The sequence below is a fragment of the Leiobunum rupestre genome, chromosome 9 (genome assembly GCF_980474605.1).
Source record: "Leiobunum rupestre chromosome 9, qqLeiRupe1.1.hap1, whole genome shotgun sequence".
Lineage (NCBI taxonomy): Eukaryota > Metazoa > Arthropoda > Arachnida > Opiliones > Sclerosomatidae > Leiobunum > Leiobunum rupestre.
Window position 1 is genome coordinate 45,049,023 of NC_143392.1, and position 72,089 is coordinate 45,121,111.

Consider the following 72,089-nt stretch of genomic DNA (forward strand, 5'->3'; position numbering starts at 1 on the left):
CGTCTTCCTAGCCAAGCGGAGGCGTGGCTACCGCGTCCACAGCTGCGTGACGGGGGGGAATGTAGCGGTGAATCGCGTTGCCGACCCCCCCTCGGGCGCGTGTCACGCGCGCGTGACCTGAATAATTAATGAGATTAACAGGTGTCAATCAACCTGTTCAAGGTCAATTAAAAAAGGGTGAATATTAATGAGCGTGGTTTACCGTTATGGGTCATTGACCTGTTATATGGATAGTATAGTAACATGTGTGTAAGGATCAACAAGTAGTTACACTTGTTTATTATATGTTTGAATATTAATTTTTGGCGGGAAAGTATAAGCGTCGATCAACAAGTGGTTAAACTCTTTAGGTTTTTTAATGTACACTTATGTTTGACATGAATATTAATATATGGCTAAAGTTTTTATCTTTATAATTAACCGTTAGGGGTAATTGACCTGGTAGCTATATGGTTAACTAATCGTTTTTGGCGCGAATTTAACATGTGTTCTGAAGACGGTTAGAAAAGCGCGGGAAATTGTAAGCGTCGATCAACAAGTTAAACTCTTTATGTTTATTAATGTCTGACATGAATATAAATTTTTGTTCTCAACTTCAGAAATATAAAGATAAACCATAGACCATTTTTTTATGTCTAGTCACCACAAACTCTATAATCAGTTATGAATGCCTATTGAACTTAATATGCCAGATGGCCATTATTCCATAGGAAAGCGCCGCGTGGTTAAACTCTTTGAAAAGGTGTATTAATGTACAATTATTGAACATTTTTGGATTGCCCAACACCGAACCATATATCTCTAAATATAAGACTCCTTCAGATGTCCAGAGTCTAGGATCAGCAGTGTCCAAATATTTAGTTGCTGAAACTCTTTTTGACTTCCATCCTCTAATTCGAAATATAAGACTTCTTCAGATGTCCAGAGTCCAGGATCAGCAGTGTCCAAATATTTAGTTGCTGAAACTCTTTTTGACTTCCATCCTCTAATTCGAAATATAAGACTTCTTCAGATGTCCAGAGTCCAGGATCAGCAGTGTCCAAATATTTAGTTGCTGAAACTCTTTTTGACTTCCATCCTCTAATTCGAAATATAAGACTTCTTCAGATGTCCAGAGTCCAGGATCAGCAGTGTCCAAATATTTAGTTGCTGAAACTCTTTTGACTCCCATAGAACTCGTATTGAATTAATTATACCAGATGGCCATTATTCCTATTATACAAAGCATAACAATAAAGTTTACGATAAATAACTTAACATTTTTATATTGACATTTCGAATTTACCGCGCCTCCACGAAAATCCCTACTTTCCAAGCGCACTAGCGTCATCTATTGTACTAAATAACTACCATAAAAATATATTTTCAGGCTGTTAAAAATATATAAAATAAATATCAGTCTAATTTGTTTAATATATACCAATATTAATAACACTTTATAATTAATATAATATAACATTTAACCTAACCGATAATTTTAAGCAACTCGCGTCCCGAAAAATTACCAAAATCTCTCCTTTCCAAGCGCACTAGCGCCATCTATGTATTACGTTGCAAGACTACCATAAAAATATATTTTCGAACAAAAACTGTTTAAAATATATAGCATAAATGTGGCTCACTCCTGTAATCCCAGGCGTCCGGGAGGCAGAGTTTGTGGATGGCCGTGTGAGGACAACCACTAATCCCCCAACGGGTGGTTGTCATACTTCCGCCACGGGTGTCCCAACCCTATCCCCAAGTATCCCCCCGTTGGCGTGGCCGTAACACATATCTCGCACCTGTTTAATTAAATGGACGAGCGGACTGTATTGTCCCACCCGTTACAATGGCTCATAACGAGCAAAAAAAAATATAGCATAAATATCAGTCTAATTTGTTTATTATACAGGGTGTCCATTTTTATTCGAAAAAGTGATTTTTCTCAATAACCGTTGTAGTTAGAATTTTGAAATTTTTGGTGTGAATTGTCAGTACCGGGGGCCATTGTTGTACATAATGTTTATCGATTTTTAAATAATATTTTAAAATTTAAAAAAAATTAATTTTGATGCATTGGAGCTCGTAAAATTTTGCCAATGAGAAAAATGTAGAGCGGCATCGAAAACATAAGAATAACGTTTGGTCGTTGAAAACACAATCATTTTTCACGAAATTACACGCGTTGGAAAATTGACTGAACGGAAAACAAAATAATTGGAAAAATCAAAAACTAGAATCTTTTGGATGCAGTGGAAGTCGTAAGACAATATTATTGTTAGACTGAACTAAATATAATTGTATTTATTTAAATTAAATTTAATGAAAAATAACCGAAAGTCCAAAAACAATATCCCCGAAATTTTATACGTGATATCTTAAAGGTTCCCCGAGTATTTACTGAAATGAGAGTTAGAAATTTAGAATCTTGCATTAAATAAATAAAAATAATATTGTCTTACGACTTCCACTGCATCCAAAAGATTCTAGTTTTTGATTTTTCCAATTATTTTCTTTACCCGTTAAGTAAATTTTCAAACGCGTGTAATTTCGTGAAAAATGATTGTTTTTTCAACGACCAAACGTTATTTTTATGTTTTCGACATCGCTCTACATTTTTCTCATTGGCAAAATTTGACGAGCTCCAATACATCAAAATTTATTTTTTCAAAATTTTAAAATATTATTTTAAAATCGATAAACATTATGTACAACAATGGCCCCCGGTACTGACAATTCACACAAAAAAATTAAAAATTCTAACTACAACGGTTATTGAGAAAAATCACTTTTTCGATTAAAAATGGACACCCTGTATACCAATATTAATAACACTTTATAAATTACTATATTTTTTAAATATAATATTTAAGCTAGATGGCGCCACTTTCTTCACCCAGCATCTTAAGCAACGCGGTCAAAATCGCCATTCGCCAAAGAAAGTTAAGCCAGGAGTATTGTTAAGACAATGTTTAAAGTTTTGAACGTTTTAAATAGGGTTTCGGTCACTCTAGTTATTGCTAATGGGAACTTAATTGTGCTAAGTATCTAACCGCGTAACTATAAAACATTTTTTTAGATTTCTAGGAATTATATTGGCCGCATACTTTCCAGGTAAACTTTTAGGCTTATAAATGAACATTTTTAAAATATTTTAACGTTGTAGGATGTACGCCATTACTTACGGCCATTGGTAAAGCTCAACGAACAGTAACGGACTCATTAATGCCATTTTACAAGGTAAAAAACTATAATTTTGAACTAGTATTTTGTTTTTTGGGTCGTATATATAAATATATATATATATATATATTGTATTATTCAATTTAAATAAGGTGTATGATAGAAAGATTTATGGGAGGTCGGGTGGCGGGTTAAACTGGGTACGAGGCCCCGTCAAAAAGTTTCTCCAGCGCCACCAAGTGAGGCGTTTTAGAACGTATATCGGGGAAACATTAAGTTGTTTTAAGGCTAGCTTTACACACATTTTTGGTGGAATATTTACAATAATTTGAATGCTATTATAAGTATATTACCATGTCGAGAGGGATCCCAGCTACTAGTAGATTGTTGATTTTTCATAAGGAACGTAAGACTTTTTATCAGAAACATTAACGAATTGTGAGAATACATGGAAAAAATCCCGTCCTTTTATATCAGTAAATCCAGGAAAAACTGGAAATCAGAATCAGGTTATCGATAACTAGAGGTGAATAGCCCTATAAATTAGAAAGGAATGTCATAGTATATAACCAGTTGTTAATATCGTTATCTAATTAAAGTTTACGCGTTGGTTCAGGCTAGTGGCCATATTATTTTTGCAATGGACGATCTATTTTTAACATTACCGAGTAACGCTTCGAGCGATTTATACCCGGAAAATACAGCGTCTACTTATAAAGTAAATTTAGGACGACCTTTAAATGTACCTTCAAATTTTGAAGTTGGAATTAGCGAAATTATTTTACCGCCAACATGGGAAAATATTACAGAAAATAACCGGTCATTTTTAGCAGTTTCCACGACAACCGTTAAAAACGTGCAACCGTTTACATACTTTAAAATATCAGTGAAAGTGGGTAAAATTGAAGCGGAGAAAGACCAGAATGGAAATATCCTTCGATATAGTGTCGTGCGAAAACTTATTGCAGCGCTTAATGAAAGTTTAAAAGAATTCGGGCTTGATAATGACATTAAAATTGAACTCCACGCGAAACCAAACGGGCTCTGTTGGAATTTGATAACCACCAATAACTACCATATTAGAATTCCCAATGGACCAATTAAAGAGCTTCTCGATTTTGAACCTAACATAAATCCACATCGGAAAGACGGATTTCATATTGGGTCATATTTTTGTACGAAACCCTTGGCTGGTTATATAAAGTCCTTGTCGTTAAATAGCTTTAATTACATTGAAATTAGAAGTGATAATGTACAAGACGCCGCGTTTAGAGTCGAAACTCGAATCGATTATCAAATACCGACTGGTGCTTACTCGAGTGTCCAAGACATTTTAGACGCAATGATGTTAACCTTGGATGAGGAAATAAGGGATAAATTTAAATTAACCATTAACCATAATGGATCCGTTCACATTGGAGCCGCGGCGGGGTTTGCAATTATATTTCATTCATCTGAGAAAGGTCTCGGTGAAATGTTAGGCTTTACGCGCTTTAGTGAACTCTTGGCCAATACAGATAGTCTCTACTCTGCTGATTTATCAATGGGAGCCAGAACACTATATATATATTCAAATTTAATATACCCTCAATATGTAGGCGATACGTTTGCCCCTTTGATGAAAATAATACCGCTAGCTGGAAATGATAAGCCGTTTGAAAAATCTATTATTTTGACCAAATTGATTACTATCCTTTGAGAACAAATAATACAGAAATAGTTGACATTGACATGAAAACGGATTTTGGCGAAACAATAGCCTTTATAAATGGTAAAAGTGTCGTTAGACTTCATTTGAGACGAAATGGCCGACAGTTAAAGTTATTTCAAATATTACCGCGAACAATATGGTGGCGGACCATTTTTTGCCGGACCTGTTTATCAACGGGGGAGAGGCGTGGGCGGAATTTTTAAAAAGCTGATAAAATATATAACACCCATTATCAAACCCGTGACCAATGAGGCTTTTGGAGTAGGCAAGAGATGGTGGCAAGATTTAAAACAAGGCCATGACCCAAAAGAAACGTTAAAGAACAATTTAAGAATCGGCGGTAGCAATTTATTACATAAAGCGGCTGATCGATTAACGAGAAATCAGTCTGGCAGCGGCTGCCGTAAACGACGAACGGGCCCAATTAGGAAACGAAAAAAAGTGTCCAAACGGAGAGTTACAAAAAGAACCAAACTTGACTTTTTAGGATAATAATGGCGGTTTACGAGGGAATGCTAAGTCAGCTGGATATTTTTCAACGCCCATTGGTCAATACTTATGTAATTACCACAACGGAAATAAGATATTTACCAACAAACAATTTATCGGACAATGGCCCTCTGGAATTTTTTATTCCCGCGTCGGAAGATTTATATATGGATTTATCAAAAACTATGTTAAAATTAAAACTGAGACTTTTACATAATGATGGATCGAATGTCCCTGCCGTTGAAACAAAAGTGGCACCAACGAATAATCTTATAGGGTCGCTTTTTAGTCAATGCGATTGTTATCTCGGAGATACTTCTACCCAGTCCGCGAATAATTGCTATGCGTACAGTTCGTACATTGAAAAATTAGTCAACTATGGAGAAGATGCAACTCCAAAATGGCCTCTTTTATATGGAGTCCACCACCAAACCATCGGAGATGTGGTTAGATGCGTTCAAGTCAGAGTCCAACGGGGCCCTGAAGCGAGGCTCAAGATCAAAAGAATCGCAATCCTTTGAAATAATGGGGCCTTTGTCTGTTGATGTGTGTAAAATTAACAAGTTTATGTTAAACCAAGTTCCGGTACGATTTCGTTTAGTTAGAAGCCCGCGCCTAACTACCGTCATGTCTATGGAAGCTGGCAAAGATTATAAACTAGTTATAGACCAAGCGTAGTTGTACGTAACAAAAGTTAAAGTTAATCCTTCAATCGTATTGGCGCATGCAAAAATGCTAGAATCAGATATCCCGGCCATCTATCCCATAACGCAAACGATTGTTAAAAATTTTAGCGTAGCGAGAGGCCTAACGAGTATAAACCGCGATAACATCATTTTAGGTAGATTACCGAAACGAGCTATTGTGGTTTTTGTCAAGGAAGATGCGTTTATCGGGTCATTGACCATTTAAACGTGACCGATTTGTCACTCTCGGTGGGTCCTGATTGTTATTCTCCCGATGGGTTCCAAATGGACTACGACGAAGGGAATTATTGTTTACCTTATCAGAGTCTATTTTCAGCGATGGGGATCGATGGGTCTGACCGTGGTAATTTCATAAGTTTTAAAAATTTTAGATACGGGTATAGCATGTTTCTGTTCGATCTAACAAGCGACAACAACGCTAGTGGGGATTATATGTCTCTTAGAAAGGACGGTACTTTACGACTCAATGTGCAATTTAAAAACGCATTAACCCATAATGTGACATGTATAATGTATTTTAATTCGATAATGAGATTTTGATAACACGCGATCGCAAAGTAATTTATAACGCCGAATAAAACCCATTTAAAGCACTTTACCTTAAGCCGTTTTACAGTTCCTCGCGCGCAATCGTTCAACCATGTCACGCGCTCATTATCTCTCCGATAAACTGGAATTTTTTCTTTCAAATGACATTCCGGGTACCGTTCTTAAACTTAAACGCCAAGGGCATAGAAAATACGTTTCATTTAATCTTAACGTTTGGGAAAACTTATGGACATTTTCCGATGAAATTGACACATTCTTTGACTTGACAAAACCCCCAACCCGATTTCATAGTTGGCTAACGTAAAACTCGAAGGATTTATATGTCAAAGAGGTAAATTTATTGATTTGCGTTCGCACGTCCGCGGAGCTAATGACAAGTACTCGACTTCAAACGGTTTTGCAATGTGTAAAACAAGCTGGGAGCGGTTAAAAATTATTCGTTTAAGTCTTAATACGGAAATTCAGGAGAGAAAAAACTGTTACCTGTGTATGAAGAAATGTATTATAGACGAATTAACCGAGATTCTAATGTCGTTAACGGGATTCTGTGAAAATACAGCTTGTCACTTTCAATTGGCTCATGACATTACGTGCCTTCCCGTAGCTTCGCATTGGTCTGAAAGGCTTGAGGCTAATGTGTAAAGAGCTCTTCCTCTGGTCAATTATCAAAAGACTCTAAATAATTTTAACGAAAACTACCCACATTGTTCTTTAAACATACATAATTTATTTCATGCAATGGTTCACGATGTAAATGAAATTATTACAGAATTTTTGTTTTAATAAATGGTATAAATTTAAGAATATGGTTTGTTTAATTTTTATTACAAGTTAAAAGGTCAAAGCGCGCGGCCATGAATAAAACCATAGAGAAAGTCTATTACGATACTGAAAATCCAGGGGGATTAGGCGGTGTCAGGCGATTAGAAAAAAGTTTACCTTTAATTCCAAAGACCAAAATTAAAAAATGGTTGTTAACGCAAGACCCCTATACGTTGCATAGAGGCAGAAAGCTTAAATTTGCTCGTACACCGACATATGTGACGTCACTGAATGAAATTCATCAAATGGATTTAATAGTTTTCGACGAGTTGAAACCGGATTATAATTATATTTTAGTTAACATTGACGTTTTATCGCGCTTTTTATCCGCCTTACCTTTGAAAACAAAGAGCGGGAAAGACGTTCTACAGGCGCTAAAAAAATTCCCAAAGTTAATATACACATGAAAATTAATACGGATCAAGGGAAGGAATTTCTTAATAAGACCGTACAGGATTATTTAAAAAAGAACGATTTAAAACATTTTGTAAGTTACGGGGACATAAAATGCGGAATCGTAGAACGCGCCAATAGAACTCTCGAGAACAAAATTTATCGTTTAATTACTAAAACTAAGAAACCAAATTTCATTAAGGATTTACCGAGAATTGTTAGATCGTATAATAACAGTGTACACAGGTTGACCGGGTTCAAACCGTGTGAAGTAACGGTTGATAATGAGCATTTAGTTTGGAAAAATCTTTACGGTAAAAAATCAATTAGGGAAAAAGCCAAATTCAAAGTCGGTGAACGTGTTCGATTAACAAAAGCCCCGAAAGCGTTTACTAAAGGCTACAAGGGATACTGGTCGAAGGAAGTGTTTACTATTAAGAGAGTGATTAATAGACCTCGTCCTGTTTACGTCATACAAGATAAAAATAAATAAGTCATCTTGGGTTCATTCTATCCCGAAGAACTACAAAAGATTCTATCATGAATACTAATAAGCTTGATGAATTTTTGAAATGTGATTATAGAACGCGCCCATTTTATATTGGTACATTTTCAAAGACGCGATTCCCAAAAAACCGCTGAAACAGAAAACGTATTGTTTTATTATAAATACGGACGATTCGACGGAACCAGGTTCTCATTGGGTCGCTGTGTTTATTGAATCGGGAAAGGAGAATTTTTTTGTTCGTTTGGAAATTCGCCTGTTACGTACAATTTTAACTTGGGTCATTTAGCTAAAAAGTGGGTATATAATAAAAATATTATCCAACCGATTGACTCGGAAACATGCGGTGCGCATTGTTTATTTTATATCGTATGTAAATGTTCGGGGTATACTTATAGAGAAATATTAGATATGTATAATGATACTCTATATATCAATGACATAATCTCGTTATGGAATATGTGTCTGTATTTAATGAATCACGAAAATAAATATTGTAATCAATAAATTTTTTATTGTATCAATCTTTCCATTTTTTAAGAGGGCTTAATGCGCGGCGTCTGTTTTTAGGTGTCGGATAAGGTTTGCGAACATTTAGTCTCCTCTTCACGTGCTTTTCATTCGTTTGTAAATCTTTATCCGAAAATGGTAGAGACACAGCCTCCGATAAATTCTCCACGCTTTCAGCCGATGGCCTGTACGTTGCGTCGCTGTCTCGTGTAGTACCCGTCGCGCCTTCAGACGTATTGAAGAGGTTCCTTATGTTACTGGTACTTTCGGAACGGCGTGGTGTACTACTTGAAAGAGGATCAAACTCGCGGCGGAGTGCTTCGTGGACGGCTTCGGGAATATTCGGTGTTGACTCCGCTATCAAATGATCCGGTAGAAACGCCGGGACTGGGGGAGTAGGTCGAAGAGGGGGTCTCGGTTCCGCGTGTAGATAAAAGGGAATCGGATCGGGAGAAATCAACGTAGTACTGGGTGAAACGGGGGAACCGCGAGAGACATTTCTCGGATAATTTGTTGGTGTAGCTACAGGTCGTATCATCTGCGCCGGTGCGAGAAGAAGGGCCACGGGCCGTATAATCTGCGCCGGTGCGAGAAGAGGAGCTAACGTATTCGATGGAGGAGGCATCGTTGGGGGCTCTAAACGAACGGCGGGGACTCCTTGAAATTCTTTAATTTTAAAGTACCTTTGAAGCATAGTTAAATACTCCCATAACGTATCCTCCTCACTCCCTACTTTAATCGGTTTATTTATGATACTTTTCATTTGATTTTGAATGTCTATTAATTTGGCCGTATCGCTAAAATAGCTATCAGCGGGGACTAAAACGAATTTTTTCATCGATTAATAATACGGTTAAGAACCACGGGAATTAATGAACCGAGAATTGCACCCCAGAATCCGCCTCGCTGAGATAGAATTTTTCGACGGTTTAAGTCGGTTAAATTTTTACGAGCAAGTTTTCTGATGCACGCTTTATAGCGCTGTAATATTTTTTTCCTATTTGCGCCTACAGGTAGCGCCCCCCGGGTAATATTAAGACAAATATTAGAAATAGAGTTTAATTGTTCGGGACTAGCGTTTTTAATTAAAAATTTGCGCTGACTGGGGGAAGCTTTTTTAATGAGCGTTAAATAAGGTTTATGTTCCCGTATCGCTCGTGGCCTAGTCGTCTTACGTAATGAAACAATTTTATAAATACATTCAAATTTATTCAAAAAAAAACACAAATAATTTATACAATGAAAACATTTTCACAATTTTTTTTATAGAATATATTTAACAGAATGAATTTTTTTAAACATTTATTTTAAACCCGTCACTATTACTCTAGAAAAGTTATCATTGGGCCCTCTTCAAATAATCAATTTGTTCGCACTTTGAAATGTTCTGGTGTTTCTTGATTTAAGTCTAAAACAATATTAGAATAGGGTCGGGAAGCAGTTACATTATTGTACACAGTACTTAGAAAATTTGGGTTACTAGGATATACTTGTCGACTGAGACATTTAATCTGACTAGGATCACGCGGACTCTTAAATAGAACAATATACGATGAGTTCAAGCTAATATCGCGAGCCGCTCGACCTTGACCAAAAACATTTTGGGTTAAGAATAATATAGTTAAATTTAAGTGGTGACTACCAACACGAAATAATTCCGAAACGTACGCGTTATTTAAACAACTTTGAGAGGGATCGTCGAGAACGAGCAAGTTATTTATAGAACTATCAAATATTTCTTCCGGTTTCTCACTTAATAAACCCTGATGAAACTCGATATCAGGTATAATTTTTTTAAGCTCATTGAATTTTTCCGACCAAATATTATAACAATAAATGATTCGCTCGGGAGGTTTCTCGAACAGCGTGTGTCGATTTTTTAAAAGCCGAAAAGTCCAAACTGTTTTTCCGCATCAACTCGGTCCACTGATGAGGAACGTGGTCGGTGATTTAAACTTGAGCCGCGTTACTGACATTTTTGTAGCCGAAGGGAATACTGGTACCGTCGCTCTTGAAGATTCGCTTGTTAGACGTAAATCCAACGAGTTTTTCAGCTGGTTTTTGGAAAAGCTGCCCCGTTTTTAAACGTTTCACGTTAAATGGGACTTCGACGCTGTATTTCAATTGTTGGTTGCGTGTAGCGAGGTCCTTCAAAGCTTCAAGGTTGACAATTGACTGATTTTTTTTAGTCAATGTAATGCCTTTAAGTTTAGTGACAATCTTTCCAGATTCGAATCAAATTGAACAAGCTTTACATCCCAAGGAAACAAAGGCTTTTATATTTTCATTGGGATACTGGTCAGCTAATGTACCTAGGGTAGTCCCTAGCGGAATATTCAAGTCTTTACTCATATAAAGAAAAGCAGAGTCAGTATCTAAATAATTTAAATTAGGACCAATTTGAGCCATTAATTTGTACAATTTAATACGGCCGTAACTGGCTACAAACGCGCCTATCGTTGGTGACCCTTTCCGATAAGTTGGAACGTAGTCTTCCCGAAAACGAGTGGTGACTAAGGCTATATCATCGTCTAGTAGTTTAAAATCCGTTAATTCTTTGGTTTTATCGGCCAAAATTTCGACTAATTCCTTATAAGAATTAATAAAAACACTTTGGCCTCGATTTAAATTAATGGAATTTTTGCCCCACAGACTGTTTAGACTAAGTTTGCCAATAGCCTTTAAAGCGGGATTATCGGTTATATCGTCTAACTTTAAATCTAACCCGTCAATTTCATTAAAGTCTCGTAAATAATTAAGTTTTTGTTCTAATGTAATTATGTCTTTTGGATACGACGAATTTTGAACTTTGATTTTGTAAAAAAGCCGAATATAGTCGTCGAATAGCGGATAATCTTTATCGAATGTTTCTTTATAATGGTGTATTTCGTGAATTGAAAAAATTTTGTAACCGTACTCTATCGCTAGATAAAACTCGGGGGTCGTCCACACGTCGGTTATGCTACGCTCTCGATCAGTATGGGTACATTCGAAACATTGTTCAGCTGCACATTTGTAGCAGAGAGTATAATAAATTTTACTATTTATTTTAGCTGAGAGAATAGGGAGGTTTAAATTGGTAGGTGACAGCACCGTAGCTTTAATAAGACCAAAATAAGCGTTAACGGAAAAATTAAAGTTACAAGTTATAATTTCGGGGCTCGATTTTGGATATTTATAGGAACTCATCTGGACGGAAGGGTACATACTATTAAAATCCACGACTTTGATTGGTCGATCGGGAGTGGCTTCGGCGTAAATTACAAAGTTTTCGACCCTCCCCCCCGCGAATGGCGTCTCTCGCTCCTATCGGTTTGGTAAAGGGTAGGAAATCGCAAAAACTCGCAATTGCTGGGTCTTCTACTAAGTCATCATACTCGTGCTCCCATATACAAATAAACTGTGCATTATGCCTTTCCTTTTTTTAAATATTTTCGCGGTCGAGGGTTTTGAGATAAATATTTAAATTTGAATCTTTTAACTGTTTATCGTAAGCCTGATGGTCAGTGTGCAGTGGGCATTTATGGTAATGGCAGCCGTAAAATTCGGCAATTATTTCGGGTGAGGAACAATAACCGTCTAATCGATAGGGATAAATGACATGTTCGCCACCTAGCGATCGCGCCGTTTGAAATTTCACGTTCAGTTTTTTTTTTCAAATAAGCTAACCATTTAAGGGCCTTGACACTATGCCGTTTCCTATAACCCGTCCCCGGAACTATCGCGATAGTGTTTGGTTTGACAAATCTTCTAAGGAATAAATTTGTTACGGCTCCCGGTAACGTTATAGCGTTTGACCCTAACAAATCAAAAACGACTGTTTTTAAAAATAAATTTCTAAAACTATCGAATCCTTTCTTTAAAAGTTTAACGTCATCGATCGCGTATTCGGTTAAAACTTTATTTAGACCAAAAACGACGTAACGTTGGGAATCGTACCATTGATTAAATTCTACAATTTCCTCGTCCGTAAATTTGTCGATACCAAAATATTCTTTCTCGGGGAGGGCGCCGATGTAATCTAAGTTTTCTTCCGTAGCGAATGAATAACAAAAATACCCTTTCTTTTGGACAATCTTAAAAGTTTTTGAGAAATTTCGAAGGGCTGTAGGTAGGAACATGTAACTATCGATAAAGGCTATTTTAAATTGGGCGAGAAACATACCCAGGGCTTTAGAACCGGTATAAATTATCTCTGGTTTTATTTGAACGCAATCAAAGCCGTGAAATTGTCGGTAATCATAATTGGTCGAAAATGGCGCTTCTTGCATCGCGGAAATGATTAAAATGGGTCTAATTTTAGTGTCAGTCGTTATGGTTTCAAAATCAAAATAACATAATCGTTTCTCATTTGATTTTATTTCTAATGGGTGGACGTGACAATCGTTTTTGGGATGCTCAATTTTGCAAAAAGCGCATTTGTTATCGCAATCATGATTACCTTCATAGTCTTTCCCGCAATTTAAACAGCGCCTTAAAACCTGACAGGTTCCTAGTTCTACGTGTTGGGAGAAACAATTTGGTCCGGCAAAATACCGATTACAGTCATTACAACGGGTAGCGTGCTCTATACTGGGGTGGAATTCAGGGCCGCGACACCGGCGACATTTAAGATTGGGTCCGCAGTCGTGACTTTTTTTCTTTGTTTTTGTATAAAAGGACTAGACAATATTTACAGAAAGATTGCGCTCCAGACATGGCCGAATAAGATCGTACGACGTGGGTGTGGTCTTTAATTTTTAAGAGGAAAATTTGTTTTTCTTTGAAGAGCCCAATAAACACTTTATCGAAATTATCGTCCGCCGAGATTAATATAATTTGGTAGTCGGGTAATATATTTTGGAATCGGTTAATATCAATTATTTCTACGGGACCTTCGGGAACCCCCGCTAAGGCGTGTAATTTTTTAGCTTCAATTTCTTGTTCGGGTTTTTCCCGTTTCTAATTGTCTTTAAATCGTTTTGATTAAAACTAGCACCCTGTCCTAAACTTTTTAAATGCTGATAGTCGGCCAAAACTCTTCCCACCGCCAGGGCTCTCGTAAAACATAAATTGTCCGTATTTCTAATGGGGATAAATGTGTTACCTTGGTTAATATACTGATCTAAACATTCATAGCTTCTTGTTCTAACGCTGCGAGGGGGACCTCTCATAGGGGTATCTTGAGGAAATATTAGGTCGAATCGGAGGGGTGAATCTAGATATATTGTCTTAACGGACTGCGCTACCTTTTCAATCCCCGTTAAAATTCTCTCAGCTGTCAACTCATTAATATTCATTAATTGGAAATTTATCGGATCTTGCAGCTCATCGGAAATTACCACCACCCTGACGCGCGTGTAGCCTAAATTATCGGCCGTTATTCTGTCTAATATTGAATGGAAAATACGGGTCAGTGGGTTACTGATATCCGCGTGGTTTAATTGGTCTAAATTTTTAAAATTACACTCGAATAGCATAGATTTACACCTATACTTTCGAGAAGAACTGGCAATGATTTTATCTATTGAGTAAAAGTTTTTAGGGTTGAAACGGGTGCTAAGATCGAGGGCCATGGTGTTTTTAAAGTCCTGCGTAAATATTTAATACGGTTTGAATCGTTGTCGCGACGTCGTAAACTTCGCCGGAATTCTGCAAGTTTAATAGTTTTTCGTAGTGACGTCCACGGTTCTTGTAAACGAGAACTTCACCTCGCCGACCCGCTAGAATTTCAACCTTCTCGTTTCTTAGTTGATAATCACCTTCTTCATAAACTATCTGTTCTAGATACTCTTTTAACTCCCACGCCGAATCTAGTTTGACGCAAACGCCGTCTTTCGTCGCGGTTGGCCTATCGCTATTTTTGACGTAACGCCTTACGTCTAAATACAAGTTATTTTTGAAACTTGCAATTTTTATCCCGAAATTTTTATGGCGGGAAAATTCTACGACTATATCCGTCCAGCCGTCGTCTACTGGTTTAGATGGACCGGCTTGAGATGGACCTGGTTGAGATGGACCTGGCTTGGATAGGGTGCTTTTGGGTGGCGCATCAACTGGTTTGAATGGCGATTGTTTCGAAGGGCTATCGAGTACCTCGTGGCATGCTAAATCTATGATATCAGGTTGATTCTTCGGGATGTCTACTTCGAAACGAGTTTTCTTAATATTTACTTTATTTCCCAAATCTAATCGACGACGGACCTTATTGACCTGGGAGCAGGGGGTGTTTCGGATTGGTTCTAAAAATTAAACTAAATTAAATGGTGTAAAAAATAGACTGAATTAATAAACTATTACTTTGCGGTCGAACTCCATCGTGCCAGAATAATTTCCTAACAATAAACGGTCATTTAAAAAAGGTAATTCCCCAAATTTTAAAATGTACTTACAATTTCTTAAAGTCGAATGCAAGTTGTGAAATAAATGCAAATAAAGCGCGTCCCTCTATTTATAGTCACAAAATCCCCTAGCGGGACGCTTAGGAACTTCTATAACACATGCTAATTTATCTAACGCTTTTTATTAATACATGCGTAATTTTTCGTAATAAACAAAAATCCCCTAGCGGGACGCTTAGGAACTTCTATAACACATGCTAATTTTCATAACGGTTTTAGGTACTCGTAATTTTTCGTAACGGTTTTTTATATCAACATGTGGTAAATTGTTAGGAAACTCCATTTTCTAATGGTTTTGTAACAATTTTTTACGTACTCTATTAACGCAACAGTTTTTTAAAATAAAACAATGTTTTCTCGAGAAAAATTCCATACACGAACCTAACCTCGAGCTATAGAAATAGTAAATCAAATATTTAGGTTAAGATTGCCGGGTATAAAAGGCGTGATTTTTTCGTGTTTTATCACATTTCGTTCCTGAACTACAATGTAAGTTGTAAAACGTCTTAATACGAATCTTTTCAACAAAAATTTCAAAATTTAGGGCCTCCAACACTACGGCAGACTTTATTAAAGTAGTGAAGGGGAGAGGACGCGGAAGTAATGTACTTTTGATAATATACTGTAACAAGTAATTGATAATTATTAAATTATAGGAGAAAACGCGGACGTAGGACCGGTTCGAAGTAATTATTTTCTATTTTTTAATATACTTTTATAAAAAAAATTCTAACAATAGGACCCGACACGTTGCCACCACCCTCCACACCTTCGGACCCACCAACACCCGGGAACTCCCCAACGTCCTCGAACTCTCCCACAATTCCATATCGGGAGATATTGATAAACCCGTCATTGTCGGCGGAAATGCGAGTACTGGACTTGAGGAAAGGTAATTCGTTAAATATATTTTAATACGTATGAAATTATAAAATGAATTTTTTCTAGCGCCGGGGATCAAAATCATCGTGGAAGGGGGTAATATATTCAAAATGTTTTATTATATTAGAAACTAATTTATGTAATTTTAGGTGGCGCCCTTAAAATTTTAATTTAAAATAAACTGTTTATATTTATTTTTGTCTCTTTCTTAAGCTTAACGCACGTTAGTTGTATCATATAAACCATTTTCATGCAGATTGGTTAATAATAATAATAAACCTTAACTTGTTGATCGAGGCTTACAATTTCACGCGCTTTTCTAACCGTCTTCAGAACACATGTTAAATTCGCGCCAAAAATGATTTGTTAACCATATAGCAACCAGGTCAAATACCCCTAACGGTTAATTATAAAGGTACAAACATGTAATAGACCTATAGAATACAAACTATACCCGTTTCCCCGCCAAAATCATGTCAAACATGTAATAGACCTATAGAGTTTAACCACTTGTTCACTGATCCTCGCGTCGCTTTCCCAAAACACATGTTAAATTCACGAAAAAAATGAGTTGTTAACCATATAGCAACCAGATCAAATACCCCTAACGGTTAACTGGTAATTATAAAGGTACAAACTTTATAACTAGTAAATACAAACTTTACCTCCCCTCCACTTGTTCATTGATCCTTTTCACGCTTACCAAACACATGTTACTATACTATCCATATAACAGGTCAATGACCCCTAACGGTAATCCACCTAGTTAAACAATACCACGCTCATTAATATTCACCCTTTTTAAATGACCTTGAACAGGTTGATTGACAGGTCGACTAATTAACACCTGTTAATCTCATTAATTATTCAGGTCACGCGCGCGTGACACGCGCCCGAGGGGGGTCGGCAACGCGATTCCCCACTTCATTCCCCCCGTCACGCAGCTGTGGACGCGGTAGCCACGCCCCCGCTTGGCTAGGAAGACGGGGGTTAACTACTCCTGGCACGTCTTGTAGTATTTCAATAATAACATTGAATATTCAAATTATTCTGCTAAATAAATATAGTGGGAGTTATGACAAGCTTTTCTTATTATGTGAGAATGTATATTAAATAAAAAAATCCTAAATATTATTTTAAATTGAAACGTGACGAAGCGTTATATACTTAAGGTCTAAATCGTTATGATAACACATTTGTAGATATAGCGGATACACCACGGAAAGCAACAGGTTCTGTTTGGACGCAATTCATAAATGTAATAAAATATTGTGGTGGGGATAAGGTTTTTCCTCGTCAACTCGACGACGGTTAGGCACTGAGACTTATCCCTTGAAACGCCACAATGAGTAAGCAAGTGGAAAGTGGTCACCAATTTTTACGCAAATCGGATAAGTAGTTGTTGCTCTAGAGCGTTCTGCATAAAGAAGAAAGACGAAGATGAAAGTTTTTTTTTTGACATTTTGGCATCTTTGAACTACGTCGCATTATTAGCATAACAGGCCTAGATTTATAGTTTTTTTGTACGTTTGTGATATGCGCCTGGTCTTTCCAAAGGTATATTGCATGTCTCCCTACTCTGAGTGGTGGATTAGATACAACAGAGTGAAATCGGCCCTTAGTTGCTTCGCGATAATACTAGCCTCTCATTTTCCTTTCGTATTGATCGTCCAACTGTGGCAATATAATTAAATAAACATGTCGTGCTATTTGAGTCGTACTAAAATCAAAGTATTTGAAAATGCCCGATACAGTTGAAGAATGGTTTGATATTTCTTATCCCTTTCAAAACCGATGGAATTTACCGCACTGTTTAGTTGCAATTGTAACACGTGATAATAGAGTGTCAAAGTAGCTGTGGTTCTTGATTCCCATTTTTTTTAACAACCCCCAACGTTTAAATATCAATTTAAAATCAAAGATGAGTAACTTTCCTCTCAATATAATATAACGCCAAAATCACTATTCCGATCAATTTTTCTATCAAAAAAATCCGTGGAATCACAATATATCAATTTTTTTACGGTATTTTGAAACTTTTCCAACCCAATTTTTTTAATAGAATTGTTTGGTTAAGAACCGTATCAAAATAATCAACTAGCTAATCAGCTAGGCTAATACCCGAGGCACCACCTTTAGCCCAAGTCATCAAGTGACTTTTAATGCCTTATACAGGTGGCTGGGTTACAATGCGTAGGAGTGTGGTTGCAAGCCCTTCATGCCACGCGAGCCAACATCTCCCTACACTAACTATTACCGTTAACCTCAGCAATTTTTTTTGAGAAGGGGAAACCGAAGAATTCGGGTGGAAAACCCCTTTAACCAGTGGGGAGAGACCTTGCACACTCAACGCAGAAGGGGTAGTTCCGAAAATTATAAGGAATATTTCTGAAATCGATCAAAAAATTATCGTGGTCTGTGATCACATCACATTATTTTATATTATATTAAATCAGTAGTAAATGAAAAAAGCTCAAGTCATTCTGACTATATTGAAATACAGCCTTGAAACTACTCCTGTCTCGGAATGCTTTTCAACAAATACTTTCAAAGAATATGTAAATCACCTCTCTCTCTCTTCATAAGCATGTGCCCGGCTTAAAATTCAAGTGTGGAATAAGTCAATGCAACAAAACGTACTCGAACTACAATTCTTTCAACACCCATTCTCGACGTTATCATGAAAATGAAATCAAAATAAGAATATACGCATAATTAACGGTTCAGATTCAGAACTATATGTAAATTGCAAGGATGTCATGTTCAATTTAACTTCGTGCTTCAACTGATCTCTCATCTAAAAATGCATATTAAGAACTCTACAGCTGTACTGCACTATCTCTGATACTAAATTTACTAAAGTGTGATCTCTTACAAACTTGTCATTTACAAGTAACCACAAGGATGAAAACAATAGAAATAAAATTACGAATTCAAGCCTATTTGTCACACCTAGTGTAGATGAAGAATATCAGTCAGTTGAAGATTCAGAAGAAACTTCCAATAATATTAGCCTAGTCGATGATCCAGGTGTCGAACCAAGAATTTATTTACAGACACATGACAAAACGTCGCCAAGGAACAGCGATGCAACTATGAAGATTTAAAAAAATAAATTTGGGGTTGATTTACTTAAAATTGCAAGCTCAAAAGTACGTCCCCAGCTCAACAATTCAGATCGTTGCAGATGAAATGGCAAATTTACAATCGCTTGAGAAGTCTCTTCTATAAAAGTCAGCTTAGTTGAGGTTTTGAGAGCTGTGGGTTTAGGAGAATCCGTTATTGAAGAAGTTCTCGAAAAACGTTCTGCATCTAACTTCATTGAGAAAGCAAACGAAGCTCTGAAATCTATCCATCGGCCGCAAGAGTATTTCAAGCAAGTATTTTATTATATTGATCCAGTTCCTGTTTTTCTTCGCTATCATAACTTAAAGAATGCATTTCTTCACTACGTCCCTATCAAGGGATCTTTATTCGCTTTACTTTCAAATGAGAATGTAAGAATACTTTTGACGTATCCCAAACTTCATATAAGAATGAGGAAAATCAAGTACTTAGCGATATCACGGATGGAAAACTATTTCGTAAAGATTATTTGTCTAATTAGGAAAAATGTATCCATTTGTCTATTTTCCAAGATGCATTCGAAACAGTAAATCCTTTAGGATCGGCTAAATCGAAGCACAAAATATTAGGCATTTACTACACTATAGTGAACATACCTGCTGAGTACCGATCAACAATTAACCACATACAGCTGATTTCTCTGTGCAAAAACGGATACATAAAAAACCATTGACTCGACTCTTGTTTAAGAATTCTTATTAGTGAATTAAAAAGGGTCTAGACCGAGAATATAACTCTAAGAGATGGGACATATCTAAAAATTCGGTTGCTATGCCTCCTAGGAGATATCTTAGGCAATCACGAAATTGGTGGATGTCAACAAAAATTTTCGAAAGGTTTTATATGCCGATTTTGTTATGCAGAAGCTGACAAGTTGGGTGACACTGATGAATTTCAGCGTAGAACTATAAACGATTACAACGAAACCGTACTACAACTACAGTAATCCGACTATAAAAACACTGAAAGGGATCCGATCAAATTCTCCTTTTAATGAGTGATCAAAATTTTCAGGTTTGTGCTCCTTCACTGGTACCTTGTCTTGACCATGACTTTTAATAATAATCAGCTAGGCTAATACCCAAGGCACCACCTTATTCCTAAGTCATCATGCGACTTTAGAAGCCCTTAAGGTTGTTGTGGCGTATGACATGTATACGTTCTTAAAACAGTGGTTTACATGGAATAATTTCAATTGGATTATGTCACAGTTTTCATAGCAAGGTAGTGACTCTGGAAACAGGCCATGTCCAATTAATTCGGGGAATAAAAAGGTTTGTGTGTTATCACGGTTCTGATAAAGAATGTAAAATAATATTTCGTCTATTGTGACGGTGTAAGTGACCTTGATATTATAGATATATATAACCGTACCGAATTATTATGATCACTCTCTAGCTCACTCCGTTACCTGTGTACAGTTGTTTTTACCTTACTTTTATGTTATGAAATAAATTATGAGTTTAACTGTTGAACCAATTTGTGTATCTCAATTGAGCTTACCGTAACATTACATGGTGTCAGAAGTAGTCCAGGAGTTCCAGTAGTCGGCGTATAGTCATTGTCTATGTCAAAGTCAAAGTCAGAGTTGGAGTACAATAAGCAAGCGACAAAGGTCCGTTCTTCCTCTACTAGCAGCGCGATGGCTACTTCTACTACAGGAGCCCTATATCAAGTCTCCACTCCAGAACCATTCAACTTCGTCAGTCCTTCTGAATGGAGTACTTGGAAACGTCGTTTTGAAAGGTTTCGTTTGGCTTCGGGACTGAAGAAACAATCAGGAGAGGAGCAGGTGAACGCACTTTTGTATATAATGGGTGACAAATCTGAAGATATTTATGAAGCCTTCAAGCTCAACGCGGAAGAACGTTTGGTGTATGACCAGGTTATGGAACAATTCGACGACTACTTTGTCGGCAAGCGGAATATTCCATATGAGCGTGCAAAGTTTAACAATCGTACTCAAGCTGAAGGGGAAGGCGTGGAAGCCTTTGTAACGGAATTGCATGTTTTAGCACGTCACTGCGAGTTTGGCGAGTTGACTGACGATTTGGTCAGATATAGATTTGTCGTCGGCATCAGGGACAAAGCCTTGTCTCGACAACTACAGCTGGATACAGATCTAACGCTTGAAAAAGCGGTAAATAAAGCTCAACAGGTTGAAGCAGTCAAACGACAACAACATGATTTGGGTACTAATGGGTCAGGTCCAGCAAGGGTTGAAAAACTGCAAGCCACGCCACATCAGCAGTCAAATGCTCCACGACGGAGACAAAGGAGACGTCGTCCGGGAGAAGAAAAATCCCAGAGGCAGCAGACGCCACAAGCCTGTACAAGATGTGGAGGTAGCCAGAGCCATGGTCTGAAACAGTGTCCAGCGTTCAATGCTACGTGCCATAGGTGCCATAAGAAGGGACACTACGAGAAGCAATGCCGTACCAAGTCCACGAACCTTCAGGAGGTAACCGGCGCTAACAATCTGTCGGCAGGAAAGTCAGATGCCTTTCTGGGGGCTGTGTCAGATGGCGTAGAACCCAACCGATGGATGGTCGTCGTCACTGTAAATGGGGAGAAGGTGCAGTTTAAAGTAGACACTGGAGCAGAAGTAAATGCGATCCCGGAATCGGTAATCAAAGGATTAAGGACCCAGTTGCAGCCATCTGACAGAAGATTGTATGGTCCAGGACAGATGCAACTACAGTGTTTGGGCTGTTGTTTGGTGAAACTGGCGTATGGCAAAGTAGAGATAGAGGACAGAGTTTACGTCGTAAAGCATCTAACGAGTCCTCTCTTAGGACTGAAAGCCAGCAGGGATCTGATGATAGTCCAAAGCAGACGTATTGACCAGCTGTCAACTGTCGTACCACAGAGGGAGTTCAAAGAGTTGTTCGACGGCTTGGGAAAAATTCCTAAGGAATATCGAATCAAGCTAAAGACCGGAGCGGTGCCGTATGCCCTAGCTAGCCCAAGAAGAGTGGCGATTCCTTTAATGGGGAAACTCAAGGCAGAGCTCGAGAAAATGATCCAGCAAGGTGTCATAAAGTCTGTCGATGAGCCAACGGATTGGTGCGCACCAATGGTGATAGTACGAAAACCGTCGGGAGACATCAGAGTCTGCGTTGACCTCACAGAACTCAACAAGTAGATTGCAAAAGAACAGGTACAGATGCCAGCAGTTGATCATTTGTTGGGACAGTTGGCGGATGCAAAGGTATTCAGCAAACTTGACTGCAACTCCGGGTACTGGCAAGTACCACTCCACGAAGACTCAATGAAGCTAACTACATTTATAACGCCGTTTGGAAGATTTTATTTCACCAGACTACCTTTTGGTCTCAGTTCATCGGCGGAACATTACCAAAAACGTATTGGCGAATGCATCGAAGGGATAGACAAAGCTGTCAATCTCCAGGACGATATCCTCGTTTGGGGATCCGATGTTGACGAGCACGATGAAAATTTAAGACGAACTCTGGCAGCGTTGGCAAGTAGCGGAATCACTCTAAATAAAAGTAAATGTCAATTCGGCAAAGAATCGTTAAAGTTTTTGGGTCATTCTATTAGTTCTACTGGAATTCGGCCGGATATGGACAAGGTTAAGGCGATCACGGAGATGAAGCCGCCGTATAATGTCTCCGAGGTGAGAAGGCTTATGGGTATGATAAATTATTTGGCAAAATTTATTCCGAAGATGGCGGAGAACCTACAGCTGCTTAACAGCCTTTTGAGCAAGAAGAACTCGTGGATTTGGGGTCCAAGGCAGAAGGAGGCTTTCCAGTTTGTAATCAGGACATTGTCAAGCAAGCCTGTTTTGGGTATATATAATCCATCCAGGGAGACAACAGTGTCGGCTGATGCCTCAAACTATGGTATTGGAGTATTACTTCAACAGAAGCAGCCTGATGGGTCTCTCAAAGTCATTGCCTATGCTTCTAAATCTCTCACTGAAGCTGAAAAGAGGTATGCCCAGATCGAAAAGGAAGCATTAGGTCTCACATGGGCATGCGAGCGGTTTAAAGATTTTATCACTGGCATCAAGATCAGCTTGGAGACAGACCACAAGCCGTTACTAGCAGTTTTGCAAACCAAGCAACTGGATGACTTGTCCCCAAGGTTTCAAAGACTTCGGATCCGGCTGATGCGCTATACTTACTCCGTTCGTTTTATTCCGGGGAAGTTTTTGGTACCAGCTGATACCCTGTCTCGCAGTCCCCTTGAGGAGACTGATACGGAGCTGCACGATGAAGTTGCTGCCCATGTTCAGTTGGTAATGTCAGCCTTACCGGCGACGGATGAAAAGTTGGCGGACATTCTTAGGGACCAGCTGGAGGATGCGACGTGGAAGCAGTTGACGAGATATATCCAGAATGGCTGGCCGGAGAAGGGGAAAGTCAAAGCTGAATGCCCCGAGTATTTCCCGGTGAGAAACGAGCTGTCTCTTCAAGCAGGTTTTATCATGTATAATAGCCGATTGGTTATATCACACGTCAAACGCCGGGAGATCATACAACGCCTACACGAAGGTCATCTAGGCATTGTGAAATGTAGAGAACGGGCCAGACAATCGGTATGGTGGCCTGGGATTTCCAAGGAGATAGAGGAGCTGATCAGAAAATGCGAGAAGTGGGTTAAAGAAGCGTCGAATCGTCATGAACCTTTGATACCGACAGAGTTGCCAGACCGACCTTGGCAGATGGTCGCGATGGATATCCTGTACTGCGAATCTAAATGGTTTCTCCTGATATCCGACTACTACTCTAGGTATCCAGAATTGATCCAGCTCAAAGATCAGACGACCAACACCATTATCGAAGCGTCAAAATCTATCTTTGCAAGATATGGTATCCCTGAGATTGTTAGATCGGATAATGGGTCACAGCTGGCGGCGACGAGGTCAGATGCGTTCAGGAGATTTTCAGAAGAGTATGGGTTTAAGTCCGTAACCAGTATCCCGAAATTTTCCCAGAGTAACGGGTTTATAAAAGCTGCGGTCAAGATCGTCAAGGGTCGACTAAAAAAGTCTGAAGATCTCTACTTGGGACTGTTGGCCTATCGTGCAACTCCTCTAGCAAACGGATACAGTCCAGCGGAGCTTCTGATGAACAGACGACTACGTACAACCGTTCCAGTCAGTCCATCCAGTCTACTTCCAGCCATACCGCCACGAGAGCTTGTAATTAAACAAGAAGCGCAGTCTAAATTGGCTCAGAAAACAAACTACGATAGACGCCATGGCGTTCGTGACCTGCCAGGCTTGAAGAACGGGGATCGGGTGTGGATACGGGACAAAAGAGTTGACGGCCGAGTAATCCGGAGAGCTGAGCGCCCGAGATCCTACGTGGTTGCTACGACGAATGGGGAGCTACAACGCAACCGCTATCACCTCATTCCACTACCGGAACCTGTCATTGATCCGTGCTACTACCAGTCACCGACTATGGACGTACCTGGTTCAAAATCCGTTCAGACTGCGGTACCTGATATGGACCGGAACGATGCAGATCCACCGACACTAACAACTGAGTCATCTGGTCAGTTGAGGTCAAGTCCAGTTCAACAGAAACCTACACCGATAACCACTAGATCCGGCAGAGTTGTTGTTCCTCCGAAACGTTTGAACCTATGAACTTAACTTTGAAGAAGTAATTATAAAAGTCGGGGAGGATGTGTTATCACGGTTCTGATTGTCTATTGTGACGGTGTAAGTGACCTTGATATTATAGATATATATAACCGTACCGAATTATTATGATCACTCTCTAGCTCACTTCGTTACCTGTGTACAGTTGTTTTTACCTTACTTTTATGTTATGAAATAAATTATGAGTTTAACTGTTGAACCAATTTGTGTATCTCAATTGAGCTTACCGTAACATTACAGTTTGTGGTGACGCTTCCCAAATTTGGTGTTAGTCAGATATACTTTTCTTTAATCGTTTAAGATAAAATTAAAGAATTTTCCGATCCTGTGTGGGAATTATACATCCAATTAAAGACAATTGTCGAAATTGTGACTGCTCCTAAAATTTCAAAAATGGTGTGGCGGCGTTAATGTTTATGTTACCACATTACAAAAAACAGCTCTTAAAGGCTTTCCCGAACTTTAATCTTAAAGCCAAACACCACTACATGATTTGTCATTATCCTGAGTTAATTTTTCAATTCGGACCCCTTATACGGCTATGGACTTAACGGTTTAAAAGCAAATATAGTGTTTACAAGAAAATAACCAGTAATACTTAGGACTTTATAAATATCACTTAAACACTAGCAGAGAAACATCAGTTTCAACAAGCGCATTTTTCTTCAAGTTCACCATTTCCACCAACACTCGATTATGTGCAATCTAGTAATTTTGAAGAAGGAAACTTCGATGATTACATGAGACCATATGTCCATAATTTGGGATTTGTAACTGACAATACTATATGTACGCAGAAACTGCCGCTTAAAGGAACCACGTATGAGACAGGTGAAATTTTAGTTTGTGAAACGTTTGAAGGTTACATGATTTTGGGAAAGAAAATCACCAACTTTTTAAAAAATCAAACTGAATCATTTCATTTGATAGCTCTATTTAAATCCCAACATTTTCAAAGTCTAAATGTGTATGGACTTTAAGATATGCGTATTAACAAGATAATCAGCAACAAAAAATTGGTCGATGGGTCTACTACATTTTAGAGAAGTTATTAGTGACCCTTAAACATTATGTATATTATCGATAGCGCAGAAACCAAAATGTTGTTCAGTTATTTCGTATTGAAGCCCATTTATTTACCAAATAAAAACCTCGCCATTTATAATTCGTTCATTTATTTATTTGATAAGGGGTATATCTAAAGATAGATTCCAAATATGGACAGAAAGCAAGCTTTCTCTAGAAATATATTGCATTTCAGATTCAGATTAAACAAATGTCAGTTTGCCAAATAAGAACAATATGTTAATAAGAAAATGATCCTGAAGTTTTAATAAACTCTTACGAGCAAACCTTTTAAAACTTATTACTCTTACAATCAATTTCTTAATGTATATTTTTTATTTAGGCAGATGAATCGTATTTTGAAGAAGATGAAACCGTGAAAAACACTATTTCCGCATGTTTTCCAACTTTTTCAGCTAAAGCAATAAGTTAAATATTTTTAAATTTTAAGGAAATAGTTGTTGACTCAGTAACAGACTAACAGTTCGTCGTCGAAGATGAGTTGTAGAAAGGCGAGGAAGATTGCAAGAAGAACTTGTTGTATAGACTAGACTGGGTTGTACTAAGTAACTAATTTTCTATTATAACAATACTTTTTACCAAGGGTTAAGCCCCATTTTCATGCTCGCTGGTAGCGGGTAAAAATCGTCAAAATTCGCTTCCGCCACTCGCAAGCATGAAAAGAAACCTAAAATATCTGTTTGAAACAGATCGACGCGAGAAGTAAAAAAGTGTGTAGCTGAAGCAGATTTTGACGATTTTTACCCGCTACCAGCGAGCATGAAAATGGGGCTTAAGTCTCTGACAAATGATCACAGGCTGTCAACACTACCTCGGCGGATTTGTATCAAATTTAATGTAAGGGGTTTTACAATCGCTGGAACCGAAATCTCGGGTTTTTTCAAAATCGGTTTAGTAGTTTTTGAGATATAGAAAATTGGCATTTTTGAAAATGGGCTTGACCCCTAAACTTGACCCACTCATAACTTGTTCAATTTGTAACCGATTTTGATCATTTAAAGAGCATTCTAAAGAGGACAATGAGTATTAGATACACAGATGGACAAATATTAGTATTTCAATTTTTTAGAAGCTAATACTAGCGGTTGAATAATTTGACCTTTGACCTTAGGCCGCGACCGAGGTTAAATGTTAAAAGTAAAGGCTTTTTTAGAAATCCCCGTCTATAATTTATCTGAAAATGTTGAAATCTCAATATAATATTTTTCGTTTACGAGATATTATTATTTACATTATACCCTACAAACATTTTATTTTTTTATTTTTCAAGATTATTATTAACTACAAATCAAACAAACCTTTGTTTTGCAATTGCTAATTCGATTTTTACCTTATCGCTGTCTCTCAACATATATTTTGACTTCGATAAGAGGACTATGGAGGGATTTTCAATTTCATAAAGAATAGTTTCTCTTAAATCCAGCTTTCGTCTTTAATAAGGGCCTTTTAATAATAAGTGGAATAAAAAGGGGGTACATGTAAGAAACTAAATAATCACCACATTCCTTTGAATATTGCTTAACGAGTCCAATATAGAATTTCTTTCGATACACACAAGTAACAAATGGTTGAGATAAGATTTCTTCAGTGTCTTCATTGGTTTCTTGAACAGCACACGAAATGTTAAAAAATTTGATTTCTCCCATTAAGTTTTACTTAAAGGAATAAATTTAAGATACTCTCGCGTACCTTTAATTGTTACCACTTTCGAAAATCTTTCTTCCAAAAAAAATCTTTGTTCAATTATTTCGTCATTGGAAACGTAGAAAAATATTACGTTTTGAAATGCAGAAATGCAGAATTCAAACATCTCCTTTGGCGATAATATTTGCCCTGATACTAGCCGTTGAAGACTAGTTTTAGCAGTTAGCCTCTTGACTGTTCCTTCAATGCCATCACACGGCTCTTTTCCGTGGGAGGTTCCAAAAAAAATGCCCCTCTCCATCTATACCGAAATCGTCTTTGTGATGACACAGATTACAAAAATTATATATTTTTTATACTGCCCGGCCTAATCATCAGAGAAATAGATAATATTTTTCAAATTAGGAATATTTTTTGTAAATATGTAATTAATTAAGATTGGAATGTGTATACTCCTGTTGTAGAGTGAAACCTAGTGTCACTAATTATGCACATGCTTTTATGAATCAAAGGTTGGTTTATAGTAAACTACGTATGGGTGCAGAGTAGCCTGATAATTTTTCCAATGAAAGCCTTGAACCTCGTCTTGAACTACAATTGAATAATTTTCTGAAAAATCTCCGATCACGATAACATTCCCAGGTTCTAGTGTTTCTTTAATCGACTTCAAATATTCTGACTGGGCTTTAGACGGGAAATGGTGACGGGTAAGTTCTATTATTTTCAGGGAAAGAGTTGGTAAAAAGTCGTCTTTTGATTCAGATATGTTCAGGAGATTAGTTTTGTCTGTCGAAACCCACTGTATATAATCGATTTTTTCAAAATCGTCCAGCATTGAGCATAGGTTTTCATTACTTAAAATTCCGTTTTTTTCCCGGGCAGTTTTTGCACCATCTCATCATGCATTTTATATCTTCAACATTACAAACAGTAAGAGCCATAATATAATTTTGTTTGTAATGTTGAAGATAGAAAATACATGTTGACACTGATGTTGAGAGACAGCGATAAGGTAAAAATCAAATTAGCAATTGCAAAACAAAGGTTTGTTTGATTTGTAGTTAATAATTATCTTGAAAAATAAAAAAATAAATGTAGGGTATAATGTAAATATTAATATTTCGTAAACGAAAAATATTCTATTGAGATTTCAACATTTTCAGATGAATTATAGACGGGGATTTCGAAAAAAGGCTTTACTTTTAGCATTTAACCTCGGTCGCGGCCTAAGGTCAAAGGTCAAATTATTCAACCGCTAGTATTAGCTTAAAAAAATTGAAATACTAATATTTGTCCATCTGTGTATCTAATACTCATTGTCTTCTTTAGAATGCTCTTTAAATGATCAAAATCGGTTACAAATTGAACAAGTTATGAGTTGGTCAAGTTTTGGGGTCAAGCGCATTTTCAAAAATGCCAATTTTCTATATCTCAAAAACTACTAAACCGATTTTAAAAAAACCCGCGATTGTGAAAACCCCTTATACCAAATTTGATACAAATCCGCCGATGTAGGGTTGACAGCCTGTGATCTTACCCCCGGAAAAAAATTATATGATGCCGAGTCCAACAGTTTATTTTCAACAACGTCATGAATTGCAACAACACCGGATCCACAAAATGCAAATAATGTTCAGGTAATAAAAAAATAATCAAAAGAGTTTAATTGTTTCTAACGAAAACATTTTTCTTTTACTGCAGAATGGCCATTGTGGCGGCCCATCTAGGTGCGATAAATGGCTTGATTCATATTCTATATCGGAACGATTTTTCCCCAAACAACTAGCGAACGTTAATGAAATGGAAAAAGCTTGACGAAGATGCAAAATACCTTGCAAGAAGAAGTATTTCTACGGATTTCCCAAAAAAAAAGTAACTACCCAAGTAGATCAAATATGAGAGAAGTCTTAGAAAAATTTGTGAAAAAGTATCCAAACGCTATAGATGACAGAATTGATAGTTTTCAAACGCAAATGTATACTAGGTGAGATAATGCATTCAGCGTAACAAGAGAGACAATTTTAAAGAAAAAAACATCGAAAATTCTGACTTGCGAAAAAAACCTAGAGACATGGACCCAGCAAATGATTCCTTTGATCCATACCTAAGTGAAGATAATGCCAAAAGTGGACGAAATATTCTTGAGGAATTAAAACTGGTGCACATGAACGGAAATGTAGACATTGATCTTGTTCAACAAAAGATGATAAAGAGTTTCGCGTTACAAAGATCGCACATAAACGAAAATATGTCTGTTGACCAATTAAAATCCAATTGGCCGTTCCTGTTTGAAATTAGTAGTTTCAAAGTACATGTAAACGAACTTTTAGGACTATTCATTTTAGAACTTTTCGCATCTTTTTTTAAGGGAAAGAATAACCCATTCTTAAACTATTTTTCTATGAGTAACAAAACTAAAGTTAAAGATATTTTATTGGCTCTTAAAGAGGACGACGTCCAAGATAGAAATAAAGCCGTAATCTTTGCAATAGTCATCCTTATAATGGATCATTTCAAAGAAGATCCGTAGTCGATATTTCCCCTTTTTGAGGTAAATATAAAGTTTCCAAAATTTAGCAAAAAGAGATGAAATTTACGAAGAAATATTTGACGTTATGAATTTAAACTTTTTCTGAGGCTGGAACCCCCCATAGCGACACGGAGAAAAAGTTGCAGGTTCACCCATGTTTGGTTGTTAAGGGTATTTATGGTGAAAAATAATATTGTCAAATACGATTTTGTGATGGAATATTTTTATCAGGTGAAAGCTTCAGTAATGCAACGCAATTTTTGGTATCCGTTGATAAAAAAATTGTGAACGATAATATTTCCCCAGACGACATTGCTGCTGGACTGTCCATATTTTTTGGAATTTTTATGGTCTTAACAATACATACCCAAAATCATCCGCTCTAACGCTGGAATTTTTTCAAAGGTATGATTTTGTCATAAGGTCTCTCATGTTACTATTTTAACCCTAACACTCTCTTTTTCAATATAGATGTATCGCCAAAATCAATCCGGACAACAGAAATGATGTTGCTAATGTTAAAATAATTAATTTTATTAACAAAATATCGAAATTGTATTGGATGTAGCATCTTATCTTAGTTTTTGCATAATTAAATACTTTTTAAATTGAAATTTGTCTAATGTATTTAAATACTTTTCATAAGGTTTTTGCATACTTTGCATCCATATTTTGCTTTTAGGTATGTGTCAGAATTTCCTACAGACGTTTCTCAGTATTTCAGTTTTTGGTAATACGTTTAGTCCGGTTTTTGATACAGACATTTACTGTAATATTATGCAAATCCATTTTGTAAGGGGCTTTCAACCTGTTTTTTTCACAACAGTTTTATGCGATATCCACAATACTTTCTGTTTTTGGTAATAAGGATAGGCAGTTCTTACAACAGGAATGTTCTGTTACGTTTACGTAAATAAGTTGTTTTTAGAAACACTATAACTGTTTTTTTTTTCACTACAATTTTCGGTAATAGCGACAGTATTAGCATTTTTGATAATACGGTTTGTTAGTTTTTACTACAGATATTTTCTGTATTTTATACGTAAATATATTAGTTATAATTAGGAAACGGCATAACAGTTCTTTTCACAATAAGTTTCTGTAATATTTACAGTATTTGCGTTTATTGGTTATACCGTTTCTCGGTTTTTACTCAAAAATACTGTCATATTTACAGTTACAGAAACTGTAAAATGTCTGTAAATTTTACATAACACAAACTGTAAACATTAAAAATCCAACGTTCCGTTTTAAAAACTGTTGCGTCGTGTAAAAATTGCAATTCAGTAAAATCAGTAAAAAATACAAAATAGATCTGGAATATTAATGAATTTATGTATTCTTAAAAGTACAATTTTTTTCACAGTGTGGGCACAGCATTTCGCATTATTGAAGATTAATAACGTACACACTTGCCTATATTGCTTTGTTTTTCAAAAAGGGTCAGCCTTAGGAGACAGTTTATCGTGCAGTGCCTTAAGTACAAGGCAGAACAGCTGTACGAATTTGAATTATCTTGAATTTCTAAATACCCAAACTTAAACTGTCCAACATAGGATAAAATAAGATGAATCTCAAATCTTCTTTCGATGGCTCATGATATTGGGTTTTGTGCTTGCCATCTAATCGTCGTGACACCTTTTTCGTTCTTGGCTGCGTATGCCCCCCCCAGAGGTCCTATAATTCCTATAAAATCCTATATTTTTAAAAGTGTCCTATATAATCCTTTAATTTCACAAAATGTCCTAAAACAACCTATCTTTTTGGACTTTTGAGTAAATTTTATAGGCCTGATTAAAATAAAATAGGGCTGAGTACCATTTAGCCTTCATTTTGAAATGATAAAATATGTATCTATACATGCAGACGGCGGGGGGGGGGGGGTAAAAACTTTTTAATCCTTGAAATTCTCACCAAACTTTCTATATCTATCCGGTACGGGGAGCAATAATTTGGCCAAGAATTCCATCATTCTTTGATCTGGCAACGCCGCGCTTGGTACGGTGCCGCTGGCTGCCTGTCAGTAACTTTCACGTTTGGAGTTTCTTTTTCAGGTTAGAGAAAATATCTGATGTTGAATTATAAATGTTTATTGATTGCAATATAATAAATTGCCTGTTGTGTAAATTGGAACAATAGCTCGCCACTCCCTTCCCTCCCCTTTCCCGACCTCTGTTAAAGAACTTTTTAAGGATATTCCAATGGTGCCCCCGTGGCGTCGCCCGTAGAACACTGTAGTCCTAGCTAAAAAAAGGTCTTTTAATCGAACCCCATTCTTGCTATCACGATGGGCCGTCTTTAACGCGACCTAGAGGACAGTACCTAGCCAAACGCCAGTATCGTCCAGTCCTTGATTATGCCGATCAATGTTTTGGCGTCTATATCTCCTTAAGTTATAATTCCCAAAAATTAAGGTTTCGCATTAGAAATCAAAAGAAAAACTAGCAAAATTTATAAAAATTAACGGAAGTTTGATTGAAGTTTACAAAAGAAAAGGAAAACCGAAATTTTTGAAACGGAATGTTGAGTGAAGAATAAGAATTCCCTGGTCTCTTCGACGCGGCGAGAATTCTACGCCCCTAACCGGCTCCATTACCACTCCCAATAAATAAAGAAAGGCTGATTTTCCACAGGGAAAAAACGGCGCGACGGCGAGCTCTCTTCGCCGCGGCGAGAATTTTACGCCCCAAACCGTTCGGTTCGTACATCTCTAAAATTAGTATACCTTTAAAATTAATTAGTTGCGGCTAATAATTTTTGCACCATTAGGTTCCCCTTAATAAGTACGTTGGTAAGGTGTATCTAAAAAGTGGAAACTAAGTGGCGGGGCTATTGTTCCAAATAGCCGCCTGTTGTATCATTTTAGTTTTCTGAAGCATGGTAGCCGTGGTGTAAAAGATATCATCTCGATTTCTTAAAGCTGATTCCGTGCCGTGAACGTTAGTTGTCCAAGGCTTAGCTATGCCAAGAAAGCGAACTAAGTTTAATCAATCCTGGTTGGAGAAAAATGATATTAATAAAACTAATATTGGAGAATGGTGTTCTCAAAGTGTGGCTTCGGAGTATTGCGCTTATTGTAAACTATGTAATACAGATTTATCGATTTCAAACCAAGGAATTCAGCAGGTTTTACAACACTCATCTGGGAAAAAACACCTGGAAAGGCTGCAAGTTCTTGAAAAACAAACTGATTTGGAATTTGTCAAGATAAGTAATGGAAACAGTGGAGCAAAGAAGACTTCATATTCATTGAACTTGGTTACCCGAAAAGATGACTAAGTGAAAGCGGAAATTATATGGGCTTTAAAAGTTGTTGGCCAAAATTGGTCCTTCGCTTCTTGTGATGGAATAGAGAATACATTTCGAGCAATGTTTCCAATGAATCTCATATAAGTCACAATAAAATGTATTATTTAATTTCTGAGGCATTGGGGCCTTATTTCCACAACGAAATGCTAATGGACTAAAGGAATTCATCTAGTCCACATTATAGCATACAATATGACGAGACAACCAACAAACAAAACAAGAACGAATTAATTCTGAAAATACGATTTTGGTCTGAAACACTGAAAGAGATTGTGGTTTATCATTTGCAAACACTTTTCATGGGCCATGCAAAGTGTGTAGATTTGGCCAAGAATATTTTAAATAGCATTGATACGAATGGCTTACCTTTGAGTAAAATTGTGTCTCTTGGATCAGTCGGACCCAATGTAAATAAGACAACTTGGCGATTAGTTAATAAAGAAGTGTTGAAATCTAGTCAAAATAAATCTAACAGTCTCCTTGATATTGTAAGTTGTAATCTCCATATTATGCATAACGCTTTAAGAAAAGGGTTGAATAGCTACGGATAAGATGTTTTGGAACTGGCCATTCTAGTCTTTTACTGGTTCAAGATGTCATCAGCCCGGGAAGAGGATTATACGAAATTATAAATCGAGAAAGGTGTACCAGAAAACAAGTTTATAAAACATGTTGAAACACGGTGGCTTACTCTTAAACCTGCAGCTTAGCGTTTGTTTCAGCAATTGGAAGCTCTGAAGAAAAATTTTCTAAAATTTTTATCAAAACAGAAGTTAGAAAACAATAACAAATATAATGCAATATATAAAATTTGCGCTTGCCATGTATTCTCTCGTTCTATGCAATTTTTCCAGAAAGAAGAACCAAGAGATTTAACAATTTTACTCTTATCAAAAATAGTAAATCCAAATATTTTGGAATCAAATAAATTTCATCTGCACAAAATTAATTTGAAAGTAAATTCTAATTTGCTACCTTTAGAGAAATGGAGTTAGGGCCAGCTATCTCACATAATATTTCATCGTTGAAGGATATCCAAAGAAAAACTTTCTTAACATCATATTAAGAATTTGTCATCGAAATAACAAATCATCTGCTTAACAAAATTTGCCTTTCAAATCCGTTAGTGAAACATCTACTTTTTCTCAAGGCAGACGAAAGATTTAAAAATAGAAGCCTTGATGATTTACTTAAAGTTGCCAAATCTCTACCCTTAGATGACAATGTTAAGCTAACTCCACTTTTGAGTGACGAATGGAAACCTGTTTAATTCGAAGAACTAAATTATTTGAAAACCAATCCACCAATGGGGCCAAATTCGTGACATAAAAACAAGTTTAAACACGATGAAGTACCCTACAATCATGAAAGTAGTGAAAGCTTCTTTGGTTATTCCCCATCGAAAATTGTTACGAAGGAGAGAACAAATATGTCGTTATCAACCTTAAATGCAACCATGTCAGTAAAAGATGCTATAAAGGGCTATGAACGTGTGCTTCATTTATTTCCTCTTAGCAAAGATTTAATGTCTAGGGTAAAACACGCCCATTCCTCGTATGTTGCAAGGTTAGAAAAGCAGAAAGAAGAAGATTTTGTAAAGAAGCATCATGAAATATCACTAAATGAAGAACTTTAAGCGAGAAAAAGGATGGAAGAGGAAAATAAAAGAAAGAGCAGAGAAGAATTGAAGGTTTTAACTATAAAAGTTGACAACTTAAGAGAGGACAAAGATAAAAATGAAGCTGTAAAAGCTAACCTACTTGAAGAAGCTAACGCGAAATTAAAAGAATCTCTTAAAAATAAGAATAGTTTCACCAAAATGTCCAAAATCAGATGATCTAAAATACACATTAAATCGCTAAAATACAGCTTCTCTTTACGAAATCACGATAATAAAAAAAATCCGTCAAACCTTTTATTTTATCCTTTTTAATCCAGATATTGTTAACCCTGTGGTGTGAAGTTTTTTTATTGTTATGTCTTTTTTTCTATATTATCATTAATCTTTTTTTGTGTTTAAATATTCAATAAAATAATATATAACAATTAAAACCCATAGTTATAATAAACCTTTCGTTTGTGAATATTAATGTTAAGATTGTGTTTTTCGTTTTATGTATCCCATATTCATATATTTGATAATTTCCTTTAAAATACATCAAATTTAATCAAAAATCCCCAATTAATTAAAAAAGCCTTCAATACACTTAATTAATCCCTACTATACCTGATATGTCATGCGTGCTATGGTTGGAAAGCCCCAGAAAAACCCCAGAAAATGGGTATAATTTAAAATTCTAAATATAGAAATTAAAAAGTGTATTTAAACCCGTAGCTTCGCGAATCCATTCATTGTCCCACCTTAGTGTTACCTTCTCCCTGATAGACAATCCGGTGACAGGAAAGAATAAAAAATACCCAGAAGGTCAGGTTGCACCATGAGGCGATAGTTTTAAACAAGAATGATCGTCCGAAATTTCCCCATTTTTCCAAGCAAACTCTTTGCTGGCCGACCTAACCCCTGCACGACAGTGTGGAAGGTCATATTCGGCTCTGGAGAAGAACAAAATCAGAGAGCGCAAAGGAAGCAGGAGAGTTCGAACAGAAATTCTGCTCGATCCCCCACAGGGAAATCTAAACGAGGGCAGAGCCCCCACAGAAATTAAATTGAGGAAAAATAGCAACCAGGGTAAAATTTATAATATCACTGCCTTTATTTGGGTCCGAATTCAGTCTTTTGGCAGAAGTTATTTTGAGATTGCAGATGCGAGTAGCATTAAGATGATATAACCGTAAAATTGATTTCGATAGATTCGTCCAAACAGAAAATCGCCCCGTCGTGTACCCTATTTTACCTCAAATACCTTCGTTAAGTATGTAGCCAAGAAGGGCTTAATTATCTAGCCATGTACACAGATATTTTTCTAAAGATATCGACTTAACTTTTATTATCAATGTAATCCATGCCGGATGAGATATTATAAAGAACACTTTTAAAAATATATAGAAATTTAGAGCTGTACATTTTCTTGCTTCAGTTTTAAGTATATGCATTTTTGGATGAAAAAATAATGGCCCGGGCCCCCACAGAAATATTTTCCGATCGCCGCCGATGAACAGAATCGGAGCTAGGAGAGACCCAAGGAACGAAACTCCCAACCCAGTCCAGGGTATCCCAAGACCGTAATATATTAAAAGATGCATAATGCCCAAAATTAGCGGCTTACCCAAAAGAGGCGAAATGGCCACCACGTATTCATCCCTAAATCAAAGAACATTTCCTCCATTATGGAAAAATTACCAGCAGACCGAGTCAACTAAAGGCACCCATCTATATCCCCCTATCGTCGAAGCATCATCCCACTGACAAAGGACATTCCTGGGTACCGTCCCCTTCTTTATCGAGTAATAAAGTCGTCCACATCACTTTGCAGTAACCCGATATTGGAGACACCAAGAAAAAGAGCTAGCAGAAAGAAGACCACATCCCCTGACAGCGAAACCGTAACGTTGAAAATCCCCGTACCCCCCACCCCACCCATCCCTATTCCCTGGGTCGAAAAACTACGTTTAAGCATACACGACAATTCCCGACCAGTTAAATATTGAGTCTAGAACCCCTCAAAATCATGTTAAATCAATACTCACCAATTATCCCTCTAATACCAAGTTATAATGTTTTGCTAATTTCCTGTCCGAGAGCGAGAAAACCTCCGTGTCGTGAGTCCCGAACAATACCCCTTTATTCCGCTCAATATAAAAACCGAACCCCTAACCCATAACTGTCTCTTAACCGATTTTCACCTTCTCCACGCCAGTATAGTCTCAAATATCTCCAGTGTGTCAGAATTTATAGCCCGGTGTACCTAGTAACAGAGACCATACCACCGGAGGCCTATCATCATAGTGCCCTACGCCAGCGTCCACCTAGCCCGGACAGGTGACAGATCCAGCATGGGTAGCAGTACCCTAGTACTGCTGGTCGCACTTTTGACGCAAGCCACTCAACCCAGCAGAAGGAGCACCAATGGGTGTACCAATCCCCACTTCACACACAGCAGTGGGATTAAGAGTGGATGCTCTAAAAACTCCAGCCGACACCCTACCTACGTAGGGAAGAAGTCAAACCCTTTGGAGAGAGCTCCTAAAGGGGAGCGACGAGTACACAGCAGTCCAAGTAACCCGGCACAGCTGGCACCGGAGATCCCAGTGTGACCCCAAAAGGCCGGGAAACCGGACCGCTGTGCCCGCATACGGAGGCCCGCCGCCCCACAGCAGGCTACCCAATCCAACGAGGCGGCCAGTTGAATATTAATCAGTTAGGCTAAAACCCAAGGCACCACCTAAGGCCTAAGTCATCAAGCGACTTTTGAAGCCTTTTAATTCAGGTGTCCGGGTTACAATGCGTAGGAGGGTGGTGGCAAGCCCTGCATGCCACGCGATCGAGCCAACAGCTCCCTACACTAACTATTACCGCTAACCTCAACTAGTTTTTATGGAAGGGGAAACTGAAGAACTCGAGGGAAAACCCCTTAAACCAGTGGGAAGAGAACTTGCAAACTCAACGTGAAGGAGTTGTTCCGAGTTTTCACCCAGTACCGCAAGCTGGGATTGAAACCGGCTCCTCTTGCTGCGAGGCGAAAGTGCTAACCACTCCGCCACCCCATTTACTTGTTAAAGTCTAAATTGTTTACGTATGAAAATTTAAAGGTCTAATATTGTTTTACAATAGTCAGCAGATAAGATGGTTAAAGGGTAGAACCCGTTATTTTTTGTAATTTATTTCGTTTTTTCAGTCTTTTTTTTAATCTATTGTGTGTTAAGCGTATTAATTTTCAAGGGTAATAATTCATTTATGAAGAAAATATCGAAATGAATACATCGTGCTCTTCCGTTGGTCTGGTTTTTAACTGGGTCGTCATTACTTCGTAATTTATTTTAAACGCTTTCTCGACTGATTAAGATGTTTAATGCAGTTCATCAATTGGGTTCGTTTGTTTTTATTTATAAAGAGCCCTAACTATTCCGTCTACGGTCATTTATTGATATACGAGCTGACGTTTAGTCAAGTGGCTTTCTGTGCTTTGTGAATGGTAAGTTTTTTGCTTCTTGTTAATACATTTTTTATTGGTGTGGATATTTGGATATCTACGATTCCTAATGCAGTCATTGATTTCCTGGGTGGGCGAGTCATTATGTGATATTGGAAATTGGACGGTGTGTCACAACGTCAACAGGTAGTCTACGAGTCGTCCACTACCCGATGTCGAATATAGCTATTCTACGGTATCTTCATCAAGGGCGAGTGTTGAAATAAAATGTGCGTTAAAGATGCGGCAACTATTTCGTAAGCGAGAAAAATTCAAATACCCTCTGTAGATATTTCTTTCATTTAAATTTGCTTCGTATTGTATTCAACTGATAAACTTGTACTGTAAATAGGGTTAAATTCAATTGTGCATTGCTTTAGTACGTCTAGCTCGCTGTTGTTACTACTGTATTTTTAATATTCTGAACACATTAAAATCTGTTGTTGCGTCTCAATTATTTTAATTATAATTACAATTTTATACCGGGAGGGATAGAACCAGGATTAAGGTTTTAGTAAATAACTCTGAATTGCGGAGATATATCTTTAAGGGTCATCTCGAGAAATTAATACTACTAGGGACAATTCTTCCGAGTATAGGTAAATTTTGGCTTTCCAACTTGTCTCACTCACTTTGGTTTGGAAACCTGTGCTGAGTATCATTGATATAAGGAAATTGCTATATGATACCGTTGTTCATAGTTCGTAGAATTTGAGAAATTATAAGGCTGTCCATTTTACTAGACTGATTAGGATATTGTTCTAATTTAAGCTTTTGTTTTGAAAAAATAAAAATAACCCTTATTTTCTGTTTTAAACCCCGGTAAGAAACGAGCTTATTTAAGAAGCAAAATGTCGTTATAAGGGTCATCCACAATTTTTCTCAAGTTTCTAACTAAGAGCGTAACGTTAATGTGCGATTTCTGATTTTGTTTAAAGAAATGGTTTATCCCCAAAAACCGTAGCTATTTCCTAAAAATAATGGCTTTTAAGGCTGCAGTAGAGATGAAACCAACGACATATCCGTTATTTTAAGGAAAGTAATGTTCAACAAAATATTTTAACTTGAGGCTCCTTTAAACTCCCATAATTTAGTTACTTCCGTGTTGCGAGTTCACGTTCCTGTGAGGTCACAAATTTATAGTTTAAATAAACCCTTTCCAAATTGAAACTGCAATTTACTCTTTCTTCTATAATTCGGTTTAGGTAAAATTAAGTTAAAAGGTTAAACTAGGCTATTACCCTTTTGATAAAGAAAAAACATTAATAAAATAAATATTTACATCCATAAGGATGACTCCACCGTTTCTGACGGCGGCGGCATTTGTTGATTTTGGGCGGCTTTTGTTTTTAAAAACCGCGTGTTTCGTTGCCAGGATAAAATCCCGGGTTTCTTACACCATGAAGTGAAGGGGTTTTTTCCTCCAATCTTTTGATTTTAGCTCAGTACATTAGGTTCTAATAAAGACAAGTTTTTTTGTTGTTGAAAAGAAAGATTTATTTTTTACCTTCCTCGTTGAGAATTGGTTTTGTTCTGCTCCTCTTCGCTCTCTAGATCCCCGAGGAAAACTCCCAACAATAAAGGGGTGAAAGTGGCGCCAATAAAGCATGCACGTGGCTGCATCGACGGACTGGCCTACGCGCGTCACTAGGAATTTCCAGAAGTGGAAAATTTTGAGATTTGTCCAGAGAGCGAAGAAGGGATTAAGATGCACAAAGAAATACAAGTAACAAATATACAATAAAAATTATTTTTACAATATTTGAGATATTTAGCTAAGATACAAATTTTTGTTTATTATTATTATTATAACAGTTTGAATTAGTTTTAAATTTACATCGTTTAATATCGCGCAATCATTTATTCAACAGCGTTTGTTAATATTTATTTTATTTAAGATCAATTCTAAGATATTTTATGCCCACACGTACGCTTGTACCTGTATGGCTGTGTCTGTGTCTGTGCCTTTGCTTTATTGTTTGATTGGGGTCAAAACCTGGTCGGGGAAGTTTTGTTCCTGGAAAAATTAAGTCACGGTTGGATTCGATGACTCACGGTTTCATTCATAGGCATGCTACCTCCTAAATTACGGTTTGAAATAATGCAAACGTAATCTATGGTAAAACTTATATATTTATGTAAGCAACTTTTTTATCTGAGCATTGTTATAATTTTCTGATAAAACCGTTTTCTTAAATAAACTCAATTTCTTTTTTTGGTAGGATAAATATTGTCGTAACTTTAGATGGTGGAATTCGAAGCGGCGTCTGGTTTTGCATTATTCAGTAAATGTAGAATTTAAAATTATGGTACACAGAAAGAGTAGCTAATTATCAATAAATCGATAAAGGTTTACGCTTAAAAGGAAACACTTTCTAGACCTGTTACAAGAATATTCTTTTGTATTTCGTTGTTCTTCTAGTGAATTCTTAAAATGATTAAAGATACAGAGTAATCGATTTCTTGTCACCTGTGAGCGATTTAAACAAAAGAGCGCTTGTACGTCCTATTGCTTCATTAATAATTAACAAATATGCACTCTTCTCACTGTAGCCTTTGTATCTTTGTTTTTATTGATTTATAATTTAATTTTAAGCAATGTGTCAAGGACCATAATCTATCTGTGGAAAGACCTTCAGATGTTCTTGTTGTTTTGGAAAATAGTGAACATTACTAACGAATTTAATGTAGCTGGAAAATTAAGGGTCTAGCTGAGCTACTAACATAAGCCACCTGAGATATCATCTAGAAAGGAATAAAACAGATATTACGTATTTTGAAGAGGGTAAATGTTTTAATAGCATCCTTAACTTCAACGCATGTACTTAAAAGTAAGTTTCTTAATTACCTAATTATTTGTTAGACCCCATTCGGTTGCAGGCAATCTCTTTTACAATTATCGCCCTAAAATGTTTATAAATGTTTATTTGCAAATTTGTGTTTTAAATATTTTATTTTTCATTTGATGTGTATGTTTAATTGCGTAATTCTATAAAAACTGATCTGTATTTCTTGGACACTAACTTTTCAGAGAAGAAATAGAACTAGCACATTCACTTAGAATTTGTATAGATTCCTTTTTAGTATTTTACAGATATTTCTTTATATTGAGTAATTCTAAATAGTTTATATAAAACATTTTTCAAAACAGTATACGCTTCCCAAACAGTTGTTAGGAATATGACTGTTTTTAAAGACATTTTACAGATTTGTGATTGGGTTCGGACTAGAAAAACATTATATGAGGCGCGGGTGGAAATAAAGCTGTTAAAAAAAATGCAAAATATAGCATATTACAATGGAAAAACAAGATTTTGAAAATGGACTGATCCTTTAGAAGACACCCTTTAGGGTTTAATATATACGCTGTTATGCTACAGAAAACGAAAATTTAAACCCTTTAATGCTAAAAAAGGTTTGAAATAGCCAGCAAATATATTTTAAAGGGAATATATTTAAGTAAAAAAATGGTTCCAAGATCATCGTGGATTTATTTTCTTTTATTTTATTTTAATTTTTTTTCACCAGTGAAACATTAAAAGCGAGGAAAAATTATCTTTTTAACATATGTTAAATATGATAAAATAAATATTATAAATAATTATTTATTTTTATTATTTTGCTATATATTATATATTTAAGAAACATTTTATAAAAAAAAACATCTATATGGCGCAAATACAGTTTTTAGCGATGTAATAAATATCCTTATATACTGTATATTCATACATTTAGTTATTTATAAAAGTGGTAGTTTAATTTTTACATTTTGTTTCTATAGATAGCGCTAGCATCAAATGATATATATCGCACGCCTTTGGACCGCCAATTAAAAATTCTACATCACCTCCTTTATTAAGTGGCGGGTGCAACCAAGAGGTGAACTAACAAGTTGCGGGTCAGGGTCGAATCCAACCGGGCCAAAAGCTTACATTTCATTCTGACCGTTCTGCTCTCGCCAAATATCGGCTCTTCTCTGCAGAGCTCTTTCGCGTCCAATGTGCTACAAATATAAATTGTAGTGAAACCAAACCTGTAAAAATAACACAATAATTTGCTATCGCAGGCTTATGCTCTGCGGGTATAAATTGATATCATGTATTTCATGGAGTGATACCGGAAAAACGAAAGGATGAGTCTAAATTGTAATTTCGCTATAGACTCAGAAGTTTATTTTGATTTTTTAGATTCTAAAAATAAAACAAACCTATATATTCATTATTTGAATTATATTTAACTTTAACGAGCATTTCTTGTTAACACAGATTGATTCATTGGAGGTATACACATCTTTTTACATGCAATATTTACAAAAAACACTAAAATATGGATTGACTAAGAAAAAACTACAAATATTATCCATATAATAATCAGCGGATTGTTCGTTCGTTCGACGTCATTCTCAAAATGAAACTACATTTTCTGCGGTTTTCATTTCTTAGTGCAGACCTTTTGGGCTTTAAAATAGTCGTTTTCTGACAAATTGGGTTCTTTGTAAGGAGCGTTTACGTTTTGATATTTTCTCCCGAAAATATCGATTTTCGGAAATTGTCTTCTCTAATTTTGGAATTAGTTTTTTTTAAACAAATTAAAACGTTTATGAAAATAGTTTTCAGAAAAATATAGGGTTATAATTCCGAGGGTTGGAAAATGAAATGGATTAACGACATAGAAGAAAAAAATTAAGATTGTTTACATTAAAATTGAACGTTCTAAATTCATTCGAAGAAACATTTGATTAAGGACAGGCTTATTAAAATGTATGCAGAGTATTAACAGAAGCAATATATTTTCTCTTATATCCACTGAAATTGGTTTGAGTCACTGAAAATCAATTTTAATTTGTCTGGCATCTTAAGACTTATTTCTTGCTTTCGAAAAATAGGAAAGGATTAAGTCTAATTTACTTTATTGTGTTTTCCTTAGGCTGTACTCTTTTGTACTTGAATTTCTTTTTCTTTTTGTTGAAAAATGAACTTTAAAATTATGGTCAAGAGTTCCGAAGAAAGGTTTTTCAAATATAGGTATTTATCTATTTTAAGTAATTGAAAATTTACAAAGAAAATCTAGTTCATGAGTGTATAATGTTTAACATTTGAACTACAGGTAAATTACAATCGATTGTGCAAAAACGTTATATTAAAGTTGAGTTTTTCTTCCGTGAATACACATAAAAAGTTTAAAGCCCGCATTTTCATTCGCAAATGTGGACCTTGTCCTTAAGAGCCTTTCCCCCAACAGAGAGTTATTCTTCTTTTGAGCTATCAGTGCTGGGGAAGGTTAGGATGACTCATCCTCGCTCGCATTGTTATCCTTCGGAATTCTCTGAAAGTGGTGAACTCTGACCCGAAGAGTTACTAGCGGGGTAAAGTCACCGGTGACGCTTACTATTGCACCACAGTGAATTCACTGAGATTTCTTTGCGGGCTTTCTTCTCCAGCGGCGTCGGGACACTGGAGAACTGCCATCTAGGAGCAACAAACACAAGGAGAACGCAGCTAGCCAATAAACACGCTGTCGCAGTGTTGTGTACAAATTTCATTGGACGAGCCTTTACGATGAACGTTTTACGGAAAGGGGGAAAATAATTCAAAATTTTCTCCTTGCGACGCGACGGCAGCAGACGCTAAAGCGTCTAGCTAATGAGAAATGTACTTAGGTAAAAGCACTACTTTTGACGGGTTGCGTTCTCCTTGTGTGGGGTGCTGTGTTTGTTGCTCCTAGCTGCCACTAGGTATAGTGTTAAAATTGGTGAATATATATTATTGTAAATAAAAGAGTTTGACCCTAGAACATGGTTTAAACATAAGCCGACAATTTCCAGGGTTAATAAAATAAACATTTCCTATTATTACATGTAACTATATCGGCTTTTACTTTTCAAACATTTTTTTCATTTATCGTTCACAGATTTGAAAACCAAACTACTCTGGTCCTTGCTGTTTGCGAGGTGGGTCTTTTTATAAATTGATTCAGTATTCAGGAATTTTTTAATCTCAATTAGATACTTAAAGTAAAATTTGACTAGAGGGCTGCTCTCTTCTGTTTCCTTTGTTCCCAATTCATAAGCTTTAAATTAATTGGTATTTTATTGGATTTATCCATAAACAATCTAGCATCTGAACAATTTTGATATATTTTTTTACCAATTCACAAAGCATTTCATCAAACGCCCACGTTTGCAATAATGTTTAAGGTTGAACTAAGAATATGAAGCTGCCAATATAGCTTCTGGTTTCATGATTACTGGAAGAGTTTTTCTGCCTATAAAGAGAGATGATAAGATCGCACCCAAGTGCATTCCCCACTGGAAGTCAGGGAACTGCACGATGATAGAAAGGGGTCTGTAGATTATCTTCGATTATCAGGATAAGAAACCTTGGGAACAGCCCACACATTTTATCTTGACCTCTGTTATACACATTCTGTAAAATAATCAGTCGAGCGCAGGGTGGCCCGACTGTACAAACCAATCTGTTTAACAAGACAACATTCATGAAAATCGAACACAATGTGAGAAAAATGCGAGTGTTGAAAAAATTATAACAACTTAATCTTAATACAGGGTGCTCCAAATTGCGCTATCCCGGGATTTTTCTCAAAAACCATTTCATATAGAAACCTAAGTAGGCAAGGCGTTATTTGGTAATTTTACGAAAAATAAATTTCTTTTTGCGGTTTTATTTGTTTTTTACTGATAGGTTCTAGTTGAAAGGTTTCATGATAAATTTGAGCATACTCGAAAACCTACTATTAACATTGGTTCGGTTACAAAAGGCCATTTGTTCACTAAGATATAAGGTATTGAAAACAAACAGGTTGGTAGAAGGAGTAATTAGCTATTTCACCAGAAAACTAAGTCTGGTCTGTTCTCAAGAATGATCGTTTGGAAAAATTAATTTAAAGAAAATAATGTGGTTTATTTCTAAGCTTTGCAATAATTAAATAATAGTAACAAATAAATTATGTTTAAAATTAAAAACAAATCACAAAAATGGTTGAATTATTCCGCACATTGAATCATGTTACGAAATGTTCTTTGGATCAGGTCTGAAGTTAAAAGAGGCACCCTTCCTCAATTCATAGTCGATATTCTTCTTCACTTGCCACATCTGTCTTCTATACGTGCGCCGTTATAAAGCCCCAAAGGTAAAAAATGAATCTTGGGTTAACGTGTAATTTGTTCGAGAAATCACCAACTGCTTGAAGATCATGGTGTGACTTGGTCTGCTGTTTGGCCACCACCTTCTAAATAACTGGCTAACTAAGTTTGCGTTACGATTACCTTGACTATATAAAAACTCCACCACGAAAGCGCGCTGACCGAGAGATGAAAGCATATTATAATTTCATGAACAACTTCAATAAGTTAAGTATGGAAGGTATCGCTTTAAAAACTACTTGAAATAATGACCATTGTCCGTAATTAACTGTAAAATAAACGCTGCTTTAGAATCGAGGTCTAACTCGTTAAAAAGTGGGTTCTATTTCATTCGCCGTCTTTTGGAGCAAATAATTTATTAAAAAACATCATTGTTTTCGCCAATTTAATTTGGTCAAACTATCATTCTTAAGAACAAGCCATTATACTTAGTTTTCTGACAAAATAGTTATTTCGTCCCTCTACCAACTGGTTTTTACACACAATCCTAAGGATTTGTGTGTATTAGTCTCACGTACAGTGTCGCCGATACCGATGCCACCGTGTCGCGCATATCTCTTCAACGGTTAGGGCTAAAAAGAGTCAATGATATCTCGATCGAATGTACATATATCGCCATTGATAACCCTTCATAAAGGTTTCAAATCGGAGTCCTAGAAGTTGGGCATTTGCCCAATTTACTATTTTCGGTGGTTTCGCTTTATGAGGTAGATATTTTATTTAAAATTAAGTCCGATAAAGTTAAAAAAAATATTATTGGATAGGTTAGTATTCAGCGGACCTACAACTGGGGTAATATCAGTAAATATAAAATTTAAGTATAGTTTTCAGGTTAATTTACGGGACCCAAATTTTCGTGGTTTTATATTTTCGCCTAAAAATCTAAATACGGTTCCTTCATTTAAGTCTGATTTCCATGAAAATTATATTTTAGAATAGCTGTGGTTTACATATAACCTAGAGTTGCAAATACGTCCCTTAATTTTAATTCTAAGTTAGGTTTTTTGGGCAGCGTATACGAACCCCCGCAATTTCCAACATTGTAAATCCGCGTGTTTAGAGGTCTACGCGCCCTTTTCCATCTTGCTTTTTTCAGAGTGCGCCACGCTTTCAACGTATGACCAGAAGTAATAATTAAGTATGAAACGGATCGGCTGACTAGTAGTAACAAATAAGTGTGATCAGAAATAGAAAATAAGAGTGATACTGATCGAAGATTCGAAGGAATCATCGATGCTTTCAAAGTATGAATAGAAGTAACAAAGGAGTGTAAATACAATTATGTGTGACCGTGGATATATATTGGTTGTGATACTGGCGTTGAAGGTTGCTGTGGGTAGCTCAAACAAACTTAACACATTAGAAGGATTGTGTGTTTTCTGACCGTCGTACGTCTTGTTATGACACCTTTTATGTTACAATTGTTAGTGGAAAATTGCCTTTTTTGACTGAATCAACGTTACTGGTATGTTTTCGAGTATGCTCTACATGTTTTTCAATAAAACGTTTTAACAAACACCTATCGGAAAAAAAACAGTTTTCAAAACCGTAGAAATATTTATAAGGCTTTCCCTATCTTAAAAGTAAATCCTGAAAATTTCAGTTTTCTTCAGTTAATTTTTTTTCAAATGCACGGATCACGCAATTTGAAACACCATGTATAATTATATTTAATATTATAAGTGATTACAATTTAATAATCTCAAATGCCGTAAATTGCGATACTTTAAATACTGAAGTGTCCTACTCAGAGTTAGCACTTTTGGCCTTTTGGAAGAGAAACCAAAAAATAACTTATGAAGCACTTACTGTACCTTATATTACAAATTAAAACATTGCAATATTTAAAGAAGTAATTCTTCAATCAGTAGATAAATACAGACTTCGAAATTTTTCTCATTTAGGAAACAGAGATGAAGAAAGCGCAACGAATAATAATCGAAAGTATTAGATCGTTCATATCCCACTCATTTAATATCAGGTCAGTTTTGTTCCATTGACAGTCGAATACCGCCACGATCAATACATATACTAAGATTTACAATTAGAAAAACAACAAATATTATGAAAACGCATATAGAATTTTATTTTTTTAAATGTATCCTTAAATGAAATAACTATAGCATAACCAAAAGTTTTTTCGTAGTACCGTCGTAAAAAAGATTCCTTTTGGCGAAATACGAACAAATGGCAGCACCATCACCTACTACGACGTAATTTTTATTCTGCATTTATGCCGCCCTGATCCTGATTTTAATAAAAATGCTTTAAAGGACGTGGACGTTTTCTTACACACATTCGACCTGGAGGAGGTAGCCTTCAGCCCTCGTTGGTATTACAGTCCAATATACCGTTTGACGGAGACCGTTTTATTGTGCGCGTCTCCAAAGAAAGAAGACAAATATTTGAATTTCCTCGATATCGATTCCACTGTAAGCTATTTACCGTCTGATTTTTAAAGTAATCGAAACTAACTGTTACCAGACTGCACAATTGACCTCTGTTCTAAGTGATAGGTTGGGTCTAACTGAACCACCCAACTCTTACTAACTGTTACCAGAAGTAAATATTATAAAAATAAGGTTGTATTTACTTAAACATAAGATGAATGCCTATGTTGAGATGATTAGCGGTCACCATGGTGAGATTTAGGTCGCACGAGTGGAAGTGGGAGGGCAAAATGTCACCAGCATAAAGCTCAATCGCGTCGGAACGTATAAATAATTACATTCTTGATATCATTTACGGAAGATACCAATGAATTTTGGAAACCAAATATTTAGAAAATAAATAATTGAAATATTTCTTCACCCACTATTTTTTTGCGGAAACGAAAAAGTTTGAAAAAAGAAGCTCGGGAACCTTCCAAGAGCAGTGTTACAATAGCATCAGGGGTTTTCTCCATAAAATCTTAATTGATATTGATCTAGGCGTATGATATCAAGAAGAAATTAGATTTACAACAGCCGCATACTCTTGTACACTTCCAACTGTAAAGGTGTTTTTTTTTCAAGTGAAGGTGTTAGCATTCATCCTAAATTATTTTGTATTTTAAATAACTTAAATAAGTAAGTTAATGTAAAATTAAGTAACATGGGATTCAAGTTTCAACACACGTTTAAAACATGGCAATAAAAAAACATGTTAGTAACAAAAAAACCTTAATTTTTGCAAACCCAGGATTTGGGCTATCAGAGTGGCGGTTAAGTGGACGCGTTTAAATAGAATAAGGGTGGTTTTCTCCTCAGACCCTAGCCTTGAACGAGAAATTTCCAAAACGGCATGTGCAATTGCCTCCAATTTAGTTCAAGCATTTTCAAAATATACAAAACAAGTCATTAAATTTCAATATTTTCAATATCATAGACTATTTCAATATAATACTTTTCTTCATCAAGGCCTTAAATGATAGTATAACAATGTAAAAAACTTCCACCATAATCATATTTATCGCATTTTTTAGGTTTTATACGTAACATTAGTTACTACATCAATCCTATCGTTTCTCATGGTCTTTTTCAATTTTTACCAAAACCGTTGGATAAGAAATTACCAAATGTATAACGCTACCAAAGATGTTTTCTTTTGGAGTATAGAAACTTTTTCTAAATTTGCTGATACTTTTTTAAATTTAATGTGGAACTTCTACTCAGAACGTAAGTCTATTATATTTTTTAAATATAACATAATATAATAAGCTTTTATAATAAGATTTAAACTAAGGTTTTCTACTCTAACGCTGCTGGACGATAGCCTGGTTAACATATTAATTTTTCGTTATTAACATAATTACTAGTCCGTTCAATAGATTTTGATCCTTGCAATTCTTTCTTAGGTTTTATGTAACTTCCATTAAATATATATGTTTCTAAATGGAAAATGGAGATTACTAACTCTATTACTCACAAATCCTATATCATTACTGAATTTTTAAAATTTCGAATAAATTTGTATTTTAAATTAAAAACGTGGGTCAAACTAATAAAATAACATATTTTTTAACGTTGACTTTCTAAAAGTTAAAACGCGCATAATTAAAGTACTATTATTAATATTATAATTGCTTCATTAGCTTTCAGGAAGGTGTCGAACAATATGCAATGGAGAATACTTCTTGGATTCTGGCTCATAGGAGTCGTGATCATGTTAGTGTATTTGAATAGTTGTTTGAAGACTGGAGTGTACGTAGAAGAATACAAATTTCTTGATGACCTTCAAGACTGGAGGGAAAAATCAGAAACTAAACTTTTTATGGTCGAAAACTCAATTTCTCTAGAATTTTTTAATTCTTGGGTAAGTACGAACAGTTCGATTCTATAACTGAAAAATGTCCGAGATACTAAAAAAAGACAGCCGAACATACTATAATAAACAATACTAAATAATCAAATGTCCAAACTTTTGGAATTTGTAACGCTTTTTTAAAACTCATTTGCAAACTAGAATAATTAATCTAAATAGCGAAAAAATCAAAGCTTTTTGTCTTTATTTCTTAACTTCATTTTATCGATCTTTTACCTTCAGATTAGCGACCAGAAAAACTTAGCACTTGAAAGCCGCGTCTCTATTGGAGACATCACGGAGATGGTCTCCTCGGAGCTTTTCGAGGAAGTTGTCGACGGAAAGAAATGTATTTTCGCCCACGAATTTTACCTGATTCTAGTGATTGATTTGTTGGATGACGAGACCAAGGCGGCGATGAAAAACAAAATTTGTCTCAGCAGAAAAGTCATCAAAACCATAACGTACGTCATAGCGCTCAATAAGAGAGTGAAAGAAAACGAGTTATTAATGGAGTTTTTCAACCTTCTGTAAGTTTTTAAATCATACAGTAATTATTAATTCCTTCATAATACAATTTTTTCCGGATAAAATAATTAGAATGGTTGTACATAATTTTAAAACGAGGATTGAAAAAATCAAAAGGTCGATTTTTGTAATTATTATTTATCTATAGAATAAATTTCCTTTCTTTTACATTCATTACTAGTTGAAGCGCCCGTCAGCGAACAGTGACCAAAGCGATAATGAAATAAACCGTTTCCCCTTTCACCACAGTCTGTTAATAGCGTAGGGCATATTGAACGAACGCTGCGGAGACAGCTCCAGCGAGGAACGTCCACCAGAGAAAACTGAGATATTATTGAAATAACGTTAATTGTAGACAGAGAGCCAGATTGGGCTGTTAAATAGATACGGGAAAAAACTATCTTCCTCGGGCTGTCTCGTTGCTGTAGCGTGAGTTTCATCGAAATCGGTTAAGAATGGAGACCGTAACAATGAAAGAACAGGGTAAAGAGGGCCGAACCCCCTGGAATATCTTCATCGGGCCGTTGCGATTCTGTAGCGCTTGTCTCACTAAAATCGATTACGAATTGAGTATATAGCGAACAACCAACACACATAGTATTTTATTTATTTAGATTATTGTATATTATTATAGTATTTCAATGACTGAGACAGCGCTTTGTCGCGCTCTATGGAACATTAATTATGATTAATATAATCGTATGTTGATAAAAAGAATTAATTCGTGTTATAGAAATGTTCAATATCTTTTAGATTAAAATGATAAATATTAATTTAAAAATTATTACATTTCACTGAAATATTTGGTAGCGGCCAATCTTGCAAAACGACTTTCTTACTCTGAACCTGATTTGGTTTTAAGCCCGGCATTAAAAGTCGCTATATGTAGATGACTTATGCCTAAGGTGGTTCTTCGGGTATAAGTATAGGTGAATAGTATTATTAGACTAATAGGCTATCAGGATATTCATGGATCAAGGGTTTAATTTATTTTTCTGCTGTAATTGGATCACTTTTGGTTGTTGAATTATGTGGTATTTTTTACTTTTATTCGAAAGGTTTATCTAGTATTTCATTTTCGGTAATATCATAAGATCCTCATAAGCAAAGGTCTAGGCCAAATTCTTGACGATCACGTACCCGTTATTAAGAGGTAGGTATTCAAAATCTGCACATCCTAGTGGCTATATTTTCAACTAGAAATTTCCCCAACTGAATTTCGCGCGTTGCATGATGAATGCGCAGAAGGCGTGCGCGAACGTTTTTAAACTTAGAACCACGCGTGGGAAATCTCCACCGCCAGCCATTAGCACCGTAGCCAAGGCTTATTCCAAATTTTATCACTTTCAAACTTAAAAGTAACACTTATCGTTGCAAAATTATTCATCAGAACCTAAAACTTACTTTTAGAAATAAGTGAACTTGTTTCTTAATGTATTTATTTTTCAAATCTGAGGTTTAGAGGTATTTTGTGTGGCATTTATCAACCCGAGCGTGGCTTTTCTACCAAGTAAGATAATATTTTAGATATAGAAATTTTTTAAACGAAGACGGCGCTACTGCCATATCTGATAGAAAATAGCTAGGGCATAATTGTAGATATAAATAATACAAGCGAAATAAAACCAAGTGAGTTTTATTACGAATGGAGAACAACTGAGAATATAAACATATAACAACCTTCGCTTTATATAGCAAAACAACGTGAGTTTAAAAAAAAAACAATATATAAATAAAGTACAGTTAGCGGGTTAAGATTACTCGATACCTCCAGGGCAGATATAAGCTGAACAGATAGACGTCGGACTATTCCAACACCCCTTCTCGACGGAAATCGGATATTCCAGCTTTGACCATTAGGTAGCTGAATTTCTCTCTGGGCAATGATTTGGTGAGGATGTCTGCGGTCATCTCATCGGTGGGAAAGTAGTCAATGGTGATTGTTCCATTTTCTCTCATGTCCCGTAGCATATCCTATCGAACATCGATATGCTTCGTCCTGGCGTTATTGCGTTCCGAGAGACTCAACTTGATGCAACCTTGGTTGTCTTCATAGAGTAGAGTAGGTTGAGTGGCCGTACTTCCAATACCACCAAGAAGCTGTCTCAGCCAAATAGCTTCCTGTGTTGCGTGCGCCGCTGCAATGTACTCTGCTTCTGTAGATGAGAGTGCTACCGTTGACTGTTTCCGGCTTGACCAAGCAATTGTTCCTTCCCCAAACTGAAACAGATAACCGCTGGTAGACTTACGGTCTTGCTGGTCGCCGGCCCAGTATGCGTCTACATATCCAACCAACTTTGGTGTTACAGATGCCGGTAGTAGAAGAAGAGCTCCAATTGTGCCTTTAAGATAGCGCATGACTTGCTTCACTGCTTTCCAGTCTTTCTCCCTCGGATTTGACTCTTCTGCAAAGAATTCCAACGCTGGAAGCGATGTCTGGTCGTGAGACTGTTGCAAGGTGAAGTAACACGCCAATAGCCTTGCGGTACTGCTTGTTGTCTGGTAAAGCGTCATCATCTCCAATTAGCCTAGGATATGCGGGATCCATCGGGATTTTAGAAGATTTGGCTTCCGTCATACCAAAGTCTTCCAACATTAATTTTATTTTGTTAGTCTGGCAGATAGTGAAACTTCCATCTGTGCAACGATCAATTTCGATGCCAAGAAAATGTGAAACGTTACTAAGATTTTTCAGTTTGAAACGCTCATTAAGCTTAATGTAGAGCTCGTTAATTACAGCTTCGTTCTTATTCATTACTTACAGATCGTCCACATACAGCAACACGTATGTCTTGTCCCCATCTTCCTCCCGTCTACAGTAAAGTCCTGGATCCGATTTACTGCGGGTGAAACCTTGGGCTAGTACTACTTCATTGGCTTTAACATTCCAGGCTCTCGCCGATTGTTTCAAGCCATAGAGGCTGCGTTGAAATTTGCAGAACTTATCCTCTTGTCCGGGCTGGATAAAACCCACCGGCTGCTCCATGTAGAGATCTTCTGCAATGTCACCATGAAGAAATGCGTTTTAACGTCATAGTGTTTGACTGTGAGTCCTTTGGATGCTGCTACTGCGAGGAGTAGTCGTACAGTCTCGTACTTAATTACTGGCGCCTACGTCTCGTCGAAGTCTTCGCCAAACTTCTGGTAGTACCCTTTTGCTACCAGTCGAGCTTTGTTTTGTCTGACGTTTCCATGTTGGTCGAGTTTCACTTTAAAAATCCACCGACATCCAATCGCTTTTCGGTTCGGTGGCAGATCGGTTAACTCCCAGGTCTGTCTTTCTTCTAACGACGCCATCTCTTGTTTGGCAGCTTCGATCCATTTGTTCTTCTCTCTAGGGTGTAACTTGGAGAGATCTTTCCAGGAACATGGTTCTCTTGGATAGTCCACCGTGGCCTTGTACGTGAGCCGTTTAGGAGACACACCTTTTGTGCTTCTTTCCGATAGTTTCGGAATTGAAGTGCTCTCTACTCCGTTTGTGTCGGAGTGATGAGTGAATCTGTTGATACGGTAGTCCCGTTATCCACTTCTGATTCTGATGCAAGGTTGTCGATGTCATCACACGTTCCCTCGTCGAACGTAACTGTGCGACTGAAATTAACTTTGCCGGTGCTATGATTAAGCATGCGATAGCCTTTTGTAGCTGTGCCGTACCCGACCAGAGTTCCTTCTATGGCTCTTTCCTACCACTTGACCCGGTTCTCTTTGGGTACGTATGAATACACCTAACTGCCAAATACCCGTATGTGTCCGATACGAGGCTTTGTCCCATTCCAGAGTTGATAAGGTGTTCGGTCGATTGCTTTGCTGGGTAGACGGTTCTGGTAATACGTCGCCGTCATGACCGCTACTCTCCAATATCGATCCTCCAGTTTGGCATCCAGTAGCATGCATTTGGCTATCTCTGTCAGGGACCGGTTTTTGCGCTTAGCAACGCCATTCTGTTTAGGGTGATACGGCACGGTCAGTGGGTGCTCGATGCCATTCTCCTTAAGTTATTCGTCTAACTCGTGGCTGTTAAATTCTCCACCGTTGTCAGATCGGATTATCTTAGGCTTTCTTTCGAACTTGTTGCTAGCAGCTTCCATGAGTTCTTTGAAAGCCTGGGTGACTGAATCCTTTGTTTTGACCAAGAATGTCTGGGTGAACCTTGAATAGTCATCGATGAACGTGACTATATACCGATTCCCACTTGGTGTAGGCGTTGACATGAGACCACATACATCTGTGTGGATTAAATCCAACGGCTGCTTTGTCTTCCTTGGAGGTCAGCTTGCCTTTGAGGCAACATTCGCAAACCACTGTCCGATTACAACTTGCTATCTTGATGCCATCTGCAAGCCCTTTCGTTGCAAAATTCTTGACCATAACGATATCCCGATGACACAAATGAAGACAGTCGTTTGGATGAGCGATTGTACCTATTCTAGCACTCTGCTTTGTTTATAACTGATAGAGGGCTCCATCGATTTTCGCAACTGCCGCAACGCGTTCGCCTTCCATGATACGGCATTCATCGTCTTCGAATATCATTTTGTGACCGGTCTTCGTTAGACGGATGACGGACAATAGGCTGCCTCCCAACTTCGGTACGTAGAGGACGTTTTCAAAACGTATATGGCGTACATCTCCGTCTGGTCCCAGGCAGTCGACGATTCCTCGCCAATTCCTTCAGCCATTACGAATGAATCGTCCGCGAGGTTTACCTTCTCTGACGTTAATTGCATTGACGTGAATTTCGTGCGATCGTTTGTCATATGACTTGTAGCACCAGAGTCCACATACCATGAAGCCATTGATGCTTTACTTGAAGCCTTGAAGGCGACGTATTCTTTAACAGACTTTTCCTCTTTGGCGCTTTTACTTCGCTGTCTTCGAGTGGTATCTTGATCCGGTTTCTCCTTTGCTAGAGGCAGTCCTTGATGTGGTGACTAGATCTGCTGCAGTGAAAACACCCCCCCCCCCTACGCAACTGACGTGCGTTGCACTTCTGAGCAGGACCACGATGTGAAGTCGATTATGCGACGTCGGTTTTCTTGGAAGACGTCCTGTCGCTAAGCTCCTGACGACGGTCAAACTCGTCAATCACTTTGGCCTTAACGAATTCCAACTTTAAATCCGCTTCTAGTCTAACTTCAAGGGCTGTGACCAAGGCGCTGTAAGACTCCAGTAAGCTACAAAGAATCATCGCAGCAACGTAGGACTCAGCTATCTGTTTTCCCATACCACGTAACTTCTCGACTATCTCGAGAATCGTTGTAATGTGGTCTTGCATGGACTGTTGACCTTCCTTGAATCGCATTTGATGAATTCGCTTTAACAGGAACAGTTTACTGGTCATGTTGGATTGCTCATGTAACTTCTGTAGAGCTGTCCACATTGCTCGGGCAGTACCTTCGTGTACAATATGGATCAACTGGTCATCTTTAAACGACAGCGCAATGGCGGCCTGGGCCTGCCTGTCTCTCTTGTCCCAGTCTGCGGGGATATCCGCCGTTACCGTGGGTTTGTCCTTTTCTACAACTTCCCATAGATTGTCCCGGGTGAGCAGCATCTTTAGTTTAAACTTCCACAGATGATAGTTAGTGTTGGTGAGCTTCGTGATGAGGGACTTGGAGTCGCTTGAAGCCATACTTACAAAAGCTTGAGACTAACTAAGTACTTAAACACTCAACTAATACTCTCTAAGTCATATATAAATATACTGAAACACGTTACTGGGCCCATAACCTGATAGAAAATAGCTAGGGCATATTTGTAGATATAAATAATACAAACGAGATAAAACCAAGTGAGTTTTATTACGAACGGAGAACAACTGAGAATATATAATATATTCCAACAATATCGTCGTATGTTAATTTTCTTATCTCCAGGACATCGCCGCTAACATGGGCCCCTATGGTAGCCCTTTGCTTATGGGGACCTTATGATAGGCTTATGGTAATATAATAACTACATGCTATTTTATATTTATCAGTTCCTTGTATGTTATCATTTCAATACGGTTTATGTACTTAATTATCTAATGAACCGAAAAGTACTCTCAGAGAATTATTTTGGGCAAAATACTTTCTTAGTTAAGTGATTAATCTAGTGTTTTAGAACAGGTACAAAATCAACAGCGTGACAATAACCGCGTTATCGTTGTGACAATTTCTAAGGCATTTGTAGACTAGGGTTTATACTAGGACTATTTAGGGTGAGACAATAACTACTTTACATTGTTCGGTAATTTATCAGAGATTGAAAATGATATCGAGTTGATAACGAAAACTCTAAATTCCAATTAAAGTGATTAGGGAATCATAACAATATGATTACAGCAAAAAATTAAGTCATAGTTTACACTAATTACGGTAAATGGTAGGCCCTCGATTAAGGGAAACTTATTAAATTAAATAAAATAGAAATTTGTTTGATCAGAATAGTAAATATTTTGGACTTGTTTAACAGACTCTGCTGCGTGTACGAAGGTAAATTCCTGGAGTACGTATTTTTCGAAGAACGTCACTACATGGACATGCTGTTTTGGAGGAAACCAATTAAAGAATGGAGTCCTATTATATTACCAGAGACGAGTGTGGCATTTAACATTTTTGCTTTTGGAGTTGCAGTATCATCTGTGGCTCTATTTTTGGAATTTTTGACGTATTTCATATCAAAAATCTACTTTACGAAACCCAAAATAATATGTAACAAGAGAAACCTAGCATGTAAAGTCCAGTCTAATTCTCTGAATTTTTGGCATATATTATGATTATTCACTGAGCAAACGTAAATTTCTTATAGAGTCCAAATTGTTTTAGGTGTCTGTGTGTTTTGTACAAACCCGAATTTTTTTTAAATTTATCAGAAAAGGTTTAAGAATAAGCATTATATTAATTGGTAGACTTGTTTTTCTTGTTTAATTTTTGATGTTATTCTGTAACATACATTTTTTGAACTAAAATAAAGTATTTGTGTACATTAGCATCTCTAAAAAGCACATGTTTCGTCTTTTGGTCAACATAAAAGTGTAGTGACTTTGCCTGTCAGCTATTGGACCAATTTAAGCTCACCTATAAATAAAAATGTATAAATTTGTATGACCAAAAAATATACGTATGAATAAAAAGAGTTAAGTAGATTTAAAGAAACGCTAGTCTTGAATTAAGACTAAAAAGTCGATCTTTAATTACTAATCAGTAAGCATTTGAAAAAAATTGGTTTCCATTGCGTGGTTAAAGCATGTTCAACAAGACGTACGACGGTCAGAATACACACAATCCTTCTAATGTGTTAAGTTTGTTTGAGCTATTCACAGCAACCTGCAACGCCGGTATCGCAACCAAAATATATCCACGGTCACATATACATACATATTTACACTTATTTGTTACTTCTAGTCATACTTTGAAAGCATCGAAGATTCCTTCGATCAGTTTCACTTTTATTTTTAACTTCTGATCACACTTATTTCTTACTACTAGTCAGCGGTTGAGTGTCACTTATTTCTTCTAGAAACTTATTTGTTACTTCTGATCACACTTATTGGTTACTTCTGATCACACTTATTAGTTACTTCTGATCACACTTATTGGTTATTTCTGATCACACTTATTTGTTACTTCTGGTCATACGCCGAAGACTAGGCCGATCAGTGTCATACTTAATTGTTACTTCTGCTCATACGTTGAAAGCGCGGCCCACTCTGAACGGCCTTGATAAACGCCAGAGGGAAACGGGCGCGTAGACCTCTATAAACACGCGGATTTACAATGTTGGAAATTGCGAGGGTCCGTATACGCTCCCGTAAATAACCCTGAAATCTATACTTAAATTAAATATATACTGATATAACCGAAGTTGTAGGTTCACTGAATCCTAACCTATCCAATAATATTTTTTAACGTTATCGAACTTAATTTTAAACAAAATATCTACCACATAGTAAATTGGGCAAATTCCCAACTTCTTGGGCTCCGATTTGAATACTTTATGAAAGGCTATCAATGGCAATATCTGTACATCCGAACGAGATATCATTGACTCGTCTAGCCCTAACCGTTGAAGAGGTATGCGCGACACGGCGCCATCGCCGGCATCGACGGCAACGGCTACACTGTACGTGAGACTAATACACACAAATCCTTAGGATTGTGTGTAAAAACCATAGAGAAGAGCACAAAGAATTTTTTTTTGATAAATACAATCCATATTAATTTGATTTGAAATTAAAGTATTTTGACAGTTCATTTGGGTTTTTGGCTCAAACATAAAAATCAATACCGAATTTAAAAGCCAGATTTATTAGCTCTTGAAATACAAAACCGAATTTCTGTTTGTAAATTTAAATATTTTATAATTAATTGGAGAATTTCACTAAACAATTTTTTTGTATCAATTCCCAATAAAGTAAGTGATTAGCCTAGTTGATTATAATTATTTATTTATTAATTAACTATCGTGGCGACAAACGATCAAAGTATTATATATTCTAGAAACTGTCATCAAGCTGGTTAAATAAGTTATCATCAAACGGCGCTTGTAATATTACATAATTTCGTCTGCAATAGTAGCCTCGGAAACCATTGTAAAAATCGGCTTCTTCAATATTTTTGGCTAACATCTTATTTTAATAAAGTGGTTGTAAAAAAAAATTAATAAAATAATATTAAGATGAAAGGCATTGTTTTTGCAAATTTAACTAAGAGGATTTGAACAGTTATTTTGTCGTAACAACTTTTCATATCTGATGACGTACCCGACGCAACTTAATTTAGCTATGGGCGTCGGGAAAAATTATCTCTAACACTAAATACTCGGTTTACTATTTCTAACAACCCAAAAAGCGACAAATATCTGTTAATTCCCACGATTTGTTGCCTCCAGTAAGTCTTACATGTTTAATTGGTGGGATTGAAAAATAAATTCGAAATGGCTCCGCAAAAGCTGTTTAAGGTTTTTGTTCATGATTTAATATCCGGTAATGGGCACTCTCCGCTCACCATGATATCAGTGACAGTTATGAGAGAAAATGCTATGAACTACGCAGGGAAATGAGTAGAGATGTGAGGACTTTCATAGAATATGAACGTAAATGAGAGAAGATGAGTGATTTTTAATAAACATTTGATAAGTAGAGCACGGGTTAAAAGTATTGAAAATAAAATACATGAGAGGAAGAGAAGATGAACTATTTACGTTTCACCGATCCGAAGTGGACACAATCACGGAATAAAGCTTAAAATATTTTGTGTGCGTGGATAAAGAGGAAATTATACCATAAGATGTCGAGGAAAGAGAGCGTATTGACAGTTTTCCCATTGGGAATTTTGATATGTTGTAATTAGTAAGAGTATTTTGAAATGAGATATTAAATTTTGGACAATTAGTGCCGGAAGAGATGGTTATAAAACAAAAAAGAGTAGTATTGTAAAATTCTTGAGAGATAAGTTTCTTTAAATGTGAAATTCTTAGAGGAGACTGAACTGAGTAAGCTTTCTATCTAAAATGGTTTTTAGTGAGTTTTGGGTGATGGAAAAAAGAGTTTCGTTGATCAAACCTGTAGAGAATGTTTAATGATAATAGTTTTCCGATTATTACGAGTAAAATGAAGTTTCGTTACTCAAACTTAGACCGGTGGTGTATAGAATTCAGATCAATCATTGCTAATTAGTCAATATTCAAAGAAATTCCCAACACAATGATTACTCAGCATTCTGATGTCATTTATGCAACCAGGTAAGCAAACAGCTAATTAGAAATTGTTAAAGGTGTGTAGAACATATCACGCGAAGAAACCAAAGCAAATCGACGGCAAACACTTAGTCTAAATTAAACAGTTTTAGTTGCTTGCCACAGAAGTTTTTGAAACTTAATGAAGTAAAAATTGCTTTCCTTTATATCATGGTAATAGAAAAATAAGTACAGTTGTGACACAACTTAATTTCCTAAAGTCTAATTAAGCTAGAATATTTGTTACGGTCTTTGCTTGCCTAAAGTTGGCTCTTTCTTTGACGTTTTGGATCCGAAGTGACTTAAGAAATAAGACTGAACAACAGTTTTCAATTTAATTAAGGCAATACATCAATGGACAAATGATCTCAAATTCATGATGCGATATGTTGAGTTCTATGAAGCTTTTACAAACCAAAGCATTTCCATGTGCTAATCCTTAAGCATTCAGTCTGCTTAGTCCTTATTTGCTTACTATAATGAAATTGATGATAACGGTTGCTAAAACACGTAATGTTTCAAACGGTCGCCATTGTTTGAAAATTCCAACAAGTAGTTTATCGGGCAGGAAGTTAGGAACCATTACGCTCATAGAATTGGCAGCGATCATACAAATGTTTATGTGCTCAACTAATAATCTTCTTTGCTTGTTCATTGGTTTTAAATTGTAACTATTTCGTGTGATCTCGCTCTACCCTTACGGATTCTATTAAGATAAAAAAGATTGATAAAAGGCTTACACGAAAAAACAAATCTAAAGAACAAGGTGAAACCCAAACAAAAGATAATCTTATCTTATTTAAATAAATACAATGAGGTGGGTACAATTAAAACTAACCACCTAAGACAAAATGGAACTAAAATAAGTTGATTCACTGTATTTCTCCTTTGCAAGACAAATTGGATAACATCCAAAGTTAATAAGACTGTCCAACACCGCCACTAACACCAAGATGTAAGATATGTCTAGAAGTCGGATAACGAAAGAGTGTACCGAAAAGCAGACGACAAATACTGGTGGGATGAAAACCACTCTAGAGGACGCTTTACGCCTAGCAATGGAAGAAGAGAAACAAGACAAGTATATTAAAAATGCCTTGAGCAATGGAAAATCAGTTTTATTATACATCCATTTTGGTAAGTAGATGCGTTATTTTTAAGAAATGTGACGCCCAACGCATGAAATTTTAATATAAACCAGTAGGCGACGGAATTGCGATTGGAGGATCCGGCGTTTGAAAAACGAAACATAAAGGCATTACAAAAGCAACAATCGAGGTAAATCAGGTGAGGGCCACAGTCGATATATTTATAGTTCCTTTCACGTTCAAAGCATCCTGTTATTAATTGGGCAACCACTGACAGTCATATGCGTCAAAATAGCCTCTGAAAATTCGAAGCAAGTTACAGCGCCGAGCATGAAGATGAATGTCTGAAAAACTTGCAGATTCCACAATGGTATTACCGCCAAATTACCGCTTATGGACCCAGTGGTAACAATGCAGAGATTTACATCGAAGATCAGTTACGTATGGTCCCCGGAAAATTGTACTGAATACCTAGAGGCATATACACCATTAAAAAGTAAGGGGAAACTAAAGTGCCAATACTCAACGTCTCCGGAAACGAACTGGTCATTGAAAGCGGTCAAACAGTAGGGAGAGTTGAAAAATGCAATGCACAAAGAAATCAGCGACGATGCCGAAGTAGTTATCATAGAGTCATCGAAGTTAGAACCCTATGCCATTTCCTAAATAAACGTAGGACTAGAAGTTTCGTCAGAAATTAAGAAACGACTATCAGAATTTGGTAAAACAAATCTAGCAATGTTCGAGATAGAATTGACGTCAAAGGAATCGGTAGCTTACCGACCGTACAGACTTTCACACGCAGATAGATAAATGGTCTGAGAAAAATCTCCGAGCTCTTGAACGCGGGAAAAATAACGGAGTCCAACTCCCCATATGCAAACCTGATCCAGAAAAAAACTGGCGAAGAACTTTCTGTGTGGACTACCAGGCTATAAATCTATTTGCGAAGAGCGATGGCGTGCCAATTCCTATAATGGATGATCAGTTAGAGTGCTTAACATGTAAAAAGGTCTTTACCAGCCTAAATCTCTTATCGGGGTATTACCAGATTTCATTTGTAGAAACGTCACGGGAATACACAGGTTTCGTCATGCCAGACGAACATTATCAGTTCAATCGTTTACCGTTTGCCTTGAATAACGGTTCTGCCGTGTTTCAAAGGTTGATGAACCTCCAATTGGGTCCGCTCCGTTACGCAATTGCGTTGACATACATAGACGACGTCATCATTCCTTCCGGAACCGTAGACGAAGGTCTAACATACTTGAAGGAGGTTTTCGAAGCTTTCCACAAAGCGAAATGAACACTTAAACTCAAAAAGTGGTTTTTCCTTCAAAGCAAGATATACTACCTAGGTTTCGATATAAGCGCAGAATAAATTCAGCCAGGCCAACGTTAGAAAAACCACGTCCAAAATTTCCCGGTACTGAAAGACGTACATGAAGTAAAAAGGTTCTTGGAAATCACCAGATATTTCAGACGTTTTGTGAAAGGATTGGCTACTGAAGCCGAGCCACTCTCGAAGCTACTGGGTAAAGACGAAGAATGGGCATGGTCAGCCGAACCAAATAGATCATTCGACGCCCTCAAGAAAAGACTGACAGAAAAGCCTACGTTAGGATAATACGACCAAAAAGCTGTGACGGAAGTTCACACTAACTCATGTTAAAACGGACAACAGGATAATGACAACAAAATGCACCACATTTGCTTTCCCAGTAGGAAGACAACTCCTGAATAATCAAAATACCACTCGAGCGAACTGGAGACGTTGGCCATAGATTATGTCCGAGATAAATTTAGAGTGTATTTGATTGGGTATCACACATTGTAGTTCTGTCCGATCGAGTCTAGCCAAGAAACATCTTGTACTTCAGATTTCCCGTTGGTGGCCTAACTTTGATTAATTTTATTTTACCCTAGTCCATCGACCAGGAGTTCGCATGGCACAAGTCGATGCGTTAAGTAGGTCACCAGTAGATGAGCCCGAAGAATCAGAGGTCTTGATCGATATCATGATTCTGCACACTCAAGTATTCACGGAAAACTGGTTGGTAGCAGCCCAAAACAGTGACAAAAAGATCCAAATCATTAAAAGTCAATTACAAAAGTCTGGGTCACCGATAACAAAGGGCGACAAACAGGGTTGGCACAATTTGGCCAAGGGTGGAATAACCGCGGAAAAATCTAGTTTTTTTCAACTATTGTTTTACTCTTAAAAACTGTGTGGAAAATCGTACTTCCATGGTTTTTTCCCCCTCTAGTGGCAAAATTCAATAAATAATAAATAATAAAAGCAGTTTATTCTTCTATTCTATTCACTCTTCTTCTGGCCTTTTTTCCATCTCTCTTATTTGCAGTGACCAAATTAGTCATTTAATAGATATATCAATGATTAATTTAGCATGAAAAGAGTTTTTTACCTTTTTTCCGGTTTTTACAAGTTTTTCCCACATGTCCCTACAAAAACAGTTTTTTGCTGGGTTTTTGTGAACCCAGGCGACAAAGAGTCAAAGATGAATACGCCCGTAAGAAGGACAACGAGGAAAAGCTCCTATGGGTAGTACCAGATAAAGTGAGGTGGAGCATAGTGAAATATAATCACGACGACAAGGCCTTGTAGGAAAAGATAAAACATGCGTCAAGATTTTAGAAAACTATAGGTTTCCTCGTCTTCGCCGTTATGTACCTGGTTTCATTTCATCATATTTGGAATGTTTATGCCACAAGAAGCCAACAGGAAAGAATCCTGGAATGGTTCATTGGCAAAATAGGGATGCCTTTCGACACGGTCCATATTTTTCACTTAGGCTCACATTTAGGACCATTCTTGAGGAGCATCAGAGGCAATACATTCCTTATCGCCGCTATCAACGCTTATACCAAGTGCACTCTCGAGAGAGAAGTACGAGATACGGATATGAACCCAACGAAAAGATTCATAAAGAACATCCTCGGTTTAGTTGGAGCTCCAAGGAGTCATAACTGACCAGGGCACGTCGTACACCGGCAGAGCCTTTGAAGAACTATGCAAAACGTTGAACGTCGCTCACATAGTTAATGCAATAACTACCTCTTCATTAAACGGACATATAGAGCGCGTGACCCGGCAGATCACTCCAGCGATCGCGAGTATGCGCCAAAGAGGCGACGAAAAAGATCTGGACGCCCACCTTTACCAAGTATAATGGGTAATCAACCAAATATTTACCATTCACATTGCTGTTCAATTTAAAGTCAAGGAAAATTTCATGGAAACGGAATGCGACGAAAGCTACGACAATAATTCAACAGAACGTCGTGGGGATGCTATCAAATTCATCATGGGAGATCAAGAAAGACAACGGCAAAGATACAACACAAAAGAGCCAATGCAACCACTTACGAACCAGGGGACTTGGTACTGATGTAACGTCAGCGTCAAGCTACTGGTTTACCCCTTAAAACAGCTGTTAAGTAACGTGGACCCTACGTCGTCACATGGAAACTGAACTACGAGAGATATTTAAAATAAGAGTTACCCGAAATCCAAAGGACAAACAGATTTTGCCGATAAACACAAGCGATTTCCTATAATCAACAACGATGAAAATTCTGATCACGAATCGGCAGAGGAGGCTCTCGAGTTCACATGCAGGAGCTTAAAGCATTCAAGTTTACGACCATATCAGGGGTTGAACGTCAAAACAAACGATGCAAAAATTCACCTTGTACCATATCATTCTAAGACGAAGACTCTGACAAGCACGTTTACAGAAGCCAACGAAAAACGAAAGTGTCTAATTATTTAAAGGAAAATCCAGAAAACTAAAGCTCAAGTGATATAAATTAGTATTGTTTGAAAGAAATGACATTTTAAAGAAATACTTTTGTAATTAAGCTTAATTTTAAATAATTCACTCTTTAAAGTTGAAACGAAATGATTTATGTTAGCAAGTGCGTTATTTGTGATCTTTACGTTGTCTGTAATTCGGAGATTAAGTTAGTCAGGACAGCCGAAATGTTAGTTATTTTATAGTACAGATAACGTTTGTAGATGGCGCCTGTGTTTCAATTTTACCATTTATTGTAACTTATCCTACACCCCCTCTCCCTTTACGAGTGGACATCGGCTTTTTTATAGGCGAAATATGCCGTTTCTCCCTTACGCGGCCACTACATGCGGTTATGTATTTCCTATGTTCCGAATTAAACCTTTTTCTATTTTATATCAACCTGACGACGTCTTAATTAAATAACACGAATGTATTAGTAACCACTACTAGGACGTTTCTAAAGCCGAAAGCGGCATTTTCAACACAGACCCGAGCGGAGCTTGCATAAGGTAGACAGAGAAATGTCAAGTTTTAGTCATCTAGCCGCTTGCTTACTCCCTCACCAAAGAAAATTCCAACGCCCGAACATTCAGTTTCTTCCACCCAAAGGGAAATTTGAAAGAAAGTTTGCGGAAAGTGCCTTAGTTGTAAAGAAAGTTTGCAAAATGTGCTTTAATTGTCCCTTCAGAAAACAAAAATAATTTGGTTTAACTATATTCTCATCACTCCCCTTCTGAAAGTGGCAACACTAATATAACGTGCGTTTGTTTCCGCTTCTCTCCCATCACCCCTTATTATTATTATTATTATTATTATTTTTAATATTATTATTATTATTAATGAGTGCGGAGAAGGGCCACAATATGCACATTAACGCACTTCGACTTATGACTTAAAGAGTCCGATATCCGACACAAAACGGAGAATCCTTTTGCCCGGCATGATATGGAAATCAGAGGTTTCCAAATGATGCAAGGCAAGATGCTCGAACCTTTGGACCACGATGAACTTTCCTCTTTGACCTGACATGCCCTACAGATTGGATCATCACTGACTTCATTAGATTGAAGATGTCTATTTAGAAGGCAGTGACCTGTTAATAGGACAACAACCAACCCAATATTAGATTTGGAGAGCAAGAGCAACTCCTTTGCTCTTTGCATAGAGGGGCCCGAGATAAACTATTTAGCCTGCCTTTAGCCATCCATCTCAAGCCAAAGCTTAAGTTGACGGTCAGTCATGGAGTTGGAGATAAGGCCGCGAACTATGCTAGAGGGGATAGGAACGGCAGGTTCAGGACCAAAGAATCAAGCTTCTGCCCCCTTCTTGGCCTGAACATCGGCCTTCTCATAACCCTAGAACCCCCGATGACCAGGAACCCAATAGAATTGAACTTAATTGTTGGTGCCTAGCTTCAAAAGGAGATTAAAACAGCTATAAACCCGTTTAGAAGAAATCTGAACCTATTTAAGAGCCTTAAGGGCCACTTGACTATCCGAATAGATTTGGATAACCTTGCCATTAAGCTTCCTTTTAAGACAAAATTCAGCGCAGAAGCAGATAGCGGCGATTTCCGTCTGAAAAACACTAGCATACACCCTAAAGCTTTCGAAGAGGCCGAGATTGATAGTAAGACAATAGATTCCCGACCCTGAACCTGAGTGAGTCTTAGACACATCGGTAAACCAGACGATATCTCCTCTGGCTCCGAGGGTTTTGTGATTAGACCATTTATTCCGTCCCGCTTCCATACATTCATTCAACGACGCCTTCCCAACTTCCTTGGACGAGGCATCAAATACAATTCTTATTTTAGTTGTGGTCCTGTCTTGTTTCAATACAGGTTGATGCGGAAGGTAGTTTACGGGTCTCGAGGAATCCAATTCTTCGTCTTCTACCAATTCGATTAAACCAGTTCTCAGATATTCTTCAAACGTCTTCTGGTACTCGATTTATAGCGGGTTGTCCATTATTAGTCGATTAACGAGACTTCGAAGTCTTCTTTCCCCGACATTGTGATTGTTGGAAAGCTCTTCGTTGTTATTCTTCCAAGGTAGTTTTACGGTGTTTCTTTCCTGGTCATAAAAGATATTGTCTTCTGAGTGTCTTATCGTCTGTTCGTCAGACACTGATTTCTATACACATCCGTGATCCGTGATCCCCAATGATTCCAGGTCCCAAAACATTCTCAGTTTTTCGGAAATATTTTACTCTTCCCTTTGGACTATATTGGCATTGACGTTAACGGTTGAAACACGGGCTCTAACGTTAAAACTTGAAACTTCAATTGGTCCTTGTACCAACCGTCTGAAGATACTTTCAACTGCAGGCAAGGAATCGCTGATTCTCTCCGATCTGCCCGGGACAACCTTCTAATAGAAATCGGATCAGATAAGCAACATGAGTTCGTTGTCATAATTACTTTCTTTCGTCGGATCGTCTGCTAACTTGAGGCCCTTATTTCCCAGATCTTCTCTGATTCTCGCTCACCGAACATAGAATGTAGTGGTGTTAATTGACGGCGTTTCGAATACTTCTATTTCAATGGAGGAGTTTTTGTTGAATAAGCTAAAGAGACGAAGTCTCACCTTCCGGTATTTTTCCATTTTGGGTGGACTTCCAGCGAAGGTATGCAACTTCAGTTCAACTAGTTTGATAAATTGTAAGCCAAGCTTCTTCGATAATTTTTCGTGTATAAATTAAACCAGGCTTCCTCTGTCAATTAGGAGTCGGGCAAATTCTTGGCGGGTTCCGCTTTCGACACAAGCCTTTGCCGTCTGTAGCAGAACTGCAACAGTGGGTTCCGATTTCTGTCCAATACTCATCGTAGACGACTTTCCGCTTTTATATATATATATATATATATATATATATATATATATATATATATATATATTTATATATATATATATCTGTTTCTTTAAATCTTTCATCCCCTCCCTGCTCTTCGAAGACAACTCGGAGGTGACGCTTACCGCAGTTCTCGCATTTGGTCTGGACCTTACAATTTCTTGCGATGTGGCGGTTCATAACGCAGTTGAAGCCATACCCCTTTTTCTTCAGTATAGTGTTTCGATCAGCTACGGATTTTACGGTGTCGCAATCTTCAGATTTATGTTGTTTTTCGCAAAACCTGCAAGCTTGTTCTCGAGAATGTCCGGCTGTTAAAACGGCGTTTGAAGATATTGATGGATGGCTCGATTGGTCACTTCATCATTGAGTCCCCCAGTAACTTGAACGTTGAAAGCGACTTTGATTGTAACTTCCTGGAATATCGTGAAGGGCGTTGGTCTTCTTGTTCCGTTTTCCTTTTGAACGAGAGTGCAAGTTCTCTGGTCTGTTCTTCTGTCTTAAAAAGGAAATCAATTCTTCCAAGTCAAGTTCGGTGTCTGAATTAATACATCTCCGACTAAATTCTATTCGTATGTTGTCAGGTAACCTCTCCAGTAGTATCGGACATAATATCGTTCCGTAACTCACAGCTACTGAAACTCCCAATGCTTGAAGACTCTTCACTTCCACTTCGCGATTGTCAAAAAATCTACTAAACGCCATGACGTCAAAGGCTTTAGAGAACGGTGCGATATTCTTCAGTCTGTTAATATGAGCCGTTATCAGAACGTCGCTTCGTCCGAACCATTGTTTTAATAGATTGATCGCTGACTCGTAGTTTTTTTCATTAATTTCGTAGCCTTCATTAGCGCTTGCAGTGGTATTTTGAAGATAAGACTTCAAATAACAGAATTTCAAAACGGCATTGTAGGACTGGGTATGGACGGCTGCTTCAAACTGCGACCAGAAATTTGTCCACTTCAACGGATTTCCAGAGAATTTCGGTATCTCTAGCTTGGGCAAACTGTTCGCTATAACTGCTCCATGACCTGTAGGACCAGTGGCAATCGTATGCTTAGATGATTGACTACAAGTACTTGCATTATCATCGTCGTTAAGTTTCCGGACTCTTTCTTCTGCCCTCATAGTCCATTCAATAATGTCATAATTGTAGTTTTCTTGATCCATAACATCCGTCTCGATTTCTTCCGGAGATAGCTTGTCCGTAATGTTTTCGTCAAGGTCGAATACAGCTTTCTCTTTTCGTCGTTGTTGCGTGAGTAGCAGTTCAAGAGACATGATGGCACAGTAATCGGAAGCGAGCGTCGTCTGAATTTTTTGGGTTGTAATTGTGATTTCTCGTCTAAACGCATCTCGGGAATTTTTCATCTTTTGCAGCTCTGTTGCCATTGTTGAAATGTTACTTCGATGTCTTCTAATTTACCCACCGTAAAGAGTCCTTAATATAACTTAGCTCGGCTAGTTTCGTATCTAGAGGTATTCCCGAGTTTTCGGCACCATGTAAATTTGCATAAGTCGGTAAAATAAAGTCGAGTGTAAAACAACGTTTTGGGGGCGTAAACATTAAAAAAACCCTATCATATCAAAGGTTAAATTTCAAATCTAAACAATAAATTAATCCTCATTCATTTTTTCATTTTTTATTTATAATATTAACAAATTTTTTTTTTAACAGAAAGATTTACTAAAATGTAATTAAGTGGCCATAATATCAGAACCGTCTTATTAAGATTAACCGTAAGATCGACTTATCTGTACCAGCCCTCCAGTGATGCAAGAGCCCTTCTTACTAAATCACTAATAGTATTTGGGAACTTTCCCGTGAAGATGATGGCGATATTGTTGGCATAGCCATAGCAGCGGCACCCATCTCTGTTTAGTTTTACCAATAGTTCATCCACTATCAGGCACCACAGCAGTGGTGAAAGAACCCCACCTTGCGGGCCGCCACGGCTTTTGGCGACCATAAGCGATTCAATAAGCAGGGAGGAAACCACCACACGATTCGTCAGCATAACTTTGATCCAAAGACACAGAGTGTCATTAATGCCAAAGCGCTTGCAGCTTTCATTATGACTGGAGGGCAGTCTCAGTACATTGGCCTTTTTGATAGGCATACTGGGCCGATGAGAGAGGCTTTGAGAAATAACCTCCCTACTAATATAATTGTACACCAATTTTTCCAAAACTTTTAGAAAAAAGGAGGTCAAACTGATTGGACTAAAGGCCTCAGCCTCGATATAATTCGATTTCCCTGGTATCGAAATGAACATCACCCTAGAAAGTTTCCAGGTGTTTGGAATATACCCAAGGGCTATACAAGCCCTATAGTTTCTACTCAGCATGAGGCTGAGAATATCAATGCCCTCCTGCAGAAAAATGGAAATAATCCCATCCGGCCCTGGATACTTATATGGCTTAAAAGATTTTATAGCCCAAATAAGTCTGGAATGCGTGACAATTTTATTCGCCACCGCCCAATCTTCCCCTTTCGTACGTGCAATCCTAATGGGAAGCGGATCAGAGTCAGTATAGCTCGTGATTTCGGAGTCAAGAAAGTGAACATCTAACGTATGAGTTAGAGTATCATTACCGAACGAAGAATGACTGTCATCTTTCTGCTTAATAGTGTCAAGATGCTCATTCTTATCATGGACCATAATTTTCATTAACTTGGCCGTACTAGGAATAATAGAAATATTCTCACAGAAATTCCTCCAATAGTACTTCTTGGCCTCGCGGATGGCCTTATGGTAGGCAGTGAGGGTATGCTTGTTAGGAACCCAGTCACCCGAGCTTTAAGCTTTGTTAAAAAGCCTACTAATTTCTTTGCGAAGTCTACCAATATCATTGATGAATTCAGCACTGATGACAGCCTAGGCTTATCATCCTTCAGATGAAAATTTAAATCATCTTTATTATCAGGCGAATTGGTTCGCCTGGGATTGCGAAGTTCGATATTAACCTGAACCAGTTTCATCCTGACTGTATAGCAAATGTGTCATTTCACTAGACAAATGTCAGTCAGAAATTAGAGCTGAGACATTTTCTGTGCACAGCGTGAGATCATAGACCTCACTTCTGTTACGAGTAACAAAAGTTGGTTCATTGTTCTTATTGAGAATATGAAGTTTGCTACTAAACACGTATTTTATTAGCTTATCACCACGATCGTTGGAGTCACTGCTGCCACAGATAACATGATGAGCGTTCGTATCACATCCGTTAATGAGTTTCTTTTCCGACTGCTCGCAGTGGTTAAACAATTTGGTCACCTCTGGCGATGGTGGGTGTAAAGCATCATTGTAAGGGAAGTAAGCAGATTCCAGCGTGAGTTCATCATTCCCATCAGTAGTAGATGAAATTATTTTAACCATGGCGGTGTCCCTAGAGTAATAGATTGAAAGCGGCAGGGCATGAATGTCCTTGCATACCAATACACAAGCTCTAGGTGAGACGGAGTTATAGTCATAATAGACATTACCTACACTATTAAGACCAAGGGTCCTCCCCTTGGCAATCCAAGGTTTCTGAATAAGAGCAACATTAATTTGCTCCTTAGCAAGCCTTCGACAAAGTACAGCGGAGGCTGCCATGCGGTGGTGAGCATTTATCTGCACCACCTTAATACTCATGGCGACGGGCCCAGTTTGTAGGTTGACCGATGATGTTGCCCTCCCCAACGGTGAGTGTAGAATTCACACTACTCCCGCTGGCTGGGTTAATTCCACCAGTCTCCTCCACTTTTGATCCATCTGGCTGAGCCACCATGCCTTGGACCTTTTCACCGTTTGATACGCATGGGCCTCTGATGTCCTCTGCTATTGTGTCCTCTTCCAAGTAGTCCTGAAATAACCGAGTTGTAACACTCGGATTCAGTGACAGGTGTAGGATTAACCATGCCATATGCAACACTTACGGCTGAGGTTTGATTTGGTTTATCAAGTATCTTAAAGATACTGCCTTTTTGATGGCGTTGACCGACTCACCATCCATTTGGAAAATCCAACGGATGGCAGCCGGCTCTTCTGTCTTGCCAAGCACGTTCCAACAGTTGGTGTTTAGCGCACTGTTGAAAGTTTGTAGATGCCTGAGAAGGACTT

General features: G+C 37.3%; 3 protein-coding genes, 1 long non-coding RNA gene and 1 pseudogene across 4 annotated transcripts; 2 read left to right on the forward strand and 3 right to left on the reverse strand.

Annotated features, from left to right (window-relative positions):
* Positions 1-3,052: 3,052 nt before the first annotated feature.
* On the forward strand, positions 3,053-15,915 carry LOC149928520 (uncharacterized). The gene is made up of 3 exons (XR_016474099.1): positions 3,053-3,219; positions 15,773-15,828; positions 15,885-15,915. It is a non-coding gene; the product is annotated as an uncharacterized LOC149928520 (long non-coding RNA).
* A 4,888-nt stretch (positions 15,916-20,803) lies between these two features.
* On the forward strand, positions 20,804-22,381 carry LOC149928521 (uncharacterized). Its single transcript, XM_090157897.1, has one exon. The coding sequence runs from the start codon at positions 20,804-20,806 to the stop codon at positions 22,379-22,381; it is 1,578 nt and encodes a 525-aa protein (XP_090014023.1).
* A 30,100-nt stretch (positions 22,382-52,481) lies between these two features.
* On the reverse strand, positions 52,482-53,021 carry LOC149928522 (uncharacterized; annotated as a pseudogene).
* A 597-nt stretch (positions 53,022-53,618) lies between these two features.
* Positions 53,619-54,397, reverse strand: LOC149928523 (uncharacterized). The gene is made up of 3 exons (XM_090157898.1): positions 54,248-54,397; positions 54,072-54,190; positions 53,619-54,006 (listed from the first exon to the last, which is right to left on the reverse strand). Exons 1-3 carry the CDS (start codon positions 54,395-54,397, stop codon positions 53,619-53,621), a joined length of 657 nt encoding a protein of 218 aa, XP_090014024.1.
* Positions 54,398-66,596: 12,199 nt separating this feature from the next.
* LOC149928524 (uncharacterized) lies at positions 66,597-69,375 on the reverse strand. The gene is made up of 3 exons (XM_090157899.1): positions 68,367-69,375; positions 68,109-68,294; positions 66,597-67,027 (listed from the first exon to the last, which is right to left on the reverse strand). The coding sequence occupies exons 1-3, from the start codon at positions 69,373-69,375 to the stop codon at positions 66,597-66,599; spliced, it is 1,626 nt and encodes a 541-aa protein (XP_090014025.1).
* Positions 69,376-72,089: the final 2,714 nt, after the last annotated feature.

Coding starts and splice junctions, on each gene's coding strand:
- LOC149928521 (XM_090157897.1), top strand. CDS start 20,804: ATGTCAAAGTCAAAGTCAGAGTTGGAGTACAATAAGCAAGCGACAAAG.
- LOC149928523 (XM_090157898.1), bottom strand. CDS start 54,397: ATGCTACTGGATGCCAAACTGGAGGATCGATATTGGAGAGTAGCGGTC. Junction 54,191..54,247: donor CTCGTATCGGACACATACGG/GTATTTGGCAGT, acceptor GTCAAGTGGTAG/GAAAGAGCCATAGAAGGAAC. Junction 54,007..54,071: donor GTTACGTTCGACGAGGGAAC/GTGTGATGACAT, acceptor CCGTATCAACAG/ATTCACTCATCACTCCGACA.
- LOC149928524 (XM_090157899.1), bottom strand. CDS start 69,375: ATGGCAACAGAGCTGCAAAAGATGAAAAATTCCCGAGATGCGTTTAGA. Junction 68,295..68,366: donor AAGTCGCTTTCAACGTTCAA/GTTACTGGGGGA, acceptor CCGTTTTAACAG/CCGGACATTCTCGAGAACAA. Junction 67,028..68,108: donor GACCAAATGCGAGAACTGCG/GTAAGCGTCACC, acceptor TCGAATTGGTAG/AAGACGAAGAATTGGATTCC.